At 40.4% G+C, this 57944-nt stretch overlaps 1 protein-coding gene across 1 annotated transcript; it reads right to left on the reverse strand.

The window, feature by feature from the left end:
• Positions 1–9379: 9379 nt before the first annotated feature.
• Positions 9380–43148, reverse strand: LOC307045217 (uncharacterized protein; the record flags this gene model as incomplete). The annotated part of the gene is made up of 2 exons (XM_079690743.1): positions 42779–43148; positions 9380–9761 (listed from the first exon to the last, which is right to left on the reverse strand). Exon 2 carries the CDS (start codon positions 9755–9757, stop codon positions 9380–9382), a length of 378 nt encoding a protein of 125 aa, XP_079546869.1. The 5' UTR covers positions 9758–9761; positions 42779–43148.
• Between the last annotated feature and the right edge of the window lie 14796 nt (positions 43149–57944).

Raw genomic sequence — 57944 nt, forward strand, 5'->3', positions numbered from 1 at the left:
ACAAAGAAAGAAATGGCCCAACTTCACGCCCACAAATTTAAATTAGGAAGTATTAACTCATACGATATTTTACGATACATTACGATGCGATACTTGACGATACGTGTCGATACGTGATGATGCGATACGTGACGATGCGATACGTGACGATACGATACGTGACGATGCGATACGTGACGATGCGATACGTGACGATGCGATACGTGATGATACGATACGTGACGATACGATACGTGACGATACGATATGTGACGATACGATATGTGACGATACGATATGTGACGATACGTGACGATACGAGACGATACATGACGATACGTGACGATACGATACGTGACGATACGATACGTGACGATACGATACGTGACGATACGATATGTGACGGTACGATACGTGACTATACGATACGTGACGGTACGATACGTGACGATACGATATGTGATGATACGATACGTGACGATACGATACATGACGATACGATATGTGATGATACGATATGTGTGACGGTACGTTATGATACGATATGTATAATTTTTTTTTTTTTTGTCAGATCAAGTCTGACATTTTTCTTACATCACAGCAGCTCCTTTTGCAAAAATCATCAAGGACACAAACCAAGACAAGAGACAAAGAAACAGATATTTAACATACCATTACAATCACTGAAGACAGCATGTTAAAGACCGTCTAAAGCTCATTTGATCTGGGATGTAACTCTGCATTTAAGTTAAAGATTGACCAACGCACTGTGGGGAAAATGTACATTGCTACAGCAAAGTGCAGATAAAAGGCAAAACTAGTTGTGTCATGTTCGGACTTCACATTGATCACGGCAGCAGAACCTGTATCTCGGCAGAGGCGCAAACCAATTTATTCGGGATGCAGAGACAAGAAGCAATGATGTGTCATTAAAGTAATAAGCAGACGGTGGAAGGAAATAAGGTTTTTACAATTTACAAATAACACATATTTTCTACTCTATTACTCAGCAAAAAATTGCTAATTTCACTCCTTTGAAAAACATGTGTCATGATTAATCAGAAGAACAGTATCTTTAATCATTGGACCTTGATAATTGGTCATTTAGCGCAATGTATTCATTGTAAATTCACCTCAACAATAACAACATCTGTCTTACTCCAATGACACAACAAGATCAAAAAACAATGAGGTACTTTCACATCTAAATCACAATGTCAAACAGGTTAGTATAAATTGATATTTGAACATAGATAACGTAAAGGTATGGATCATTCATTATTTCCAACGTTCCTCCATCTTTTCCCTCTGACCCGGCCTTCGCCTCTTCCTGCTTCATGTTTTCCAAACCACAGGCTTTCTCAGCTTACTGTGACCTTTAGCAAAGTCACAGCCTAAAAAGCACGCGTACAGTAACTGAGTGCAAAGTGGTAATGGAAACACGAGAAAGTGCCGCACAGTGTCGGGTTTGGCTTTCAAGGCTGGCTAAAGTAAAAATAAACAGGGTAAAGAAGTCGATAAAAGATGTGCTTCTCACTTTCACAACAACATGTAATTAAAATGGGCCACAAGTTATCAGAGAAAGTTCAAAGAAGAATCAAATAGGTCATACAATTATATTAGTAGTTGATAAATGGGTGTAAGAAGAAATACTTAACAGTTACTACAGTAAAAATGAATACAGTAACCTATAATCCATTGGTAGAAATAACAAAATTGAATTTGCCACCTCAAATTAGTTGAATTTAAAGGGGACCTATCATGTCAGAAAACACAACCCTCTCTATTTTCCTCCATACCCAAATCTCTAAAAATGGGGCTGCAACGGATCTGATACAGACTGATCCAGATTTGAACACTGTCCTGACGTCAGGACGGTGGCGCTACGGCTATTGGTCAATTCTCCACCTATCAGGGAATGAGAGGTTGGGCCACGGCCGGCCATTGCCGCTCCAAAGCGTTGGAGACGCTGTAGTACATATGCCAGGCCTGTAAGTGGCGCTGTAGTCTGCCACAAAAGCAGCGAAGAAGAGTTCCCTTACATGATTGCCATGGTTGCCCTTCTGTTTATTCTCCGCTGTGGCCCTTTTTCTCCCTCCCTGAGGCAAGCGTTCGCGCCTCCTGCTTTAAAACAAATGAATAATGACTCTATATAATCATAAGTAAGGGACATTATGCAATGTGCACATTATCCCACTTATCACATGGCCACATTCTCAACAAAGTAACGACATGACTCCCAGTATTAATTGAAATGCTTTTATGGATTTATAAAATGATTTTATTGATTTAAAAAATAGTTGTGTGTATTGATTTAAATTGACATGCATCCGCTAAGAAAAATAGTCCGTTGTTACTGTTCGAACTAACGTAGCAACGGCAGCAACTGCTTCGATAGCGTTTTTGAGGAGCTTTTTGATTACAGATTTGAAAACATCGTTGCTTGCTTTAAAAGTAGTACAATTCATTATGTCAAATCTTGGAAAGTATCTAGATATCCCTGCCCTAATGCCAACATAACTGCCAACTCCCCTCTCCTGCAGGGGGCGTGGTCAGTTGCAGCTCACAGAATCAGCCCCCTGCAGAAACAGGGCTGGAAAGAGCAAATAGAGCGAAATGAGGCATCGCTAAAATGCAGGATCTGTTTGGTATTTTGAAAAAAGAACTATATTTATGTACTTTATATATTTTATATAGGTATGGTCCTACAATATATGTTTCAAATATAGCATGATAGGTCACCTTTAATTAATATTTTACTGACATTTTAAATGCAGAAATCAAATGAGGAAAGAAATAATTCAATGTCTGATAAGAAAACGAAATTAAAAGGAATTGAAGGTAGAAGGTATATAAGTAATTTTAGTGCATCAAATAATTGTTGGGAGATGTATCTGACGATGATGCTGAAAGAACATAAGGTTGTTTTTGATTATTTCATGTTTCTGGTCAGGATTGTCTCCAAACACACCCTTATTCCACTCACACACACTTCTCCAAAACTAAAACTGTCCACAAGGTGCACTGAAATATAGCATGAATTGTGACCAGAGTACTAAAGCTGTTTTTTATTACCACTTTATTTTAAGGTAGATTTATACTGTCTTTAATTCTGCCAGAACCGTCTGAACTGTGTTCCCTTTAGTGATTACTTCCTGTCTGTGTTCTGATGACTTCTCTGACGTCCACTGCTTTTAACCCCTGTGCTTTGATCGGTCTCTTTTTAAATGTAATTTACTGGGGACAGTAACCTTAGCAACGGTCTGCTATCCTTAGCAACGGTCTGCCATCCTTACAAACGGTCTGCCATCCTTAGTAACGGTCTCTTATCCTTATCATCAGTCTGCTATACTTAGCAACGGGCTGCCATCCTTAGCAACGGTCTGCTATCGTTAGCAACGGTCTTCTATCCTTAGCAACGGTCTGCTATCCTTATCGACGGTCTACTATACTTAGCAGTGGTCTGCTATCCTTAGCAACGGTCTGCCATCCTTACAAACGGTCTGCTATACTGTACTTAGCAACGGTCCTCTATCCTTAACAACGGTCTGCTTTCCTTAGCAACAGTCTTCTATCCTTAGCAACGGTCTGCTATCCTTATCAACAGTCTGCTATACTGAGCAACGGTCTGCTTTCCTGAGCAACGGTCTGCTTTCCTTAGCAACGGTCTGTTATCCTTAGCAACGGTCTGCTATTGAGAAAAAGCATACCACTGAATGTCCAAATGTACCAATCATATCTTGTATTTTTCTAAGCCTTGTTATAACTCTTTTACTTATTACGTCTGTTAAGAGGGTTATATTTTCTGTTCAGTTTGTTCTTCTTTGTTCTCTATGTTTTTTTTTAACAGAATTACAGAAAAACTACTGGCCAGATTTTCTTTCAAAACTTGGCAGTAGAATAGGCCAAAGAAGAACCCATTACATTTGGAGGAAATCTGGATCACTGTAAATACACATATTAGTTTTCACTTATTGAAACAGTCTTGGCGAAGGTTGAGCTCTCTTACTGCCCTTCTAGTCTTAAATATAGTATATTAACAACGTGTATAGTTTTCACCATGATTTGTTTTATTTGCCTGCTTGTCTGGCTGATGTATTACTCGTTTCCTTCCTGGGGATATATCTTATCATCTCACCTTAATTAACTCATGTTCTTTTGTTATTCAATCGATTTTTTATGATTGTTTGGCAATGATGGGAATCTCGGTGTTCTGCCAATAATAAAGAGATTGTTCTGACCTGGTGCCAGGAACAGTTGATGCAACAGTAAACATGCTCACTGTCACAGTTAAGGGGGGGGGGGATAATGGCAGAGGAAGATGCAGCTATTGGTCCTGTTGCAGTAAATGTCATCTGGGTGTAATCAACCAGTCATCATTGACTAGCTTAAAGTCAGAGGGGGGACATTAAAAAAGATAGAGGGGCCGAAAGGGGAAGAAGCAGACAGAGACACAGGACCAGAGGGTGGTAAAATCCGTCTAACCTCCTACAGATTAGTGCCTGAAGATGGCTTTTATAAAGGTTATAACATGTCTTATTTGCCCCAAAAGAAATGATGCAATTCACAGCAAAATCATTCAAACTTTGCATCTAATCAACTAAATCAACTAAATCAACAGGGTTCCCACAGATCACCTCTAAGTGTTAAAAGGCATTGAATTCATTTATCCAAAAAACTAAATTGTATTGTTGTTAGATCTTACAATTCTTAAAGATGTAGGCATGTCAAATGTTATATTGTTCTTGTTTGATTAAAGATCATAATTTTTTTTTTTTTATGGTTTACTATAAAGGCGCTAATCAAATTAGAACAACATCTAAATATTAAGAAAATATACAGGGTTGGCACAGATCCTTAAAAATTATTGAAATGCATTGAATTATTTATCCAAAAAGAAGGCCTTAATAGGTAATCACTCTTTTGAAATTCTTAGAAAAAGCCAAGGCATTGAAAGCATCTCCTTTAAGAACTGAGCGTGAAAAAATACCTTAAATATTATTTTATCTTGGCCTACTATCTTTCATAAAAATAATTGTCCTGTCTAACTCTATTTTCCCCTTTAAACTAATGTCTTGTGTAAAGTTAAACAGGTTGAAAGGTCACGAGCGAAACAAAAAATGTAAACACAACAAACATAAGTTTAAAAGTCTTCTCCAACATGTACCCTCCTTTCTACCTAACAAGAACAAGCATGCCTTATACCCAGTGTCAGGGGGGGGGGGGGATTTAAAAGAGACCGAAAGTGGGAAGAGGCAGACAAAGACACAAGACCAGAGGGAGATACAACCCATCCAACACAGTAGTAACCTTTCCATCCATGGATCTGCTGCCTGACAGGCTAAGTGCGGTCAGTCAGGTCTGATCAAAATCATTTTAGCCCCAAGGCTACGCTAACACACCTGGTCTGATCTGCAACTGGGTCAGCAGCTGTTTGTCTGTACTCTTTCTGCTCGTCTTCATCGGCTCACATTCTCTTAACCGCTTCACCCAGGACTTCTTTTCTTAAGATCGACGCCTCTAGTGTCAACCCGTCCCCTCGTTCGTACCCTACCCGTACTTTCCAACCTCACATCTATCAGATCAAAAAATCTGCTTTTTTTCTACTCAAGGAAAATCACACAATCCAAGCCTCTCTTTCTCCTTGACTGACACTGGACATAATGCATCGAAACATTCTCTATGGTTCCCCTGCCTACATTATAAAAAAATATATTGGTATGTCCAAATTTTGCTACCCAATGTTCAGCTCACATTACCCATATTTACCATCACCTCGAATGGCTGCCGATCAAACACCGGATTGACTTTAAAACAGTTCTCACAACTAGGGATGTCCCGATCACCTTTTTTTGCTCCCGATCCGATTCCGATCATTTGATTTTGACAATCTGCCGATACCGATTTTTCCCGATCCGATCTTTATGCAATGCATTAAGAGAAAAAAAAGGTAACAGATAACGGCTGGTCATCCAACGCGATGAATTCAGCTACCTTGGCTGTTATTTTTTGGGCCTTTTCACTGTTCTGGGGCAGTTTCTCTTTCCTTTTAAAAGTCTCCGCCTTGCGAACATTGCATCTGGCTGTTACACTGCCTTCACTTTCAATTTTATAATACTTCCAAACTCCTGACATTTTCTCTGTCCCGACTCACCAGCTGAACGTAGCCTCTCGTTAGCTTACTGCTACTATTAGACACTGCGCCCACTCTGTTGCCAGATTTGAGAGAAATAAGCAGGTCTATGAAAACACGCCCAAAAGAAGCAACACATACATGATGTTGTGTAATTTTAAACCAAAACTAAGGCCTCAGGATGACTTTAAGACGTGAACATGGTCATTTTTGTTTTTTAACATTAAATAAAATAAAAATATTTGATAAAAAAGATTGAAAAAATCCTGATCCGCAATTTTTTTCTCCCGATTCCGATCTTTTGAAAATCACCTGATCGGCTCCGATCCCCGATCACGTGATCGGATCGGGACATCTCTACTCACAACCTACAAAGCCATCAACATATAAGTCCAATCATACGATATAACCGAAATATGTGAAATGGGACACCCCGATGAACTCAGCCTTGTGTATAAACTATAATCTATGTATTGATAACACATCTAGAATTTGACATAGATCATGTTTTCAAAGGAAACATAATAAGCTAAAAAAACCTGTAATACAAACCAAATGAAGCATGCTTTAGGAAAATAAAGGCATACATTGAAAAACATCTCAGAGGGTTGTTAAGAAGAAGTCCCCAGCCATTTATTGTATTTAGTCTATGGCATATTTGGTTAACAACTGTTGCCTTAGCAAAGTTTTATAATCAATCTTATCCCATAACTTAGGACTACAGCAAACACTGAAGTTGGTCCATATACACAGACCTGATCAAAAAAGCCCTTAAAAGCTCATTTGTCTGTCAGGAAAAAAAAGCCAAAGCAATATGAAGTATCGTTCTGTCCCCGCCCACTGCCTCTGCAATAAGGCTTTGGACTCTTTCTAAAATGGTGCCTAATGTCGGGGGAAAACAAGTTGTGTCGTAGCGGGTAAGAGAGTCATGTCAGGTCACATCTCAAGGAACTTTCCTCCACTGTGAGCCATCTTGAGGGAATAGTCTGGAGCTGAAGTCACTTTCATTTCACTGATCACTTCTCTGTTTGAAGGTGACAATCAAATCAGCTGCTGTAGAGTCTGATTGCAAGAAACACCTGAAGACTCTCGAAATTACTGCTGCTATAACAGCTACTGCACAAGATTACAATCCCATACTAAACTTATAGATAAACAGTATACAGCAGCTATAAAAGGGAAGGGTGCTTTGGCCCATATCATAAACAATTGTATACTTTTCTTCTAGGGTGGTTGCATTAAAAGCCAGATTATATTTGTTTGAATCTAAAAAATGTCAGTCCTTAGAATACAACCAATTTCACTACATCATTCAAACGGAAAATAAATAGTTAAGTAGAACATTTACTCAGTGTATGGGTCAGCTTTAAAGGTCCTATGTCATGGCCATTTCTACTGATCATTTACATGGTTGAGGTCTACTAGAATAGATTTATACTGTGCAATATTCCAAACTCACATTGGTTTCTACAGCATCTCTGTATAGTATGTGTATTCACTCTCTGTCCTAAACGCCTTGTTGGAGCTCCTGCCCCCCCCCCCCCCCCCCCCCCCCCTCCCTGTGAGCCCAGTGTGCTCTGATTGGTCGGGACGTTGCTGCTCGCCGCTGCTCGCCGCTGCTCGCCGCTGCTTCGAGGAGCGGACAGGTTTCCGGGTCGGCGATACAGCGAGAACAAGTTCAATTCATCTTGAGCACACACAAACACTCACAGCCGAAGTAAAAACAATAAGTGTGGCTTGATATTGAGAAAGAAAAAGGTTTATAACGCTGAGAGAATGGGTCTGCGGAGAGCATTTCTCCGCCATCCCAACTCGTCTATTTCCAGCGTTCAGGGAGCTCTATGCGAGTCAATGGGACTCCCTGTTAGTTAGCCAAGGGGTCCTGGTGTGTGAGGTGCTCCACCGATTGGTCCATTTGGGCCAATCCGGTCATTTGTTGTTGATCTGGGTGTTCACACGTCACAGAACCCAAGAAGCAGGAAGGTTCTGGGGCAGCACAGACAGGTCTTCTCTGTGTTAGAGTTTTACTCGCTACAGGCTGTACTTTGAGGGTTTGTGACTCTGCAGACCGTTTACATGCAGAACAAACTTCATGACACACAAGGGGACGGGTGATAACCAGAAAAGCATGGCATGGGTCCTTTAAAGGGCTGAGAGAGGCAAAACAAAATCTTAAATGCTGTTTAAGACTTTTTCTTGCAGTCTCAATGTGATTGACAGAAAACAGCTTGTGTTGTATCTTCCCATGCTGTCCATCAGAGACGTACACTCAATACAGAAACTAAGGGATTGATTTTCTTAGCTTTCAATCAAGTTTTTACTAAAAGCTCAAACACTATTTGGACATGACGTATTGATCTTGCAATGAATCTTATAGCCTCCAGTTCTGACTCCACACTACCGTCAAACTTTTCCTCTGCTCTGCATCCTTGTATTGAAATGGAGATAAAGCTAAAGAACACATTCTGAAATGGCTTCTCTTGAGTAATAGTGTTGCTTCATCCAATCTGTTCTTGTCTTTGAGTTGCAGGAGCATTTTCAACCATTTGGAGCTGCTTTGAAAAATCACATATCAAAGTGCTTATTGCCAGACTTCTTTTATTGCTTCTACTTGACATGCAACTTAATAAGACCCTCATTTGCAGCACTACCATGACACCATGTATTTAATAATAATGTCTGAACTGGCACCTTGTTAGGAGTGCTAGATCCCAGATATCATTAACGCAATTAGTGTTGAACAATAGTCATTATGTTTTATGGCTCTTCATCTGTCTCTAGGCAACCAGTACAGAGCGCTATGCTAATAAAGTAAGAGGTAAGCTAAAATACTTTGAATATAAGAGATAGTAGTTGTGCAGGATAATTAATTATGTGTTGATGGGGAAACAGGAAGTGGGAAAGGGGGTGGGGGGTGTGAGAGGCAGATAGAAGGATGTAAATGTTCCTTTACAACCAGGTGGAAGGAAAGCACTCTGGCTGGCTGATACCATGCCGCAACCAGAGACACAAAAGCTCTATGAATACATTCAGAGAGAAATGTCAGTCATAGTATAACTTGAGCAAGCCCTATAGGACAGGTTGGTCAAGCTATTTTGACCAATGGCATCATCAATTTGTCCAATGCTGTATCTCAAATCGGCTAAATCGAAAATGTTAAGTATGGAAGTATGTGAAGGACCACGGCAGGAGACTCCAGAACCACAAACAACAACACACCCCCTCCCCTTCCTAACTCATTTCCCAACATTAAAAAGTGAACTGTACTCACTCCCACTCTTTCCTCCTGGCTTGCGGGGTGTTGTGCAGCTTGTGCGCCTGGTGGGCCATGATGACATCCCGGTAGTCCACCACGCCTCCCCTCCTCCGGACCAGCGGCACTGTGGGGTCGGTGCTGCTGGAGACCAGGGACAAGGAGCCACGCCCGGACCGGACCCCCCCGCTGAACGGCACATCTCTGTACTGATCCACTCGCACGTCATAGACGGCGTGGTAGTAGGTGGGGTTGGGGCCCACGCTGCTCCCGCTGATCGGGGGAGGGCGGCATCGCAGTGGCCTCTGGAGGACCTGAGAGGAAGAGGTGCAGGAAGAAGGCTGGGGCCACACCGCCGAGCCGCCATGGTCCGGATAGAGGGGGGACAGCATGGAGCTGGAGGGAGAAGAGATTGGGAACGATGAGAGAGGATATAGGGGTATGGGGCAGAATAACATCGTAACATAAACCTTCTGTTTAAGCTGTGTGACAAACATTCGTTCCCAGAGTGACCGAATGTGATGGAAACGTCTGAAGCAATGGAGACGAGACTCAGAGAGACACGAGGAGAGCAGAAACTTTGATGGCAAACACTGATGGTTTATTATGAAGTTAATGGTCGGAGAATTCACATGTTCTGAAGATCTCTACCCCAGACCCATGTATTTAGCTGGTTCTGAGAGAATAATCAACATTGTGCATAACAAGGCAAAGCACTATAACACCTCTATCAGCTGACGCCAACAGGCAGGAACAGGGAGACAAAACACAGAGAGCACGGCAGCCCAAGGTTGAAGTCCTGTGCTCAGTGAGGGCGGTACAGACTGATAAACTGGGTCAAAGTTATGGGCCTAGGAAAATATTTCCCCAACACCGACGTTGAGTCAATATACGATGAACAGAATGTATGTAGTGTTACAGAAACATGGTATTACTTGTGGAAAAAGCATGTTGGTGTCCATTCCTTTACACCAATAACAATCGTCTTTGGTAGTGCTCAGTACAGGATGGTGTTGCTGAACAAAACAGTTACATCCAACTAGCGAAAAGCTAAGGAGAATGCTAGGTAAATCAGGCAGAAAAAGGCAGTCTACATGGGGCAAGTGAAACTTATGTTAAGGCAAGTTAACTACTTAAAGGTAAAGGTTTGGCAAAAGATCAGGCTTCAGGGAAAAATAGGCAGTTAAGTACCGTAATTTTCGGACTATAAGCCGCGCCTTTTTTCCCATTTTTCGACGCTACGGCTTATATAACGGTGCGGCTAATCTATGGATTTTTACAGCTAACGGCCACTAGGGGACCTCCTAAATCTATGTATTTTTACAGCTAACGGCCACTAGGGGACCTCCTAAATCTATGGATTGTACAGCTAACGGCCACTAGGGGACCTCCTAAATCTATGGATTTTTACAGCTAACGGCCACTAGGGGACCTCCTAAATCTATGGATTTTACAGCTAACGGCCACTAGGGGACCTCCTAGATCTATGGATTTTACAGGTTACAGTCCACCACCTTTAACTCTATGGGCTCTATGGCCGGTCCGCGCCCCCCACCTTTAAGCGGCGGGCTCCAGTAGGAAAAGCTGGAAGCCGGAAAAGAGTGAGACAGGTAGCGCGCAAAAGTAAAAGTGCAACCGAGAGTGGTACGAGAGACAGAACGAGAGCAAGACAGACAGACATTACGAGAGCGAGACAGTTTGTCCCCGTACCACTGGTTGAAAACCACTGCTGTAGATCACTGCCGGTACGTGCGCTGGGAGCGCAGCGTTTAAGTTTGAAAGTTGAAAAGTGTGTGTATCTGAAACGCTATGTGATACAGTACAGTTTACACAGCACATGTTCTGTAGCTACTATTGCACTGCGGTTTATAGTCCAGTGCGGCTTATAGTCTAAAAATTACGGTAACTCAAGTTAATCGCGCAAGGTTTGTTAGGTACTGCATCCATGTTTAAATCACCGTTGAATATTCATTGCTCACGAGACATGACAATTGTATTTGGTAAACCTACTCATACACCCCTCCACCTCCCTACTTTGATTTTGATTGGAAATGTGTTTGGCATTGGTCAAAAATCGAAAAGGAATTAAGTATAAAAGTACAACGTCCTTATTGTAACTTGTGCACAACACAGAGCATCCCCGTAAACCTTCAAAACCTTTAAAAAAACGTATCTTGGGAGATGGCAAGTTTAAGTACAAAGTCAGATTTAATAGAATTGTAAAATGACAGAACCAAAAGTGACACCCTTTAATGAAAAAGCTGCTCACAGATACAAAACGGATAAATCCATAAAAAAAAAAGTCTGAAGTGGTGTCTGTGGAGTAAACCGGGAAATGAGTGTTTCATCATATCAGCTTCATTCCTCTGGTTATAATAAAACTCATAATGAATAAGCTGTTGGATTTATTTTTGGATTGTTGGTGGACTTTGCGGAGGAAAGAAACAAACAGCAGGAAACTAATGAAAATAAAAAAGTCAATATGTTAATTATCTGATCTACTGCAGGTTGCACCAAACATATTTCTTGTTGTCTGTTCCTGACTCTGTTAATCAATCAGAGGGAGGCTGCAACTTCAACTAAAAGTAGAGAGGGACACTCAGGAAGGAAACAGTTCAAAGAGTATATTTGAGGAAGGAAATGATATGGAGTAAACGAAGGCTGGAGAAAGACTAATATAAAAGGGAGGCTCTGGAGAAAGAGGTAACAGCTGAGGAGAATTATAGTGAGGGATTTGGAGAGGAACATGGGGGGTTTGAAAGTGAATATTGTGAGAAAAGGAGTTGTCGGTAAATCAAATCCAATGTTAAAGGTGGGGTAGGGGTAGGTAAGTTTGAGAAACCATTTTTTGTTATATTCCATGGAATGCTCTTAACATCCCGAGAGCAATGAATATCTGAAGTGCTTTGACAAAGATGTCATCTGTGGAAGCCGTGGCACTGTAAAAAGCACGACCAATCATCTGAGCCGGCCCGGCTAAAGTCACTGGATGGCCTACCTGCCTGTCATCTGTGCACTTATCTCGTGCCCTCATTGGTCTTGTGCGCATTCGTGTGTGTTGGAGGAGGGGCTCTGTGAGGAAGTGGCAGATTTTTTCAGGCTGTGTATTTTCAAATTCTAGCGCACTCGAGCTGGTTTCTCCAAAATTACCTATACCCCACCTTTAAGTCAACAGTAAAAGAATAGTATAACATCCATAAAAAAATGTACTAAGGGATAATACTCAGTGAGAGGGAAAGCTGCTTCTACAGATAATGACTATTTCAAATTTTGCATAAGCAGTATAATGAAAAACAACATAAACAGATAAGTTCCCATAATCCACTCCACTTCAGCCGTGTTTGAAAAGGAGAATATCGTCAGGAGCCCATCCATAATTACCGTAATATATTATTTAATGGGCATGTACGGTTGGAAAAGGCATCTCTTTGAATATAACTGATGTATTCCTCATTGTATGTTAAAGAAAATATGAGATTTAATGAATTATTGTGCTGTTTTCATACATTTAGGGAGTATAGGGCCACAGGGACACAAGATGCCTTCGACCATTTCTTCTGGTACCAGAATTACGTTCTTATTAGATAACTCTGCACTGCATGATTTACTTTCAGTGCCGATGCTCAGTATCACTGTAGCAATGGCAAAGTTTTTATTTTTGCAATTGCATTTTTGCTGTCAATAGGGCTGACAGATAACGAGCATTATCAATGGTTTGTATAATACTCAAATAGCTTTATTAACTGGTAAAACAGGGATAAGCTTACGGTCAGGTTATTCCACATCAAGCGAGAAAACAAGCTCTTTAAAATGCTTGACTTATCCAAAACAATGTACTTGCAGGTTTCTTTGGTTCATTGCGCTTTGAATAAAAGAGTCTGCTTAATGATATTTAATGTAGTGAAACTAAAAGTCAGAACACACAATAAAATGTCTGGTATGTTAAAAGATAAGATGGTTTTTTTTGTGACTTCCTCGACTTTCCATCTAGAAATTAATGTCTATACATCTTCAGATATACATTTGAGTTCCTGTACCTCTTCAGTTCAGTGTGGTTTGCATTGATTAACTTCACTTGCTCTGGCAGGAAACTCTGCCAGGATGTAAATTCATTTTTCCTGACTAAGATTTCATTTTTTCTAAAGGCAGCTCTGGTCTTTGGTCTCTTAAAAACCTGAGGGTAGAGAAAAAAAAACCAATTTCCCCTTCCAATTAGTCAAGAAGAAAAAGGAGTGAGCAAAGAGGACAAACATGAATCCACATGGAGAGTGGGCGCACAACAATGAGAGGAATGAAGAGAAACAGAGAACAGAAAGATGTGAGGGCGGGGAGATTAAAGGGGAAACACTCTCAATTAAACGCCTGCAAAAGAGTAATGACGCTAACCTGGCATTTTAATTTTTTCTAGGTAATTGCAAAAAAAGAAGCGCCCCTGGCTAGTGTGTGTGTGTGTGTGTGTGTGTGTGTGTGTGTGTGTGTGTGTGTGTGTGCGTGTGTGAATGTGTGTGTTTGTGCATACAGACGTATTGTAAACACCAGTTTTGCCCCACCAGATATCTGCTGAGGGTGCATTACACATTATTTCTCCCTGACATGGTGTAAAGCGAAAACTAATTCACAGAGACAGGCGCACACACACAGATTTACGCTCACACACTGCAGGTACAATGATGAGCCATACTGCTATGGTAAGGAGTATGTTGAGTGATTGAGGGTGTGTGTGTGTGTGTGTGTGTGTGTGTGTGTGTGTGTGTGCGTGCGTGCGTGCGTGCGTGCGTGCGTGCGTGCGTGCGTGCGTGCGTGCGTGCGTGCGTGTGTGTGTGTGTGTGTGTGTGCCGCAGGGCTCGAATAACACAGGTCTAGTTGTATTAGCGGTGGTAGCAGAGAACACATCAACTCAGGAGCATGCACACAACATGGGGCAAGGGAAAAGTAGTGGACTAACTCAGAGGACAGAAGACTTAAGAGGGGGGAGATATTGAGGGGAGACAGGGAGGAAGATGGACGGATATATGAGAGCATTTGTGGGTGGAAACATGAGGTAAGAAGACAGTCATGTAGAAGACAGGAATGAGTCTTAAAACCCCGAAATTAGTCTGTCAGCATTTTACCACTTCCTGTTCCCTCGCCTCAAATTCAACGTTTTTTAAAAGTGTTTTTGGTTAGAGTCCTGAAATAAGGTATATTGTTAACACAAGCTGAAAGGATTTAAAAGTTTTGATCCACAATATCCAATATTAACTGTGGGCAACTAAGAATGGTGCAGGAATGAGTCCCTAAAACCTGGATATGAGTCAGCATGTTGGCACTTTTTGTTCGCTAGTAAGGTCTGTGCTTAAAACAAGCTGAAGAGATTATTAAATGTTGTTCTACGACATAAAATATGTCAGTAAATACCCCACTGCTAGATTTAAAAATGGCGGTTGCTCACAATTGTCTAAATGAGACGACTAAACATCATCCCGCCCATCGTTAGCCACCTTTAGCTTAGCGTTGGTGACGTGAAGTCATGTGAGCGTGCTGTAGTTCCTTAATAATGCAACATTAGCCACCTTTAGCTTAGCGTTGGTGACGTGAAGTCATGTGACCATGCTGTAGTTCCTTTATAGCCCAACATTAGCCACCTTTAGATTAGCGGTGGTGACGTGAAGTCATATGACCGTGCTGTAGTTCCTTTATAGCCCAACATTAGCCACCTTTAGATTAGCGGTGGTGACGTGAAGTCATGTGACCGTGCTGTAGTTCCTTTATAGGCCAACATTAGCCGCCTTTAGCTTAGCGTTGATGACGTGAAGTCAAGTGACCATGCTGTAGTTCCTTTATAGCCCAACATTAGCCACCTTTAGCTTAGCAGTGGTGACGTGAAGTCATGTGACCGTGCTGTAGTTCCTTTATAGTGCAACATTAGCCGCCTTTAGCTTAGTGGTGGTGACGTGAAGTCATGTGACCGTGCTGTAGTTCCTTTATAGCCAAAGATTAGCCGCCTTTAGCTTAGCGGTGGTGACGTGAAGTCATGTGACCGTGCTGTAGTTCCTTTATAGCCAAAGATTAGCCGCCTTTAGCTTAGCGGTGGTGACGTGAAGTCATGTGACCGTGCTGTAGTTCCTTTATAGCCAAAGATTAGCCGCCTTTAGCTTAGCGGTGGTGACGTGAAGTCATGTGACCGTGCTGTAGTTCCTTTATAGTGCAACATTAGCCGCCTTTAGCTTAGTGGTGGTGACGTGAAGTCATGTGACCGTGCTGTAGTTCCTTTATAGCCCAACATTAGCCACTTTTAGCTTAGCGTTGATGACGTGAAGTCATGTGACCATGCTGTAGTTCCTTTATAGCCCAAGATTAGCCGCCTTTAGCTTAGCGTTGATGACGTGAAGTCATGTGACCGTGCTGTAGTTCCTTTAGAGCCCAACATTAGCCGCCTTTAGCTTAGCGTTGATGACGTGAAGTCATGTGACCGTGCTGTAGTTCCTTTATAGCCCAAGATTAGCTGCCTTTAGGTTAGTGGTGGTGACGTGAAGTCATGTGACCGTGCTGTAGTTCCTTTATAGCCCAAGATTAGCCGCCTTTAGCTTAGCGATGGTGAGGTGAAGGCATGTGACCGTGCTGCAGTTCCTTTATAGCCTAACGTTAGCTTTTTAAATATGGTGATTGCATTTATGCTTACAAAATCATAAAGTATGTGGAGAATATCCTACGTGTAAGTATTAATAACTTTTTTATGTAATATTCCCAAATCCAATACAAATAAATCACATTGCTTCTTGCCTAGGGACCATTTGCAATGCTATCTTCTGGGTTTGCTTTGAAAAAATATGTCATCTCTGCACAAATATATTCACCCAAAGGCACAGTGGTTTGATGGAGACTTACAAAAGGCAGCAGAAGAGGGCAGGATGAGGGAGAAAGAGGGTGAGAGATTAGGGGACATGAGAGATGAGTAGAGGAATGGCTAATTACTGAGATTCATGCAGATGAAGCAAAATCCTTTCTCACTGTCAGTCAGTGTGTCTCTGTCTTTCACTCCCGGGCATTGATGGCAAAAGAGACAGGAAGACTTCTGCTCCTCTGGCTTAGCAGGGAATTACTAAAGCTTTACTATGGATCGACAGAACAAGAATCAAAGCTCTGCCTTTCAGCAGTTCTGATATCACTGAGGAGGTTGTATGAAAATGTTTGTTACCAGAATACAAACAATCCTTCTAACAGTGGTTCAACAGCATTTATAGTTTTTTTATGATAATAAATTGCAGAGTCAGCTATTTATCTGATATCACTATCTTTTTCCTACACTTTTTCTATTTTCATCTGTAGATTTGTCCTTGATTTAAAAAAAAAAAAGCCTTATATAAGTCCTCAATTGCTTATCAGCATTTCATGCACAAACGTAATGTTAAAAAGAATTGCTTTATTCTAAGCAATACACTTGGGAGGTTTGTATTGATCTGGAAGTTTGATAAAATTGATATGCAGTGATTTGTAAAATGTATGACATTTTACATTTAAAGAGGCCCTATTGTGCTTTTTTGGCATTATTCCTACCTGAAATGCCTCCATTTTACATAGTGACGTCAATATGTAACACTAACGCTCCTATTGGCTAGTGCTCGAACATATTGTACTCTATAGGCTAAGGGGCGGGACATCTCTAAGCGGTTGACGAATCCCAACAGAGCCGGCCAGCTAACCAATCAGAGCAGACTGGGCTCTGGTTTCAGACAGAGGGTGAAAAGAGGTGCTGCTGCACAGGCAGTATGAGAAAAATAAAGAGCTTTTTGAATATTAAAGCATGAAGACATGTAGAGACACTACATACTGATATACACCTGAACATCAGCAGGAGAGGACTCTTTAAAGTAGGGACACTACATACTGATATACACCTGAACATCAGCAGGAGAGGACTCTTTAAAGTAGAGACACTACATACTGATATACACCTGAACATCAGCAGGAGAGGACTCTTTAAAGTAGAGACACTACATACTGATATACACCTGAACATCAGCCGGAGAGGACTCTTTAAAGTAGAGACACTACATACTGATATACACCTGAACATCAGCAGGAGAGGACTCTTTAAAGTAGAGACACTACATACTGATATACACCTGAACATCAGCCGGAGAGGACTTTTTAAAGTAGAGACACTACATACTGATATACACCTGAACATCAGCAGGAGAGGACTCTTTAAAGTAGAGACACTACATACTGATATACACCTGAACATCAGCAGGAGAGGACTCTTTAAAGTAGAGACACTACATACTGATATACACCTGAACATCAGCCGGAGAGGACTCTTTAAAGTAGAGACACTACATACTGATATACACCTGAACATCAGCCGGAGAGGACTCTTTAAAGTAGAGACACTACATACTGATATACACCTGAACATCAGCAGGAGAGGACTCTTTAAAGTAGAGACACTACATACTGATATACACCTGAACATCAGCCGGAGAGGACTCTTTAAAGTAGAGACACTACATACTGATATACACCTGAACATCAGCCGGAGAGGACTCTTTAAAGTAGAGACACTAAATACTGATATACACCTGAACATCAGCAGGAGAGGACTCTTTAAAGTAGAGACACTACATACTGATATACACCTGAACATCAGCCGGAGAGGACTCTTTAAAGTAGAGACACTACATACTGATATACACCTGAACATCAGCAGGAGAGGACTCTTTAAAGTAGAGACACTACATACTGATATACACCTGAACATCAGCCGGAGAGGACTCTTTAAAGTAGAGACACTACATACTGATATACACCTGAACATCAGCAGCAGAGGACTCTTTAAAGTAGAGACACTACATACTGATATACACCTGAACATCAGCAGCAGAGGACTCTTTAAAGTAGAGACACTACATACTGATATACACCTGAACATCAGCACGAGAGGACTCTTTAAAGTAGAGACATTACATACTGATATACACCTAAATATCAGCTGGAGAGGACTCTTTAAAGTAGAGACACTACATACTGATATACACCTGAACATCAGCAGGAGAGGACTCTTTAAAGTAGAGACACAAAAGACAAATATGAAACTGAAAATTAGCACTGCATGAGTTTTATTCCAATATCCTGAAAACTTGCGATAAAGAAAACACATTACTTTATGTTATCAACAGAAAACGTTTACCCCATCCATCTGTGGTGCCCCCGCTTTACTGAATAAACATTTATCCTGCCGAGCAGAGATACATCACTGACGTCAGAACCCTACAGTTCCAACCGGACAGAGATGAACAGCCACTAAATCAAATCAGCCCACTAAACTACAGTAAACTAAAAGTACACATGACTCACACTGAATTTGTTATTGTGAACAAATTCAAACTTTGAGTGTATTTCATTGTTCATCCTTTAAGCTGGCTCTACAAAACAAAACACACAATGGCAGCAATACCAGTTCAATGTGCGTGACTAACAATGTGTGCACAGCTGTTTCAGAGAAGCAAAAAGGGAGCTTTGGTTTGGTGCATTTCAGAAGGACAGAGATGAGAAACATGGAGTAATGCCTCAAAGTCACAGAAGCAGGGTTTGGATTGGAAGGTCGCTGAACTGAATCCCTGGGCGGCGGCGGGGAAATCTGTCCGGGGAAAGTGGATGAGTAAACCGTTTTCCTGCCCTCGAAGCAGCTACTTAGGCCATCATTTATCTAAATTCACCGGGAAAAACACCTTTTCATCAATACAGAAAGAAGTGGGAATTCAGCAGCGGCAAAGCTGACTGGTGACGTTTTTTTTTTTGCTTGTGTCAGTTCGAGAGAGGATGTTTGACTTGAAGCTGCATTTGAGTGCAGGACAGCATCTTTAGGAGATAATGCTTCAGAGAAACGTTGATAATCCTGAAAGCATGGAGCCCACCGGCACAATATAGCACAACACTCATACTATCAATGCGTTCACGGCAAAAAGATAATCAATATAGCACTAAGATGAGAGATTAGATGAGATAAAATGGGCATTTATTAATCCCGTGGGGAAATTCAGGAGCTTAAGCAGCAACAGAGTAAAGTACAGTACAGATTCACACAAGATCACCAAAATGAAAGATACAATTAAAATGATATACAGGTAAGTAGCTGTTAAAACAAAAAATTGATTAAATGAGTTAAATGAACATATATACATATTTGAGTCCGGATTGTTAAATATATTAACATGTATGTGTGCAGGTCAACTAAATGAATGGAGCAGGATGAAATATTTGTTCCTATATCGCAGAATTCCCTTTTCTTTTCACATAATAACATGGAATAGTAAATGTGAAATTTACTCATAATTCAAGGTATTACAGTGCAAGAGCCTCCAAAGCTGTTAAACATGCTGAATCAGCCCCACAGCCAACAATGAGGACTGACTGGTTCCAGTTGCGCCACAGAGCCTCAATAATGCCCAGAATGACCCAAGGGCCGTAGGCTGGAATAATAACATGTACATAATCTCTTTTATTGGATCATTATTTGCACACTGAGACCAATTAAGACAGCACGACTTAGTCTGCTGGCTAGCTAATTGGCTACGTTAGCTAATTACATGTTAGCTTACATTGCAGCCATGCTCCTGCCCACATCTTTTCCTCACACAATCAAACGTGTCCCTGAGGAAAAAAGTACTAAAGACATGATAAATAGCGAAGTCAGCGACTTTCAGGTCACATAGGACTAGGTCATTAAGGTTGCTTTGCACATGGTAGGCTACGACACACTGACATTTTTAAGCCAATTACTTTGTATCTAACATGACGATCCTGCTACTGTCCTATTTCACCAATAAGCCCCACATTATTACTTGTTAATTGTGAGAAAATACAAGAAACATGAAGAATTGCTTGAGCTTGACATTAAATATGAATGAGTCTCTGAGGTGTAGTCGTTGGGAGACCTAATTATTTTTCTTTTATTTATTACAACTGTTAAAAAGCTGGTGCTGTTCACTACAATGAGGTTGACAAATACCTTCCACCTCCACATACATTATTTACTTTTTTAACCAATGATATACTAGCTAACTAAGTTACAATACTCCCCCAGTTTTTAAAACAAATTATCATATAAATAAAAAATTAAATACTAAAAAATCAAGAAAGTAGTGAGATCAGGGATTAATGTACAATACCTTTATCGAGGTTAGCTTTAGCTTAGACCTGAGTTCTCAATATTGTCACAAAGTTGTTAATCTTTCCATCTAGACACTTTATATTTGACTCAAAAGCACGTACCACGCGTTGTTAAACGATGGCACACTTGTGACCAGTAGCAACTTGCTAGCCTAGCAACACAATAGCATTTGACCATAATGCAAACCTTCTCTTACAGTGGCAGATTTACCTTACAAAATGTTTATTAGCTAGACCCTCCAGAAAAACGCGATTCTGCGATCGCAGAATTTACCGCATAATTAGCAAAATGGCGCAGATTTTTAAAAGGCCGCATATTTATCAAAAGGCCGCATAATCACCGCATTTTTCCACACAAAGTTGAGAAAAAAAAAAGTTAACTCAGCTCGCGCATCACAGAATGTAAACAACACTGTATAGAGTGAACGTGTGGAGCTCACACGAGAGAGAAAACACCAAGATGAAAATATCTAATCCATCTCATTTACCGACGAACGTTTCTACTAAAGACCGGGCAAAAAGTGGGGGGAAACTATTCTGCACCCCGTGCAACTGTGTGTTGGAGTATAAGAGAAAATCGACGGTGACGACCCACTTTGATTCATTCAAACATTCGAAAATGCTTTCTGCTGCTGCGGACAAGAAAGACAAACAACTCACGTTCACGAGGCATCAACCTCCAAAACCCTTTCGAGGGCTACAAGAAACGAGGTGAGTAGCCTACAAGATTGAAGCTGGTCAGATAACGAACGAGTAAATGAAAACAGAATGAGGCGGGGAAGTGTGTGTGTGTGTGTGTGTGAGATTAAAATAGCCCAATTGCTTTTCCAATAATAAACATTGAATGTGTTTAGTTGAATAGTAAAGGGGTTTAACGTTAGTGGCAGGTTGTGTGTGAGAGAGAATAAATAAGACAGCCCAATATTTAAAAAAATTGTTATTCTTTTCCCCCGCATATTTAGCAACTTTCCGCAATTTCACCGCATAAAATCACATAAAAACCCCGCATGTTTAATCGCATAATCAAGGATTTTAGCCCGCGTTTTTCTGGAGGGTCTAATTAGCACGCCTGCAAACTTTAACATGGAGCCATTCAGAGCATTTAGAGTCTGAGCTTGTATCCACACAGCTCTCAACATAAGGAAGGCTGAGCTGGCGGCTAGTAGCTCAGGATGCTAACAGCCCAAACAACTGCAGTAGTGCTGACAAGCTAGCAGTTCTAACCTGAGGGAACGGTGGGTTAGCGCAGTGCAGCGACAGCAATTAGCTAGCCAGCAGATATAAATACACTCAGGGGAAGGAGTCACATGCAATACTACAAAAAACAGAAAGCAGTGAAGCTCCGGTTACAAACATTATAATTGTTTGCTGCTATTAAAGATGCTCTTAATATAGACCATTTAATTAAACAGCCTTTTACCAAATGGCTTCATATGTGTACGGCAAGTGTTGACGTGTTTAACCATAAACAACAACAATAAAATAAAGAACACACAAACTAACTGTGTATGCAATGGAAAAGGGAAGGTGTTTTCTGTTCACTGCTTTAGCACTCTCAGCACCGGCGCTGGAAACAGCCACGTCAGCTAAAGTACTTTTTTTTTTGTACCTCCTCTGCTGCCATCCTGTGATTGACTGTCCCGCCGGCTGACAGCGCTGTCAGCAGCCAATCAGGAGATATGCTCCATGGTGCCAAAGGATTTTATCACTGTGCTATGACCAGCACATGCACACTTTCAAATGCTTTGACTGTGTGTGGAAAACTGATATGTTCACTTCACAGATCCAGGAAAAAAGGCATTTAGATGTATTTTACAGATACAGCTCAAGACTCAGGCCGTCGGCTGAACTCACTGAGAGTTTGCAGTTTGGTCCTTTTAGATTGCTTTCTGTATAATTGATGATGTTTGGACAGCTGCATTTGTCAGTCAATTTCTCAAAGGTTCATTTCACATTTTAATTAGCAATATCCCTCTTTTATTGGTCTCTATTTTGTATTGTTTTATTTTTTGATTGTATTTATTTATTGTGTCTCATTTCCTGGGGTTATCTGTTGTGTACAGTTATATTATGTTATTGCACTTAGTCTGTTGCTTATTTTACCTTCTTGAAATGATGTATGCTCATGCTCATGTTCATATAATGCTGATATCATTTTGAAGCTGAAATTATATAACTTTCTACAAACTGTATGTCTCTAAAGGAGCAGGAGATGATTTAAAGTACAACAAACTGTCCTGCATGTGGTGGTATTTCAAGTTTTGTGGTTAATAATATTTGACCAATAACTGACTACGTCCTTTCATAAAACATAGAACACTTGTATAAAGATAGTTGATAGCTTGTATACATTATTACAAGAGTGCATCGGTCACTTCCAATCATCTCTAGAACGCAGAATAGACTCATGTTCTGGGTTTTGTGCAAAATTGTTAAAACTTTGCGACAGGCACGCAATAAAACAGTGGAAACAAACATGTGTTTGACTTTCATTAGTGAATGGAACTTTGTGCCCTTTATACTCTGTGTCCAACATTGTGTATTTGTATATATTGTATATATATCTTATATATAAGGTCCTGCTGCTGACACGATAGCAGTCATTTAGTGTGCATATGCGTAATTAAACCCATGATATCAAAATCTCACTCCAGCCAGTTACCCAAAGTTGGCAACCCTGTAGTAGTAGTAGTAGTAGTAGTAGGAGTAGGAGTAGGAGTAGGAGTAGTAATAGTAGTAGTAATACTACTACTACTAGTAGTAGTAGTAGTAGTATAAGTATTATTAGTAGTAGTAGTAGTAGTAGTGATACTAGTAGTAGTAGGAGTAGTAGTAGTAGTAGTAGTGATACTAGTAGTAGTAGTAGTAGTAGTAGTAGTAGTAGTAGTAGTAGTAGTAGTAGTAGTAATACTAGTAGTAGTAGGAGTAGTAGTAGTAGTAGTAGTAGTAGTATTATTAGTAGTAGTAGTAATACTAGTAGTAGTACTAGTAGTAGTAGTGGTAGTAGTAGTAGTAGTAGTAATACTAGTAGTAGTAGTAGTTGTTGTAGTAGTAGTAGTAATACTACTAGTAGTAGTAGTAATACTAGTAGTAAGAGTAGTAGTAGTAGTAGTAGTAGTAGTAGTAATACTAGTAGTAGTACTAGTAGTAGTAGTGGTAGTAGTAGTAGTAGTAGTAATACTAGTAGTAGTTGTAGTAGTAGTAGTAATACTACTAGTAGTAGTAGTAGTAATACTAGTAGTAAGAGTAGTAGTAGTAGTAATACTAGTAGTAAGAGTAGTAGTAGCAGTAGTAGTGGTAGTAGTAGTAATACTAGTAGTAGTAGTAGTAATACTAGTAGTTGTAGTAGTAGTAGTAGTAATACTAGTAATAGTAGTAGTAATACTAGTAGTAAGAGTAGTAGTAGTAGTAGTAGTAATACTACTAGTAGTAGTAGAAGTAGTAGTAGTAGTAGTAGCATTGGTAGTAGTAGTAGTAGTAGTAGTAGTAGTAGTAATACTAGTAGTAATAGTAGTAGTAGTAATACTAGTAGTAAGAGTAGTAGTAGTAGTAGTAGTAGTAGTAGTAGTAGTAGTAATACTACTAGTAGTAATACTACTAGTAGTAGTAGCAGTAGTGGTAGTAGTAGTAGTAGTAGTAGTAGTAGTAGTAGTAGTAGTAATACTAGTAGTAGTAGTGGTAGTAGTAGTAGTAGTAGTAGTAGTAGTAGTAGTAGTGGTAGTAGTAGTAGTAGTAGTAGTAGTAGTAGTAGTAATACTAGTAGTAAGAGTAGTAGTAGTAGTAGTAGTAGTAGTAGTAGTAGTAGTAGTAGTAATACTAGTAGTAGTAGCAGTAGTGGTAGTAGTAGTAGTAGTAGTAGTAGTAGTAGTAATACTAGTAGTAGTAGTGGTAGTAGTAGTAGTAGTAGTAGTAGTAGTAGTAGTAGTAGTGGTAGTAGTAGTAGTAGTAGTAGTAGTAGTAGTAGTAATACTAGTAGTAAGAGTAGTAGTAGTAGTTGTAGTAGTAGTAATACTACTAGTAGTAGTAATACTAGTAGTAAGAGTAGTAGTAGTAGTAGTAGTAGTAGTAGTAGTAGTAGTAGTAATACTAGTAGTAGTAGTAGTAGTAGTAATACTAGTAGTAGTAGTAGTAATACTAGTAGTAAGAGTAGTAGTAGTAGTAGTAGTAGTAGTAATACTACTAGTAGTAGTAGAAGTAGTAGTAGCATTGGTAGTAGTAGTAGTAGTAGTAGTAGTAGTAGTAATACTAGTAGTAGTAGTAATACTAGTAGTAAGAGTAGTAGTAGTAGAAGTAGTAGTAGTAGTAGTAGTAATACTACTAGTAGTAGTAGCAGTAGTGGTATTAGTAGTAGTAGTAGTAGTAGTAGTAGTAATACTAGTAGTAGTAGTAGTAGTAGTAGTAGTAGTAGTAGTAGTAGTAGTAGTAGTAGTAGTAATACTAGTAGTAGTAGTAGTAGGAGTAGTAGTAGTGGTAGTAGTAGTAGTAGTAGTAATACTAGTAGTAGTAGTGGTAGTAGTAGAAGTAGTAGGAGTAGTAGTAGTAGTAGTAATACTAGTAGTAGTAGTAGTAGTAGTAGTAGTAATACTAGTAGTAATACTAGTAGTGGTAGTAGTAGTAGTAGTAGTAGTAGTAGTAATACTAGTAGTAGTAGTAGCAGTTGGAGTAGTAGTAGTAGTAGTAGTAGTAGTAGTAGTAGTAGTAGTAGTAGTAGTAATATTTTTGTTTTTAATTGCTAATATGAATAAAGTACACGTCAATGGTCCCCAAGTCTGAAAATCCTGCTAGACAACTGTGGCAGAAGAATACATTTTACGACAGTTTGGAGATTAGTCAAACAGTCACTTTCAGTCTACTTCTGAAGAGATTAAAGGGATCCAGTGTTGGTTGAGCTGCTGCTCTCCTGATGTTCTGACTGACTGCCGCCGACCTCTTTCTGTCAGCCTCCGATCGCTCTGACCTCCGCGCTCACTGCTCTGTGACGGCTGCATCCATCACGGAGCGGCTGAACGCTAACAAGCCACTGCCTCCCAAAAAATCCAAGAGGTTGTTTTTTTAAATGACACTCAAGTGACATTGATGCTTTGGAAAGAAACAATCATATATTATTCATAGCCCGATTTAATTCAAACTGTATTCCTAAAAACATAATGAAAGTCGTTTTTTTTTTATGGCTGTTTTGTACAGTATTTTCTGATATAAAGACAAAACGTGGACTCTTATATGTCAACGAAATGAAACATGAATTTGAACTTTATCTAATGTCTTACATTATTTTACGTGGTCTAACCTTTAAAATCTTAGCAAAAAATATATAGTTAACATCAACGAAATTAAACACTAAATCTGAACCTGACTTCATCCAATTTTAGATTTCGGTTTTGCTAATTATCAAGCTTTAAAAGGGAGAATGCCTAATTTGCATATTCAGATTTGTTTGAATACTTGTGATACAAACATACTTGTCTTATTGTCAGTAATCAGCTGGTGAAGTTTCATGGTGATGTATATTCAACAATTGTATTCTACTTACCAGTAGTGTCTCGTATTAAAAGCAAATATCAGCATTTAAATATGGTAAAGATCTTTAACATAGTTTGCTAAAAATGTGTTTTTTTATTTGCCATTAGTACAAGGTGGTATTAGTCACACAGCTACCTTCTCCTTTTATTACTAAAAGAGCTTTTTCAACATTAAAGTATGGAGACTTGAACATGAGTCTGTTCTCTAAAGATAATTAGATGTGACCAATGCAGTCTTGTAATAATATATACAAGCATACTATCTTTATACAAGTATTCTATGTTTTATGAAAGGATGTTGGTCAAATACATTTTGTATTAACCACCAAATCTGAAATCCCACCACGTGCAGGACAGTTTGTTCTATTTTCAATCATGTCCTGCTGCTTTAGAGACATACAGTTTGCAGGAAGTTCATTACATTACAAGTGCATTCGACCAACAAGATACAAACGTGAAGAAAACAGAATCATATAAGTACATCAGATTTCATAGAGCCAAAACATTTCAAGTGCTACTCAACTGGCTTTAGATAAGCCAGTCCTTTGTTAGTATATAAGTGCTTTGTTAGCAATTCTATCGCTCGAAGTGGAGTCTAAAGAGATGAGTTTTCAGTTTGCGCCGGAAGATGTGTAAGCTATCTGCTGTCCTGATTTCAATGGGGAGCTCATTCCACCATTTTGGAGCCAGGATAGCAAACCCACGTGTTTTTGCTGATGGGAACTTGGGTCCCCCTCACAGTGCGGGTGCAGCGAGCCGTTTGGCTGATGCAGAGCGGAGTGCACGTGCTGGGGCTTTCATCTTAAACATGCCATGTATTTCCTGTAACATAACATGTAACATGCAGTATACACAACCCCCTGGCATTTTCTCTTGATATTGCACGTATATACACGGTACATATGTATGTGAGCCTCAGTGGGGGGGCAGGTCGTGTGCAGTGAAATGTGCGTCTCTGCAGAAGAGCCCCAGGTGGGAACATTAAGGAGTGAATGCAGGGAGCTAAATTAAGTGAGAGTGTTTTCTTGGCCCACTGAACTGTGAATGGAGCGATGCACATGTACCCTGTTTATTTATGAGTGTTCTCAAGACTTGCTTTAACCTGCTTTCTTTACCAGGTACTTAGAGATTTAAAGAGCCTTAGGATCACTAGCGTAGCCAAATAAAACAAGGTGTGCAGCAGAAAAGCCGAGTGGTCACATCTAATTATCTCTGGATCGCCGAATAGGCGGATGTCTCCATGCTTTAATGTTCAAAAAGCTCTTTATTTTTCTCATAATATCTGTGCTGCAGCACCTCTTTTCAACCCCTGTCTGAAACCAGAGCCCAGTCTGCTCTGATTGGTTAGCTGGCCGGCTCTGTTGTGATTGGTCAACCGCTTAGAGATGTCCCGCCCCTTAACCTATCACGTAAAATGTGTTGGAGCACTAGCCAATAGAAGCGCGAGTGTAACATAGTGAAAACAGGGATTTTAGCCTTTGCAGACCATTAACATGCACAAAACCCCTTTAAGACGACAAACCAACTTTCCACTAGACATTAAGACTACCCTTATAAAGGATTCATAAATTGTTTATAATTAGGTTATTAATTAGGTTGTAAACACTTTATTAATCATTAAGAACCATTTATAAACCAGTTCTAACATCATTTTCATTCATCAACACAGGCTCACTATTTGGCAAGATGACTAAGCCTTATATTGGCTACCTAGCTTACTTCATCAGCCAGCATCCTTGGTATCTGTTGTTCACTGACTTGATTCCCCGTGCTGGGGGGAAACGATTATTTTGAAAACGATTAATCGGGCGATTATTTCATCGATTAGTCGACTAATCTAACGATTATTTTTCTGTTGTTCGATTTATAAAAAACATAATGTATCTCAAATAAATACCAAAAAATATTACTTAATTCATGACAACTGTGCACCAGCTTACGTGCAGCCCTGGCCTGGACATTGATTGGCTCCGTTAGTTGACATACATTGATACTATAAGCTGACTAACGTTAGTCTAATGTTATGTTTGACTCGTAAACGACCACAACATGAGTTAGCTCTCTGTGCAGTTTGTTCGTTCCGGGTTAGTAGCGGCTAGATAGCGGTGTTCTGCAGACGTAAACTAGCTACCATTCCATCCAACATTAAATGCTGACAAACGTTAACTAACACACAGCTGGCGCCGCTAGCTAAGTAGCTAACATTAACTACTAACCAACCAAGCACGAACAAACCGCACGGAGAGCTATAAGATAGTTAGCCCTACCGAAGTGCACAGAACTCAAGCTGCACAACACACTAGGGCTGTTCCTATTTATGATAGGTAGCGCTGTTGACAGGAAGTTGTTGTTGCTATGGAAACAACGTGACGGAGATTAACGGAGAAAAGTAATATCTACATATAAAGACGGAGAAAGTAAACGATAAAGTTTATGGTTAAGTGTTAGCACCCCTCGAACAAGCTCTTACGTTGATATTGGAGATTTCAATAAATTCAATTTGAAAGACCTAGGGCGAGATGTTTTTGTTTGGGGACTTTTGGCAGGGCTTCGTGCGCAATCCTGTGAGGAGGAGGTGGTAGCCGTTTCAGTCTCCATGGTGTTTAAAGTGCGATTGCGAACTGCTTGTTGTTGTTTTGGGTGACCCACGTGTGTGTGGCGATGCGTCGACGAGGAAATATGTCGTCGACGATATTTTGAAGTCGCTACAGCACTAACATTTAGAACTGCCAAAGGGGAGCCTTATTGAAAAGTGTGAAACAAATCACCATGTATTAATGAGTTACTACCATTTATAATAAGGTTTAGCAGTACAGATACATGTGGGCTCACTATTTGGCAAGCAACCGGTCACAGTTGCCCTGTTTATCTCATGTCTTATAAAAGCTTATTAATCACTTATAAAGTGTTCACTACCTAATTAATAAATTTAAACTATTCGTAATCCCTTTTATAACGGTAGTCTTGTTGTAAAGTAGTACCCATTAAGACACATGAAACGAGACTGATTGGTATGTCATGCAAATTCAAATGTTTGAAAACGACTTTGTTCTTGAGGCTCAACCCTAAAATGTCCCTATTTTTAGGCCAAATACGCCATAAGAGGTTTTAAAAAGATCACCCCACCACCACTATTCTAAAAAAAAAAACAAGAGCAGTTTCCAATTAAAAAATGGAAATCAAGTGATTGGGCTTGGGGAAAAACAACTCAAATTGTACAATGTCTCAGTGAGACCCCAGACTGTCTGAGGACATGAATAAAATCAGCCGGCCACATGCTGAGATCCATTATCCTGAGAGAGGTAGCCAACGTTAAAGCGTGGCAGAAGAGAAAGGGGTATCAATGGGTCTTATACATCTGAGGCAGACAAAAAAGACGAGGTGGTGAGGTCTCGTATTTTCATCAAAACACAGGCTGTCCGCATCCGTGCTCTCCTGACCCCTGCCAGTGTTTCACAGTGGACTTATTTACTCTGGGCTTCACCCAAGGGTGCCACAACGCGCTGACTCACTCCTACTTTCATCCCCACTGCTGCATAAAAGCCAGAACACAGGATGTTGTTTCCCCCCGCTGAGCCTGGCACCACCACGCTTGATTTACGTCACATCTCTGAGTGGCTCACATCGAGAGACGGATGCAAAACGATGAAAAACAAACCAGTCATGGGACGGAAAATGTACAAAGGTACACGTAAATTCAAAATCAAATCAAATAGAGTGGCAAAAGAAGTACTAAGCATGTACTGCCGTAAAAGAAGGGATAGCATAGTGTGAGAGGGATACACATTGAAAAGCTACAGCTAGATTCACCCAAGATGCTCATTAACATACTTTCCTACAATTATTTGTATTTTATATTTGTGGATATTAGTTCAACACACATAATGCTACGGTCTATTAAAAGCCGAAGGTTTGATCTTCGCAGAGGAAATGTCCAATTCGTCCTCAAAGCGTTCCAGGTCAACAATGGCAAAAAGTCAAGAAAACAAGATGGCCGACCTTGACAAACTGATGTTTCTTTGACAAGTGAACACACAATTGTACTTTAGCTGTGCAGCCGTTTTTAATATGTAAAGGAAACTGAGAACATATGAAGCATGAGGTAACATACACCATTACTATATTTCATTTTATAGCAACATATTTTGCCATTAACACAGATGCAGGAAAGGTTTTAAATATATATATTTAATCTAGAGACACATTCACTTTCAAATGCCTTTAAAACCATATTTTAGCATTTAGAAAGTGATTCCAATGTTTTTTGACAAGAAGTACCTCCGACTTTGAGATTCGTTTCACTGCACTCTTTCCACTAAGGCGTCTAAAAGATTATTGGTTCCTTTTTGTTTGGAAGACAGCATGATTTGGGAACATTTAGTGCAACGTCCACTGACGACAAAAAGCCGTTTGTTATGAATGTTTGGTGTTTTTTATCCAGTGAAAAAGAGGCTTACTGTAACGGCCCGTCCACACTACAGCTTCAAAAACAGCTTGCCGGCAGGCATGTCTGAAGCTCGACCAACAACCAATCACATGAATCTGCCGCCCCTGACACACAAGCAGCGGTTTGATTGGCTAGAGCTTGTAGTGGCATATGATTTGATTGGCTGACGCTTCCACCGAAACCTTCAGAAGCTTCAAAATTTGAACATTGCTCAACTTTTGCAGCCTGAAACGCCAGGAAAGCCCCGCTCTGCTACCCACAATTCAGTTCGTCGAAAAGCGAGGCAACGTGACGTCACCCCATTCAAAGTGAATGGGCAGACGCGTTGGAAACCGTTTTTGAAGCTGTCGAAGCTGTAGTGTGGACGGGCCGTAAGACGGTCCTGTGTTTTCAAATGTATTTCCACTGTACTTTTTCTAGTAAGAGGTTTTTTAATGAAAGGTTGTTTTGTGGCACGACTTATCCACCTGAAGGCAGGAGCAATATTGCCATTAATACATATGCAGGAGAGGTTTTAACATAAGAAGTATTTTTAAACTAGAGACACATTCTCTTTCAAATGCCTTTAAAATGATATTTTATAATTTAGAAAGTATGTTTCCAATATTTTTTGACAAGAAGTACCTCCGACGTTGAGACGTTTTACTGCACTCTTTCTAGTTAGTAGTTTAAAACGTTTTAGTTCCAATTAGTTTATAACACAGCATCATTTGGGAACAACGTCCACCGACGACAAAAAGCCGTTTGTTATGAGTGTTGTTTTTTATCCAGATAGAAAAAGGTGCTTAAGACGGTCTTGTGTTTTCAAATGTATTTCCACTGTACTTTTTCTAGTAAAAGGTTTAACATTTTTTAATTAAAGGTTGTTTTGTGGCACCACTTATCCACCTGAAGGCAGGAGCAATATTGCCATTAATACATATGCAGGAGAGGTTTTAATATAATACAAATATATATAAGACCCTATTGTACTCAGCAGGTCACCATTGAAAAAGAGGTCAATGATCTCAATGGGTTTTCACCTGAATAAATAAAGGTTTTGAATTGAATAGAATACTCTAGAAAGGCATCTAAATGATTATTGGTTCCTTTTTGTTTGGAAGAAAGCATGATTTGGGAGCATTTAGCCAGTGCAACGTCGACCAGCGACAAAAAGCCATTTGTTAATGTTTTTTCCGCAAGAAAGGGCTTAAAGCTTAAGACGTTCTTGTGTTTTTATTTTTATTTCCACTGTACTTTTGCTGTTAGCAGTCTAACAAGGTTATTTGGTTATCCACCTGAAGACAGGAGCATCGTCTGGTCTGACGTTCCCTACGTGTGACAGGGAAAAGACAGAAAACAGGTAATGGGAAAATGGGAGATCCCTGGAGTCCAGGCCAAGGCAACCTCACTCCTGAATGCTGCAGTTTCTTCTTTGGATGCATGCGGAGCGCTTTGCCCTTTGTTGCTACAGAGGGGCGTGAAGGTCTAAAAGAAGACTGAATGTTTTGTTTGTCTGTATTTCTTCTGGTAATGATGAAACAGAGACATTTGTAGTTTAGGAGTAGAGAGGGGGTGGCATGTGTTATACCTTTCTTCCACCACAATAAGCACATAATAGCAGGGTTTAAAACATTGGAAAATTATGAAATAAACGTCTTCCCCAGTATCCTTTCCATTTGTTTCCCTTGCATCACATTCAACATCATGGACGAACTGGAGAAGATGATTAACGAATGTCTGTTACTTATTCAGTCTAAACCCAGAGTTGTTGATTGATGAGTGAACAGAGGAAGGACTCTCATAAACGCTTGTGATGAATTTTATTCGGTTTTGTCTCGTTTGAATGAATTGTGTTTCATGATGATCAGGAATTTACATTTTCTGTTACAGTCGATAGTGTGGTGGCTTGTCCAAATCCCTGTTGATTTGATTTATTATACATTTATCTCGCCGGCAAATGGGGGAAATTAGTGTGACAACCCTTGTGACTACTGCAGAGTCATTAGTCCTGGGAATACATGCTGAGGGGAACAATTTTTTACCGATGACAACGCCATTTGTTAGTTTGTTTTTGGTCCAGTGAGCAGAGGCTTGTCAAAGAGACCGTCTAAATATTATTTTTTTTATTTTCTGCTTACACTATTTGCACAAGCTGGAAACCAAATAAAGCGAATTATAAATGACTCTGTTTAGCTTTCCAGTGTGTTCTCACTAGAGAATAAGCCAAATTGTTTTTTATAGATTTGTTTGCAGCAGGGGCAAAGCATTTAATTGACTTTAAGTTTGACTCAAAAGACTCTGCTCACCAACAACTTGTTTCCAAAAAATCTTGCTGATTACACTTTTAGTCAAATAGCAGTGGATGAGGTGAATTACATGACGTTACCAAACACTAGGATAATGTACTAGTCGTTCCCTAACAATTCAAATAAAACTGAAAGAAACATGAATTAGATCCCAATCAAACCATGTTACATCTCTGAGATTTAATCATGCACATTCAAGAAAAATGGGTGTGTAAGGGCTTCAATAATAACCTTAAACATACATATTTTATTAGGGATTATAATCATGAAAGATGGTCAGTATCTTCCACCATACTAACTTACATGTATTTATTGAAGTCTGAGCTTTTGAAACAGAGGGGGTGTTTGTGCAGCTTTTGGCAGTCATGGAGGTCAGTCGTACATAAAGTATGAGGCAGGAGCAGATGGGCTTGTACCTTGAGTACCACATGTACCGCATGATTTTATTAAAGGTACACTGCATCCAGACATATAACCGGGCTCGACAGGATACAGATGAGACAGTAGAGTGTGGAAATATAAAAAAAGAAATGCACTTGTTTGAATTATAGACACATGGTGTAGTGTCTATCCACATAGAGTATATATGAACCAGCACGATGTCACAACTTGCACTGCATTTTTTTCAACTTGCAACTCACCTGCTTTCTGGTCCACATGATTTTGTGCCTTTTTATACTTCCTGGATTGAACCATGTTTCAGGAGAGGGAGGGGTGGCATAATACTGTATGTCTGTCAGTGGTTATGTCTAAAGCAGATTTTGCCTGCTGTTAGATTTAGCGATTTTGCTGTTTCTGGACTGATGTATGTAATGTAATGCAGTTATCTGTCTCCATGTACGTTAACTATAAACCCCACCCCCGCATTAATGGTTTAGTCCAGCCCAACTGGCTGATACAAAGGTCGAACATGAAGAACAAATGGATAATATATGTTTGGGGGAACACTTGATTGTTTAATAAATCTCAGTTTCTTTTACATATATATTTGTTTTGGGACTGTATGTGATATGCACCAAAATGTTATTCCCAAAACCAAAGAAAAGCGCTTCTCTAGTGATGGAAAGATACAACTTTTCAGAAAAACGTTCATTTCCTGAAGCTCTAATTGAACCTAAAAACCTGTTGGTCAATAAGGATGAATCTGGTATGATCTGTGATGAACTGTATTTTGCTTGAGTAGAAGTTTGGGAATAATACGGAGCCCCTAACGTAATGAATGATGCTAATTTGTTATCTTGCTTGTGCACTGTCACACATGATAATTAACTTGTTGTGGTTTATCTAAGCTAAATAAGTAGCTAAAAATCAACTTTGTAACAATGTCTCTGACTTTTGGAAAGAGTTTAGAGTTTAGAGCTCTGGTCCAATTCATTGCTGCTGATCAAATCGCTGCAGGGCACCTTAAGTTTGCAAGCCCAATGCTTGGCCATTTGAGTGGCTTTATGATTCGTGGACGGTTGCCAGACTCCATGTTGTCCGTTACTCTTGGGCCTATTATCAAGGACAAAGCTGGCAAGGTTGGGAGGCTGGATAATTATAGGCCAATTGCACTAGGAATTGTGTTCTCTATAGTCCTGGACATGATCTATTGGGTTATTTATGTTAATATGTTGGTACCACAGGCACCCGTGTTGGCTTGCATGCTACTGATTTGTGTTCCTTTGCCAAAAAAAGTACCACAAAGGTATAAGACTAAAAGGTCAAACTCTTCTGTCCTTATCATATGTAATAGTTTGCCTCAGACTTTTGCCCCAAAGGTTGTTTACAAAATTCAAATGGGACATGTCTGACTGTGTTATGGATGATATATATGAGATATAAATACAACACCAACCAGACTACGCAGGCCAAACTGGGCAATAGAGAGGACTCCAATTGTTTGTTCAATAATTGCATCATAAAATAATTGCAGGAGGGGCAATAAAAGTGTTATAAACTGGAAAGTGGCAATGATTTAACCGGACAGTGAGCAGGGAATGTGACTAAATGAGGAGGAGACACTTTATTTACTTCATTCAAATCTAATTTTTCATAGACTTACATACAATTGGACTTTATGCCAAGCAAATGTATTGCCCCTTGCTAGCCTAAAGAAAAGAAAAGCAAGCTTCAGACAGTTCTGCGAGTTCACTTTTCAGACCCGGATGTTGTTTTGAGGGTAGCTTTCATTTGATTTCCACTGATGGTCACATGACTCAATAAATATAGTTTATATATGTGGGCCTTATCGGCTATATCGGCCACCAAATGCTTGTGTTATCATAGAGTCTCTTATCATAGATATTTCATTAACTTCATATATTTTTTGTATAACTACGTTTAAAATAAAGAGTATTCTATACAATTGGACTTTATACAACCGAAGGTGTCGCTTGCCGGCCGAAAGAAAGACGGCAAAATTAAGGCGGTTCTGCATCTGCTCCTAATTTATTTGGAGGGTAGTTTCCATGTGATTTCATCTGATGGTCACATACATTAACAACTATAATGTATATGTCTGTATAATATATGCAGTGGCTAAAAATGCATCTGCCAATCAGAGGGTCAGCAGTTCGATTCCAGCCCCTACGGTCAACATATTGAAACGACCTTGGGCAAGATATTCCACCCCAGAATTGCTCCAGTAGGCTTGTCAAGGATATTGACGTATATTGAAGTTGTTTGAATGGTAACATGTAATGTAATGTATGTTATTGACTATATCAGCAACCAAATGCTTCTTAAACCAAAAAATGGTGTGCGTGTGTGACTCTGACCTTTACAAGTCCCCGTAGAGGTTCAGATCAGCTCAAACCATCAATCACGCACAAGACATTTTGCCAATTCACAACAAGCAACGACAACATGCTTCAGACGTCACGGAGTATAGAAACAAAGCCTCTAAACTAGGGATGTCCCGATCACCTTTTTTTGCTCCCGATCCGATTCCGAACATTTGATTTTGACAATTTGCAGATACCGATTTTTCCCGATCCGATCTTTATGCAATGCATTAAGAGAAAAAAAAGAAAAAAAGCATTCAAGTTGTCCCTTAAGGTTATTTTTTTATTTAAATTGGATATTCTATCCAACATGGATATAGCTTCTTTTTTTCACTGCAGCATTGGATCAGTTCAGTTGTGCAGCATTGGATCAAAACTAAATCAAGCTTATCAGTACTCGTTAGCTTACTGCTACAATTAGACACTGCGCCCTGCCCACTCTGTTGCCAGATTTGAGAGAAATAAGCAACCAGGTCTATGAAAACAAGCCCCAAAGAAGCAACACATACATGATGTTGTGTGATTTGAAACCAAAACTAAGGCCTCAGGATGACTTTAAGACTTGAACATGGTCATTTTTGTTTTTTAACATTGAATACAACATTTTTAAAAAAGTATTTAAAAAAACAAAAAGAAAATCCCGATCCCCGATTTTTTTTCTCCCGATTCCGATCTTTTGAAAATCACGTGATCGGCTCCGATCCTCGATCACGTGATCGGATCGGGACATCTCTACTCTAAACTACAGTATCAACTGCAATGGCATAACTCTGAGGTATAGTCCAACATGGCACTGACTTATCCACTATCTCAACTATCTGTTTACTCTCTGCATGTGTCTCTGTTTGTCACTATTGCTTGGCACCGTTGACTTTACATCTTCTGGTTATTGTTCATTAAGTGTGACAGTTCAAGACTCTGGCAGCATGACTGTTTTGTCTCAGGCCAATAGCCCTCTATTCAGTCTGACAAGCAGAGGGACGGGCAACACTGAGATGGATGGACGGATAAATGGAGGGCTGAGACAGGAGGGTCAGAAGAGAGATGACCCAGAAAGAAACAGGCCACAGTGAAGGTGTGAGATTGCATTTAGTAAACAAGAATACACATCTGTCAGAAAGACTTATCCCTTCTACAACTCCAGATCTGTGGGCGTTTCAGCCGAAAGAAACCTGCTCCCTGTAAAGATCCGATCATATGTAGTCAGGTTAGCTCTGAAATAGTAAAGGAACATAGAGTAGAGGGAATATTTTTGGCTAAGAGGTGCAGTAGTACTTTCAAGAGATCTGCACCTAGAGTTTTTTTACATAACTCACTCATCCAATAGCAGATTCAACACTCTGCTGTGTTCAATAATAGACGGGGAGAAGAACATCAATGTCTATCTTGATCCGTACTGCTTCAGCAAAAGAATTTGGAGCTACGAAGATAACTCTATTATTCTTCCCGTAGATACAAGTTGGTCTCAGGGTTGAAGTATGGGTTCAGTTTGACCTCCCATGGCTGTTCATTAACCTTTAATATCGAATTCTAGCTAAAAGCAAATACCAGACATTCCACAAGCATATAAAATTAAGAGCTGCCACTCTCCTGTTCTGTCCTAAAACTAATAAGGACATTGCAGCCCTACTTGATCTGAGGAAGTTTCAATAACACAGCGTTTCCCGACAAAAGTTATGATATAAGGACTCTTTAAAGTAGAGACACTACATACTGATATACACCTGAACATCAGCAGGAGAGGACTCTTTAAAGTAGAGACACTACATACTGATAAACACCTGAACATCAGCAGGAGAGGACTCTTTAAAGTAGAGACACTACATACTGATATACACCTGAACATCAGCAGGAGAGGACTCTTTAAAGTAGAGACACTACATACTGATATACACCTGAACATCAGCAGGAGTGGACTCTTTAAAGTAGAGACACTACATACTGATAAACACCTGAACATCAGCAGGAGAGGACTCTTTAAAGTAGAGACACTACATACTGATATACACCTGAACATCAGCAGGAGTGGACTCTTTAAAGTAGAGACACTACATACTGATATACACCTGAACATCAGCAGGAGAGGACTCTTTAAAGTAGAGACACTACATACTGATATACACCTGAACATCAGCAGGAGAGGACTCTTTAAAGTAGAGACACTACATACTGATATACACCTGAACATCAGCAGGAGAGAACTCTTTAAAGTAGAGACACTACATACTGATATACACCTGAACATCAGCAGGAGAGGACTCTTTAAAGTAGAGACACTACATACTGATATACACCTGAACATCAGCAGGAGAGAACTCTTTAAAGTAGAGACACTACATACTGATATACACCTGAACATCAGCAGGAGAGGACTCTTTAAAGTAGAGACACTACATACTGATATACACCTCAACATCAGCAGGAGAGGACTCTTTAAAGTAGAGACACTACATACTGATATACACCTGAACATCAGCAGGAGAGGACTCTTTAAAGTAGAGACACTACATACTGTTATACACCTGAACATCAGCAGGAGAGGACTCTTTAAAGTAGAAACACTACATACTGATATACACCTGAACATCAGCAGGAGAGGACTCTTTAAAGTAGAGACACTACATACTGATATACACCTGATCATCAGCAGGAGAGGACTCTTTAAAGTAGAGACACTACATACTGATATACACCTGAACATCAGCAGGAGAGGACTCTTTAAAGTAGAGACACTACATACTGATATACACCTGAACATCAGCAGGAGAGGACTCTTTAAAGTAGAGACACTACATACTGATATACACCTGAACATCAGCAGGAGAGGACTCTTTAAAGTAGAGACACTACATACTGATATACACCTGAACATCAGCAGGAGAGGACTCTTTAAAGTAGAGACACTACATACTGATATACACCTGAACATCAGCAGGAGAGGACTCTTTAAAGTAGACACACTACATACTGATATACACCTGAACATCAGCAGGAGAGGACTCTTTAAAGTAGAGACACTACATACTGATATACACCTGAACATCAGCAGGAGAGGACTCTTTAAAGTAGAGACACTACATACTGATATACACCTGAACATCAGCAGGAGAGGACTCTTTAAAGTAGAGACACTACATACTGATATACAACTGAACATCAGCAGGAGAGGACTCTTTAAAGTAGAGACACTACATACTGATATACACCTGAACATCAGCAGGAGAGGACTCTTTAAAGTAGAGACACCACATACTGATATACACCTGAACATCAGCAGGAGAGGACTCTTTAAAGTAGAGACGCCACATACTGATATACACCTGAACATCAGCAGGAGAGGACTCTTTAAAGTAGAGACGCCACATACTGATATACACCTGGAAATGAAAATAATATGTCCTCTTTAACACATGAGGTCAAGTTTATCGTAAGCTGATTTAAAACAGAGATAAAACATGAATACATTCAAATGCAATACAATTAAACTTGTGAATGTTATCCCATCCGTTCATCCTACGATCACACCTTTGTACCTTCTACAACATGTACAATTGTATCCAGATAAGGGGATTACATGTAATGTCTATGTGTGGTCCGTTTGGATTCACTCTCCAATACTATGTCAAAATAAATCTTTTGTTAACTTGAGTGTACGCAATGAAAACCAATATTTGTGTCATAATTGATGAGTTATGATGTGCATAATTTAACGAAGAGATGTTCGCTCTAAACATATTTGGTTACTTTAGGGTCAGTTTGTTTTTCTTGTATTTTGTGAGGGGTAACGTTTAGGTTAAGGTGTGCACTAATAACTATTTCTATGTTCTAATAAAGTACAATAGTGCGTTGTCCTGTACGGTATACGGACCTCAAACACCTCAAACCTGGTGAAAAAGGCACAGCAGAGACTGTTTTTCCTGAGGAAACTGAGACAGGCCAGGCTTCCACAAAAACCGCTGGTAAACTTCTATCGGTCGACTTTTGAAAGCACCCTGACCAGCTGCACAACTGTGTGGTTCACCAGCTGGGCAGCCGCAGAGCGGAAGGACCTGCAACGGGCGGTGAAGGCTGCTCAGCGCATCGTTGGGACTAGAGATGTCCCGATCCGATCACGTGATCGGGGATCGGAGCCGATCACGGGATTTTCAAAAGATCGGAATCGGGGATCGGGATTTTCTTTTTCTTTCTTTTTTTTTTTTAATTAAATACTTTTTTTTTTTTTGTACTCAATGTTACAAAACAAAAATGCCCATGTTCAAGTCTTAAAGTCATCCTGAGGCCTTAGTTTTGGTTTTAAATTACACAACATCATGTATGTGTTGCTTCTTTGGGGCTTGTTTTCATAAACCTGGTTGCTTATTTCTCTCAAATCTGGCAACAGAGAGGGCAGGGCGCAGTGTCTAATTGTAGCAGTAAGCTAACGAGTACTGATAAGCTTGATTTTGTTTTGATCCAATGCTGCACAACTGAACTGATCCAATGCTGCTGTTAAAGAAATAAGCTATATCCATGTTGGATAGAATATCCAATTTAAATAAAAAAATAACCTTAAGGGACAACTTGAATGCTTTTTTGCTTTTTTTTCTCTTAATGCATTGCATAAAGATCGGATTGGGAAAAATCGGTATCGGCAAATTGTCAAAATCAAATGATCGGAATCGGATCGGGAGCAAAAAAAGGTGATCGGGACATCCCTAGTTGGGACTGAGCTGCCCAACCTTGACAACATCTACAAAAGTCGACTGCAGAAGAAAGCCAGCAGTATCATCGAAGACATCCGTCCGGCAGACGGTTCAGGTCAATAAAATCACGCACCAACAAACTGAAGAGCAGCTTCCTTCCCAGAGCTGTGGCCTCCATCACCCCCAGCCCTGTCCAACCACAAAACTCACTATAACTTTGAACATGCACGTACAAACACACTACCTCCCATCAAAGACTGCAGCCTAAAATACCATATGTTATTTATTTGTATATTTATTAAGTATCAAACTGATATTTTTAGTAACTATTTATATTTAAACATTGTAGCTTTTCTTTATTAAATAATCTTTAAAAATGTATTTTAACATTCTGGTAAAGTGCTACCATCTCTGCTTTATCCCTGCTTTTATGGATGTGTTCTTATTTATGTACCGCAGTGAGAGATGCCAACTGAATTTCGTTACACTGATGTGTGATGACAATAAGGATATTCTATTCTATACATGTTTTACCTGCTTCCTTTAATATCATAAAATGTTTCCACAGACTTTCAAAAGCTAGAATAACCGTCACTTTCCTCGATTCACTGAACAAAGAACCAAGAAGCAGTGCAAAGGTCTGAGCTGCAGCAGAATCCACGAAATAACCCCGAGTCTTCCTCTGCAGGGTCTTCATCAACAGAGAGGAGCGAAGGCAAACAGAGTTATTCTTATTACATTGAGATGAAGACGCTCCAGGCTCACGTCCTGTGATTCACTTTGCTTTTGTCCGTCAGTCAAATGTCCTCTGATGTAAAACCTCAGACAACTGCTCTGGTTCTGACCATATTTGAAGGCCTAATGGGGAGGTGCAATTACGGGAGAAAAAAAGTTAAACTATCAGCCCTAAACCTTTTAAGGACTTGGAAATTACCCTAATTAATTTTAATGAAGCGCATTTGAAAGGCTCCTAATTAGGTTTACCCCTACGCTGCAGATTTAGAGAAACAAATCGAATCTCATCCGTGCAAATTCCACATGTTGGTCCATTGGAGGAAACAAAAAGGTAATGGTCAAGAGTGGTCAGTGCAGTATGCAGTATTATGTAATATAAAAGGATTCCTAATTTATTAGTCTTCTGTCGTTTGGAAAACACACAGATGGGCTGTGTTGAGATGTTATTGGCAAGTGAAATACAAATGATGTATGCCATTGAAAATACACTCGTCTTATTCTAGCATTGATTTTTATATTGATTTATTGACCTTTACTAAAATTAGCATATGTAAAGTCACCTCTAGCCATGGATCAATGCTCAAGGATAAGATGAACACGGACGATAACATGATGTGTGGTATATCATATCATATATCATATATTTTGCTATTTGAAACTAACACTGAAGCGTTGCTGGTTTGCCAAAATGAGTCATTTGAGTTGAGACTATGAGCACTATCAATGCCCAGCTGAATGCTACTGGGACGACCAAGAATCTAAATATGTATAACCCATAATACAATAACAATCATCCATCAAATATTGTAATATGTTAAGCTGTTAAAATGTCATTGTGGCCAAATTCAGCAGTTCCATTTGCATCTAAATAATAAAACGTGCCTTTTCATGTTTATTTCTATTTATTATCGTCCACATATGAATCTATGGCTAAGCTTACTTTGTGTCAGACTTCCCCTTTGATTATCCCCAAATATTTTGAGCTTAAATCTGATCTTTGGCATTAATATCTTTATCAATACATGTACACTACTGTATATTTGCAATACAGACATTTGTACATATTTGTTGTTCTCATAATTTCATTACAATGGACACATTTCTTAAGATTATATTACGTTTCTTTTACAGATTTCCCCCGAAACTAGGTTTCTGATTCTGAAATGTTGCAACGTGGACTTAACATGTGCCTGTTAAAAGCATAAGAACTTGCACTTTCAGTTCATTTCATTGATGTGTATTATAATGTGCACGTTTCACTTGAAGTTCTATGTTTTATTCAATATTCTTCTGACTTTTTGACAATTTCATTTAACAAATGTGTGTAATATAATATTCACGTTTTACTTTAAAGGTGGGGTAGGTAAGTTTGAGAAACCGGCTCGAGATACACTTTTTGTTATATTCCATGAAATGCTCTTAACATCCCGATAGCAATGAATATCTTAAGTGCTTTGACAAAATATCATCTGTGGAAGCCGTAGTAGGTACTGTAAAAAGCATGACCAATCATTTTAGACGGCCCAGCTAAAATAACTGGATGGTCTACCTTATTATTCATGTGGGTGTATTATAATGTGCACGTTTTACTATGAGATACGTTTTTATAAATATTTGTAATTTAATTTGACTGAATTTAATTTTACGTTTCATAATTTAATTTGTATTTTAATCTTAAACTGAGTCTTCAACAAACCGTTTTTTCTTCTTGGATCAATAAACAGATTTTCTGATAGTGATTCTGAAATGCTGCAACATGGCCCTAACATGTGCCTCTAAAACCGCACTAAAACACTCTCAGTGCACGTTTCTGCCCTCCTTCTTACCTGTCTGTCAGGTGCTCTGCTGCTCAGCCGGTTCCCAGCCTGCGGGCTCCGGGGCTTCCAGAACCGCCCCCCGGCTCTCCGGAGGCCCGCAGCCGCTCACAGGTGCGAGGGAGGCGGCAGGAAGGCAGTGCGCGGCGCGGGGAGGACCGGACGGGCGGAGCGGGAGCAGATCCAGCACCGGGGGGGAGGGAAACTCCATGTTCACATCCACAACATCCCGAGCAGAGTGACGTGTCACTGCGCGCGTGTGTGAATGAGTGTGCGTGAATGAGTGTATGTGAATGAGTGTGTGTGAGGAGCGGAGGAGAGTAACACTGAGCAGAGAGGAGAGACAGCGTGTAGATCCGGGTCTGAGGTCTGCCGTTTCTGAGAGGACGAGTCAGTATGCGTGATGCTGCTCAACACACTGCCTGTACACACTCTCTCTAACACACACTCTCTCTCTCTCGCCCTCTCTCCCCCTCTCTCTCTACTCACACTCTACCTCGCTCTCTCTCTCTCAGTCTCTTTCTCTCTCCATCCCTTCCCCCCTATCGCTCTCTCTTTCCCCTCTCTCTCTCTCTCTCTCTCTATCTCTATCCCTTCCCCCCCCTATCTCTTTCTCTGACTCTCCTCTATGACTCTCCACATGCGGCTGACCTCAGATCAGACGAGAGAAGCCGCTGAGGTGAAGTATATTACTGAAGGGAACGAGCAATATGTCAATGGGTTTTCAAAATCAGACTCATACGTGATTTATCCTTAAATATATTACATAAGAAGAATATATATATATATTTTAAGAAGATAAAATACAACATATTTATACAAATAGGATAAGTAAAAATGTGCAATTAAAGAGTAATAAATAAATATAACATAATTATATAAAATAGAATAAATAATGTTTATAAACCATGCAAAAAAAGGTAAAATATATATATTCACACAATTACTAAACTTAAATCAAATTGTTACATAAATCTAAAAAGTGTACAATATAAAATGTACTGTAAAAGAGGGTTAAAATACATTCTATATATGATATTAACATAACAAGAAAATCCCGGGGAAATTGGGTTTCATGACAGTTGCTCCATTTCAGGATGAAATAAATAAAAGATAATAATAAATAACAATACATGTGTCAAAATGTGAATAGTACACAATACATGCAGTGCTGTATTTTTATTTTATTTTGCAACTTGCCTTGTTCAGTGTTTTGTACAGTAAGACTTACTTAGTTGTGAAAAGTGTGACCTTCAGAGAGTGAAAAGAGAAAGAAGGGAGAGATAAGGCATGGAAGACATATTAGGATCATTCAACGCCTCTGAAGCTGCAGGAATCAGGATCAATGTCACTGGGATCTGACTTTCAAAAAGAAAATCCAGCTGTGATGCAGCAAGAAATACTGGTGACTGCTGTGCACACACACATCGAACAGGGAGTGAGCATTTCTGTCTTTGTTGACCATGATGTGCAGCAAGCGTATCTATTGAGCGTGTGTGTGTGTGTGTGTGTGTGTGTGTGTGTGTGTGTGTGTGTGTGTGTGTGTGTGTGTGTGTGTGTGTGTGTGTGTGTGTGTGTGTGTGTGTGTGTGTGTGTGTGTGTGTGTGTGTGTGTGTGTGTGTGTGTGTGTGTGTGTGTGTGTGACAAAGGATGCCCGACTCAGCATCTTTCCACCAAGAGTGCCAGTGTTCACATCCAATAATAACACCTTCCCCCTGAAAATTAAAGCTTGTAGCCAGACTCACTCTTTCTCTTTCTGTCACACACCACAAACACACAAAAACAAACACACACACACACACATGGGGGATTCAAATATTGCAGAGATTTGATTCAGTTTACCCTCACAGACAGACAGAGAAACAACCTCGCTGTTACACTGCAGGGACTCCCGGGGGTTCAGCAAACACACACACACACACACACACACACACACACACACACACACACACACACACACACACACACACACAAATGACACAGGCTGCAGTGTTGTGGCTACTGCACCAGTAAACACTTCAAGATTCCCAAAACTTTATTGTCAATCACTTTATGACAAAACTTAAAACCATGAAATGCTTACTAAATATGACTGACATTACAATAACACATGTACAATTTAAAGAGGACATAATATGCTCACCTTCAGGGTCATATTGGACATGTCTCCATGCTTTCATGTTCAAAAAGCTCTTTATTTTTCAGCACCTCTTTTCACCCTCTGGGCCGTTTCTCAATCTCGAGGAAACTGGCTTCCACAACACACTCTCACTCCATAATCGTCCAGGACCGACGTTTGGTCAGGGTCCCGTGGCGTGCAGTTGTGACGCTCCTAGGCTCCTTCAGCTTCATAAAGGGACGCAAATAGCTTTCAACTGATTGCAATGTATTCCCATCTGCTGCGGGATTTGACGCTCATGGAAGCACGGCATTCGTTTGTGTCGGCTGCCCTTAAAGGCAATGTGAGCGTCCATTCCCATTGGATAACGGAGAATTGTACACCCGGAAGTAAGTATTCCCCTTACTGTCGATTGATTTTACATTGATATCTGCACTACTCATCGACTAAAAAACACCAGATTATCCTTGTTAATTACACAACAGTGATTGGTTTAAATTGTGTGCAATGCTTTTGTGTCTTTCCCCTTCGATTCGGAGAAACAAATATTTTTTCGGAGTAAAGGATGGCAGAAGACACTACACTACCCAGAATCCCCAGCTATCGTTTAGGACTACACCATCTGCTCTGTTTGACAAACCCCATTCATTCCAATGGCTGGCGTCTATGTCACGTTATCTTCAAATTTCTCCCTGCAGAAAAAAAAACATGGCCGAACTTCGTTTTATTCTCGGTGGAAAATGCTTATTTTAAAGTTAGTTTGGCCATTAAAATGCGTTTTGATGTCATTTGATGCGAGAAATATGAGTTGTTATTTCAGATTATGTGTGCAGTGGATGTACATGATCTTTAGTTTGCTAGTTATCGTTTAGGACTACATTGCAATCAGTTGAAAGCTATTTGCGTCCCTTTATGAAGCTGAAGGAGCCTAGGAGCGTCACAACTGCACGCCACGGGACCCTGACCAAACGTCGCTCCTGGACGATTATGGAGTGAGAGTGTGTTATTTCAAGGATGCTACGTCATCAAGTGCCGCCGAAGGACTGTTCCAATCTCCAGCATACTTGGAATTCCACCGAGGCCACGTCCTTGGTTTGGGGGTAATTTCGAGGCTGCACATGGGTAGACTTCGGACCCTTCCGAAGCCGTGGCTTGGAAGTATACTTGCTTCGTTTCTGAAGGAAGTGACTTGGAAGTATGCGACTACCAAGCCAGTATCCTCGTGATTGAGAAACGGCCCTCTGTCTGAAACCAGAGCCCAGTCTGCTCTGATTGGTTAGCTGGCCGGCTCTGTTGTGATTGGTCAACCGCTTCGAAAATGTCCGGCCCCTTAGCCTATCACGTACAATGTGTTGGAGCAACAGCCAATAGAAATGCGAGTTTTACAAAGTGATGTCAATATGTTCAGAAAGTCAAGAGGCGTTTCAGGAGGGATGGGTTGGGGGGTGAGGAACACTCTCCTGAGGGAACACAGGGATTTCAGCCTTTGCAGACCATTTACATGCACTTAAACCTATAGAGCACACTACAGGGAAGAAAGATAATAGAATAAAAGCATAGTAGGGACTCTTGTTCAACATGGATATGGAGCACAGGAGTTAGAGTATAGTTTTAACCTTTCTAATTACGGTAGCTAAAAGCAGTGAAGTGACGTTAAGTGATGAAGTTTGCATTTCCTTTCTTCTGCATGACTGAAAAGGTGTCAGAGTTCGGTTGGAGGGGTGTGTAGGTTGCATGCTTCATTATTCCTGTACGTTTTCTTGTGCGTTTCCCTCTGAAAGAGATTTACTAGGATGTAATGTTGATTCGACGAGTGACCGGTTCACTGTTCTGCCTGAAGGGCGAAAAAAAGCGCAGTTAGACCTTTTTGAAAGAACTTCTCAAATAGTGTTCAGTAGGCAGCATCTGGTTGTGTTTCTTTTCACATTATTGAGGCTGTAAAGAATTCAATCAATCAATATCATAACAATTTATTGATAGCCCAACATCACAGATTTGCCTCTGGGGTCTGTTTAATCTTTACAGCCATACTGACACCTTCTGTCCTTTAACCCTTGCGGCGTACAGGATACTACTTCCCACAAATAAAAGTAAATGTGGGAAATAGATAATGTTATTTATTTGGTTTAATGGTTTCCTTTTAGTCTTCTGGATTGGATTGTGTCCTTTGACCCCTATTGAGTCAGAAAGGTCAATGACATTGTTTGACTTTGGATGGTACATAAGACATCCTCACCTTGACACCTCCCATTGGTTTGTTGATTACGGTTTTCAAGTCTCGGTTTTTGAGCCGTGACCTTCTTGTTTTTTTTTGCAGACGAAAACACGGAGAGCACCCAAATTGGACAATGCCCTTAAATGGACCTGTCAATCACAAGGTAGCCCCAGCCCAAAGCACATGTTTCTTTAAAGTTTCTTAATATTTTACACTTAATGGGACCATCATTAAAACATTTTTACACCATGCTGTCTTTTAGAAGATTTCAATGAACAACCGAGGCCATGAACTCATTAGGGGAATGTTTACTGATGTAACAAATCAAGTGAGAAGTAGGTACATTTTTTCGTAGACTTCTATACAATCGGACTTCTTGCTGCAACTAGCTGGCCATTAGAGAGAATGCATGTTCAAGGCACTTAAAGGTGGGGTAGGTAATTCACTTCAGAAACACTTTGTGTTATATTCCATGGAATGCTCTTAACATCCCGATAGCAATGAATACATTAAATGCTTTGACAATAAATACATTAAAAAATGTCATCTGTGGAAGCCGTGGTGCTGTAAAAAGCACGACCAATCATCTGAGCCGGCCCGGCTAAAATAACTGGATGGCCTACCTGCCTGTCAGCCTTCCATCTGTGCACAAACTTATCTCGTGCCCTCATTGGTCATGTGCGCGTTCGTGTGTGTTGGAGGAGGGGCTCTGTGAGGTAGTCTGAAGGGGCAGATTTTTTCCAGTTCTACCTTTAAGCATTGGCTTCACAGAAATTCACAGAAATAGATTGTGACGCTCAGCTTGATTTGACTTGAGTCCAGGTTGCTTTGAGCTCTAATGTCTAACACTGTTCTATTACAATGCATTTTTTTTGTCTATATAGGTATACCATGATTTATCTTAAATGCAAGTTGTCTCATCAAATATATCATCATCAGAATCACTGGTAAACCTAAAATGATCTGCAGGACATTTATATTTAACGCTAATGACTTTCAGAGTTGGATAGATTTTTAAAGCCCATCACAAGTTGCCCTTCAGCGAGGCACTTAAACCTGCAGAGTAATATATTTTACGCCAGGTCCAAAAACTAAATATTAATTTAATAGGAAACTATTTGGAGTTACAATCTGTATTCAGCTCAGTTTATGTCAAATATAGAATGTTCTCGAGCTGTGAGACATTTTTATTTGGATTATAAAGTGTTAAACTGAAATGACCTGCTTTCTGACTGACAAACACACCGTGACTCAGATCACACCGACGTGACAATTATGTTTAATAGGTGACAGGAGAGATTATCTCCCCGAGGAGACACTCGTATCTTCCTGCAGGAGCCATGGGACGCACAAAGACTGCGTAAATAAGTAGAATAAAACATAAAGCACAAAGACATACACAAGGAACACATTTTACAAAGAGTGAAGCAAACATACAGCTCTCACTGATATAGAAATGTGACAAAGGGAAGAAATGGCTTCTTCTGAGAGGACAAAACCCAACTGGTGCCTCCAACTATCTATAATCATTTATACATTTGACGAGAGGTTGCACCAAAGACCTCAGACCACCTGCCATCAATTATACACAGCCGAGAAATGAAATATTAAAGAAATTAATATTCCATTGACCTATATTCATTTTTGTTCTTTGTGTCTGGCTTGGATCTAGTGCGTATATTTATAATTTTTAACAAATGTGAGTAGATGGATCTGGGAGCAGGGCTAGGAAGTGGGGGATTTATTATGTTAAATTACATGTGCTGCATTTAGATGAGGCTGTTACCCAAAGAGACTCACAATAAGTGCTTTCTACTGTGAAGAAGCAAACTCAACAAAGCAGAAATCCTGCGAGTAACTTTCATAAAAAGGTGTAAAAGAAAAAGGGAAACCAAAAGGTAAATTATTCAATATCAGTGGCCTAAATGTGCAAAAACAGCTTAAAAACGATTTATATTAGGGGAAACGCACTGCACTTTCAAGCAAAATATAAAAACACAAATGTGCCAAAACACATGCAGACGAAGACACAACTTCACCAACTTGAGGAAACATGAGCAGCATTTACTAAAAGCTGCATAAAACTAAATATTGCTAGAAAGGAAACCAGGGGAAATAAAAAAAGTGACTCACAGGGACAATCAAGCTGGCAAACTGTCTCTGTTGTTGGAAATGTCCCTAAGATGTACGTTTTATTGGCTTGGCTAGAACAGAAACTCTCTGAGTCAGATCGTAAAGTGGTCCAGCAGACTGATTGGTGAGCCTCAGCTAAACCCGGAGACCCTGTGCCTCAGGCAGTGACAGCTAAACCTGGAGACCCTTTACCTCAGGCAGTTACAGCTAAACCTGGAGACCCTGTACCTCAGGCAGTTACAGCTAAACCTGGAGACCCTGTGCCTCAGGCAGTTACAGCTAAACCTGGAGACCCTGTACCTCAGGCAGTGACAGCTAAACCTGGAGACCCTGTACCTCAGGCAGTTACAGATAAACCTGGAGACCCTGTACCTCAGGCAGTTACAGCTAAACCTGGAGACCCTGTGCCTCAGGCAGTTACAGCTAAACCTGGAGACCCTGTCCCTCAGGCAGTGACAGCTAAACCTGGAGACCCTGTGCCTCAGGCAGTTACAGCTAAACCTGGAGACCCTGTACCTCAGGCAGTTACAGCTAAATCTGGAGACCCTGTGCCTCAGGCAGTGACAGCTAAACCTGGAGACCCTGTACCTCAGGCAGTTACAGCTAAACTCGGAGACCCTGTACCTCAGGCAGTTACAGCTAAACCTGGAGACCCTGTACCTCAGGCAGTTACAGCTAAACCTGGAGACCCTGTCCCTCAGGCAGTTACAGTTAAACCTGGAGACCCTGTGCCTCAGGCAGTTACAGCTAAACCTGGAGACCCTGTGCCTCAGGCAGTTACAGCTAAACCTGGAGACCCTGTGCCTCAGGCAGTTACAGCTAAACCTGGAGACCCTGTACCTCAGGCAGTTACAGCTAAACCTGGAGACCCTGTACCTCAGGCAGTTACAGCTAAACCTGGAGACCCTGTACCTCAGGCAGTGACAGCTAAACCTGGAGACCCTGTACCTCAGGCAGTTACAGCTAAACCTGGAGACCCTGTACCTCAGGCAGTTACAGCTAAACCTGGAGACCCTGTACCTCAGGCAGTTACAGCTAAACCTGGAGACCCTGTACCTCAGGCAGTTACAGCTAAACCCGGAGACCCTGTACCTCAGGCAGTTACAGCTAAACCTGGAGACCCTGTATCTCAGGCAGTTACAGCTAAACCCGGAGACCCTGTATCTCAGGCAGTTACAGCTAAACCTGGAGACCCTGTACCTCAAGCAGTTACAGCTAAACCTGGAGACCCTGTGCCTCAGGCAGTTACAGCTAAACCTGGAGACCCTGTACCTCAGGCAGTTACAGCTAAACCTGGAGACCCTGTACCTCAGGCAGTTACAGCTAAACCTGGAGACCCTGTACCTCAGGCAGTTAAAGTGGTTATCCAGCTCCATGTTAGACGATGACTCCCACCCTCTGCACTCAGAATTCAAGCTTCTTCCTTCGGGCCGGAGGTCACTCGTCCCAAAGAGTAGAACGAAGCGGTATGAAAATAGTTTTATCCCGGCAGCTATTGCACACATTAACACATCATAGGAGCGTCACACAGATGCCTATTTATTTAATTAATTATACATTTTGAATGTCCATGTTTGTACTTGTGTTTTTCTTCTTAAATGTTTTTGAAACATTTTGAGATTTGACGGAGCAGGGTGTACTTGCACTTTTTACTCGTCCTTTTATTAGAGAAGTGTCTGTTGTTTGTGTTTTAGTGTCAGGAGGGATCCCTTGTCTTTTTCTCTGCAAACAAAATCTACCTACGGGTACAAATAAAAAACCTGAACCTGAATTTGAACCTGACGTGAACCTGGTGTTGTCAAGTTGGTTAAGACCAGTGTTGGGCAAGTTACTTTTAAAAAGTAACTAGTAATAGTTACTGCTCTCAAAAGAGTAACTAGTTACTTTATTCGTTACTACATTATAGAAGTAACTAGTAACAAGTTACTTTACTTTCAAAATAATAACAATAAAAATACAAGTGTTTGTGTTGTTCTGTGGCACAGTAAGAGAAAAGACAACTCCCCATCATTGTAGCAATTATCATTATGAAATGTAGTGGACCAATAAAACACAAAAGATATGTTTAGACATTTTGACAGGCATCTTTATTGTAGCCTCAACAATCAAGTTCTAATTAGTGCACTTGTAGTCAGTGTTGGGACTATCGCGTTAGTATTGGTTATATCTCCAAGTTGCAAATGCGCTGCTGCTCTCGCTGATACTTGCATCTGCCGTGTGTGTGTGTGTGTGTGTGTGTGTGTGTGTGTGTGTGTGTGTGTGTGTGTGTGTGTGTGTGTGTGTGTGTGTGTGTGTGTGTGTGTGTGTGTGTGTGTGTGTGTGTGTGTGTGTGTGTGTGTGTGTGTGTGTGTGTTAGCATTAGCAAGTGTTCGTGTGTGTATTTTCCCCCATAAGGCAAGACCCGCCCATCTCTGTCTCTGATTGGCTTACCCTGAAATGTTACCCCGCGTTAACCAATCATCACTCCTCTCTGGTTACTTTCACTTTTCCATGGTGCTGTGAGAGGACATCGCTGTATTCGCCTGTAAGTTACATCCGCAGGGATATTCGGTTCAGTTCCATCACATAATGTAACGCAGTAACGCACCTATTTAAATCACAGTTACTTTGTAACGCTTGAGTCCCAACACGGGTTAAGATGTTTCTTCATTTTCATGCCTTTTGCCACATTGATATTTGATATTTGCATCGTTTCTGAGGCTGCAGTGCGTTTCTCCTTATGGAAGTGTTTTGTGCACCTGTCGGCCACCGTACGTATGTGATTTGTGTGCATGATTTAACTCGAAATGTAGTTAATAACGTAAAAAAGTGCTATCCCTGATGCCTTCTAGACTGACGAGTGTACATTTGAAGGGTGGGGAATCCCTCTAATAGAGTTGTAACTTAAGGCCTTTCATTAAAAGCCTTACTAATGAATTCAGGCCAGAGAGACTGGACTCGTGTTATTTCCTCACGACTCATTAGAGACTCACTCATATGTGAAGCCGCTGTGCCCTCTAGTGTTACCCAGCGAGAGAGAGGCCTGTTCCACAGCCGTCTCTACACTTTAACACAGCACAATATGGAGATTAGATTTAATTAAAACCGCCTGCAGCCCATCACCTGCTGAACTTATTTCAGCAAATTGTGACAGTTTTTAATATCAAAATTACGCAGCCCGGCGATCAAGGCACGCGATAACTGCTGATTCAATATCCTCTCTTCTGATAGCAATCGACAACCAATGCAGCATTATGACTGAGGCACACAGGATTGAAAGAAAGCACAACAATAGGGTGAAAGGGAGGGGCTTCCCAGAGAGGAATGAGTTAGCAGTATGAGTCTGGACCATCAGGAGGAAAGTCTACTGGAGTCTGCTGAGGGGAGGCTGCAGCCGGGGGGACATGAGTTACTGTGAGGGATAATAAATCAGTCTCGCATGCAGCGGACTGCCCTGCTTCATCAGCACACACACACACACACACACACACACACACACACACACACACACACACACACACACACACACACACACACACACACACACACACACACACACACACACACACACACACACACACACACACACACACACACACACACACACACACACACACACACACACACACACACACACACACACACACACACACACACACACACACACACAATCAGTTAAAGCTGTCTGCAGAGGAGAAACAGCCGTGCCCTTACTATAGATGAGAGGGGGTAGACATTGCTAAGTGTGTGTGTGTGTGTGTGTGTGTGTGTGTGTGTGTGTGTGTGTGTGTGTGTGTGTGTGTGTGTGTGTGTGTGTGTGTGTGTGTGTGTGTGTGTGTGTGTGTCTGTTTGATTAAAGGATATAACAGAGTAGATGAGGGGAATCCTCAAATCTATTCCTAACATATGCTGATTCAATAGAAATCATTCTTATATTCAAGAAAACGAACTCTGGGACTCTCCTCCTTTTAGACTTGTCTGCCATCACTTCAAGCAGCATGCATTGTCCCCATGTGTTTATTGCTAAAGGTTCTTAACACACTGCAAATCTTAAATGACTGGTTCTGTACATGATTGTATATATTTGTTCAGGTTACTGTGTGACCAACTTCATATTGGATATTCAAACCTGTAATATACTTCTGTATAGTCTCGTGATTTATTGTCAGTAAATTGAGCTTCATGCATCAATTATGATATGCAGAGGTGTAAGTTAACTCAAGTACTTATGAACAGTTTAAAAGAGCTTGTACTTTACTTGAGTATTTCTATGTCATTTGTGTACTTCATACTTCTACTCCACTTCATGTAGTTAATACCTTTAGTTACTTCTCAGATGTGGATGAATGATGTGAAATATAATCAAGTGTTAAATCAGACTTTAGTTCCACCTGGAGTAAATCCACAAGCTACCCTGCAGTATACAAAGTCATTCAGACTAGCTGCACCTTTACCAGCTTTGAGAACACTTTCATGATCAATCATTATAAAACATATCATATCTATTATTCTGAAATGGACCAATCTGCACAATGACTACTTTTACTGTCGCTACTTTCACTATATTTTGATGAGAATACTTTTCTACTTTTAGTTGAGGAACATTTTGAATGCAGGACTTTTACTGTGACAGAGTATTCCTACACTCTGGTACTTCTACTTTTACTCAAGTACAAGATCTGAGTACTTCTACTTGTACTCAAGTACAAGATCTGAGTACTTCTACTTTTACTCAAGTACAAGATCTGAGTACTTCTACTTTTACTCAAGTACAAGATTTGAGTACTTCTACTTTTACTCAAGTACAAGATCTGAGTACTTCTACTTTTACTGAAGTACAAGATTTGAGTACTTCTACTTTTACTCAAGTACAAGATCTGAGTACTTCTACTTTTACTCAAGTGCAAGATTTGAGTACTTCTACTTTTACTCAAGTACAAGATCTGAGTACTTCTACTTTTACTCAAGTACAAGATCTGAGAGCTTCTTCCACCTCTGCATAATCTAACGGTGATACATATTTCTTTACAGCCTTGTTGTTATGATTTGTTTGTTTTACTTCTCTATATGCAGCTTACTGTTTAAATGCTACATCAAGTAGAGTTTTGATGTACAACAAGAGCCGTTAATCATCTATTTATTTTTTTGAAATATTGAATTAAAAGATGTGTTTCAATCGTCTAAATGTGTTATTATTATACTGTATGTTAAGAAACACTGACACACATTGAGCAGTTTATCATGGTTTAATAAATTATATTTAACATACATTTGTGTGACTTTAATCTACGTTTGCTTATAAGGATCTTCCTGGTATTTAAAAAGGAGCACTTGGTCAGATTTGAGCTTTATCCCACAAACATTATGTCGCCCACATCACAATACTCTATAGATAAGCAAATAACATGACTTTATACGTAGTGTGTGTATGATGTTCTTCCAAGGACAAAGAGAAGCAGTTTCTTTTAAAATTGTACAACTTTATTCAGGACATCCTGCAACAGATCAGCCAGACAGTAAAATGTTGAAGATTTCATCAACAAACAGAGTTAGAAAAGGTTAAAAAGAGAATAACATGAGTACGCAGTCAAAGAGCATTTAATCTCTCCGTTCTGACGTAGTGTCCTCCTTAATGCCCCCCCCAGTCATCCGTTTCCTCTCCTTCTAATTCAGATTAACTTCCTTTCTGTCTCTGTTTCTCCTCAACGATGGCCAGAGGGGGCGATCAGCTGTTTCATTCAACTCCAGCATCCAGGGATCACTTCCTGCTCTTCTGTGATTGGCTCTCGGTTACCATGGTGGAGACATTGGCTGTGGGTTCTGGAGATAAGACATGACGACTGCTGAGATGGAAAGCCTGCAGAAGAAAGAGAGAAAGCGTCGTATTAAAAAAGTGCATCGACAGTACAACTTTAATACATTACTACCTTAGTTCAATGTGTTTTATGAATAGAGCGCTGCAGAAATGATTCCTAAAAACTGGAAGTACGTTTACATGTTTTGCGCTTCTGGTTCCTGCCTCTAAAAAGGTAAATGGGTTTTTGTTACATGCCTAAAAAGAGAGAGTATCCAGGTTTGTTTTTGGTATTTTTTGAAGCTTTACCAGTCTAAAAAAACGATGGTTTCTAACAAGTGTCTAAATGAGAAGACTAAACGTAATCACAACCAACTTTAGCTTAGCTGTGGTGACGTGAAGTCATGTGACCGTGCTGTAGTTCCTTTATAGCCCAACATTAGCCACCTTTAGCTTAGCGGTGGTGACGTGAAGTCATGTGACCGTGCTGTAGTTCCTTTATAGCCCAACATTAGCCGCCTTTAGCTTAGCGGTGGTGACGTGAAGTCATGTGACCGTGCTGTAGTGTTACGCGGTGTACCGATACTTGAAAGGTACCGCGATACCCTGCCGTTAAAAACGTTACGATTCCTCTGTTTCATTAGTATCGGTACTTTAAGAATGACGGGGGAAAGTACTCCGGTGAGAATGCGCCGTTTTAATAAGAGCCGTGTGTGTTCAGCGCTCTGCTAACACTCCCTGCATTGCAGCCGTGCCTGCAGTCCCGCCCCTCTCAAGCACGCTCTAAGTGCCTCCCCTCTCTCGTGCACGCGCTAGTTGCCAGAGCATGTGAGAAAAAGAGAAACATGACTGCAAGTGGGAGTGCAACTGCCGCTGCGCCTCGGCTTGTTGAAAAAAAAAGACTCGAGAAGCAACATTTTGAAGTATTTGAGCTATATCTCTGACAGTGAGGGCAAGCCTACGGACACCACGAGGCCTGTCTGTAACACATGTTTTAGATCCCTGCAAACCAAGGGAGCCAACACATCAAACTTGGCTAAGCACCTCGCCGACCGGCATCCAGAGCTGTTTAAAGAATTTAAAGACAGGCAGGTTAGCGATTGTGATAGACAACATAATTACATCATGCTCAAGCCCATGCCCTCAAATCTAAGTCAAACAAGTGTAATTTATTTTGTGACAAACGAACGTTTTCGTAGTTTGACGAGGCAATTAATGGCAATGATAACTGTCTAATATGGCTATCTTTTTAACTAACTTACCAATGTGGCTAACATCTGCAATGTATATTTAGAAAATAATTATTTATATTACTGTACTATTGCATGTTAATAAAATATAAAGTTAACTATCAAAGAAATCACAAAATCAAGTATAAAGAAGAGACCATGTTGTAAGAAAACACCATTTTATTGATCATGGAAATAATAAAAGAAAAGTATCGAAAAAGAATTGGAATCACAATTCTTGACTTAGTATCGGTATCGAAACCAAAATGTTGGTATCGTGACAACACTACCGTGCTGTAGTTCCTGTATAGCCCAACATTAGCCTCCTTTAGCTTAGCGGTGGTGACGTGAAGTCATGTGACCGTGCTGTAGTTCCTTTATAGCCCAACATTAGCCGCCTTTAGCTTAGCGGTGGTGACGTGAAGTCATGTGACCGTGCTGTAGTTCCTTTATAGCCCAACATTAGCCACCTTTAGCTTAGCGGTGGTGACGTGAAGTCATGTGACCGTGCTGTAGTTCCTTTATAGCCCAACATTAGCCACCTTTAGCTTAGCGGTGGTGACGTGAAGTCATGTGACCGTGCTGTAGTTCCTTTATAGCCTAACGTTAGCTTTTTAATTGCACACCATGACACACACTTGACTGTGTATTTTTTTCCAATTAACATTTTATTCATAGTATAATTTCAATTAGGAATGTCTTAAGGACGAATCCCATGCAGTCCGAGTCTGGAAATAATTTTAAAAAAAGGATCTGACACCTGAGCATTTCGGTAAGAATCTTTATCGAGGTGTAAATGGTTTTGCTAACTTCCAATTTTCTTTCTTATTTGCATTCTTTGCGGTTCATGGGCTCATTTGTTTGTGTGACATTTAAGAAAATCACTTTTGAATATTGCCTTTAAAGCAAAAACACACTTCAGTTGTCTTTTAATTATCAAGCGAGGTATTTTGCTGACAAGTCTGGCATTTAATTAAACACTGAGCACAGGTATAAAGTATAAAGACTGTGGTAAGCTTTTTAAGCTTTAAGAGTCTTAAAAAAAGGGGGTGGCTAACAAGTGTCTAAATGAGACGACTATACGTCATCACGCTCAAATGTAGCCACCTTTAGCTTAGCGGTGGTGTCCTGAAGTCATGTGACCGTGCTGTAGTTCCTTTATAGCCCAACATTAGCCTCCTTTAGCTTAGCGGTGGTGACGTGAAGTCATGTGACCGTGCTGTAGTTCCTTTATAGCCCAACATTAGCCACCTTTAGCTTAGCGGTGGTGACGTGAAGTCATGTGACCGTGCTGTAGTTCCTTTATAGCCCAACATCAGCCACCTTTAGCTTAGCGGTGGTGACGTGAAGTCATGTGACCGTGCTGTAGTTCCTTTATAGCACAACATTAGCCTCCTTTAGCTTAGCGGTGGTGACGTGAAGTCATGTGACCGGGCTGTAGTTCCTTTATAGCCCAACATTAGCCTCCTTTAGCTTAGCAGTGGTGACGTGAAGTCATGTGACCGGGCTGTAGTTCCTTTATAGCCCAACATTAGCCTCCTTTAGCTTAGCAGGTGGTGACGTGAAGTCATGTGACCGTGCTGTAGTTCCTTTATAGCCCAACATTAGCCTCCTTTAGCTTAGCGGTGGTGACGTGAAGTCATGTGACCGTGCTGTAGTTCCTTTATAGCACATTAGCCTCCTTTAGCTTAGCGGTGGTGAGGTGAAGT

This window comes from Notothenia rossii (genome assembly GCF_949606895.1).
Source record: "Notothenia rossii genome assembly, chromosome: 1".
Lineage (NCBI taxonomy): Eukaryota > Metazoa > Chordata > Actinopteri > Perciformes > Nototheniidae > Notothenia > Notothenia rossii.